The sequence below is a fragment of the Cyprinus carpio genome, unplaced genomic scaffold, assembly GCF_018340385.1.
Source record: "Cyprinus carpio isolate SPL01 unplaced genomic scaffold, ASM1834038v1 S000006643, whole genome shotgun sequence".
NCBI lineage: Eukaryota > Metazoa > Chordata > Actinopteri > Cypriniformes > Cyprinidae > Cyprinus > Cyprinus carpio.
The window spans coordinates 1118440-1172801 of NW_024879270.1; the positions used below are offsets into that span (position 1 = coordinate 1118440).

Sequence of the window (54362 nt, forward strand, 5' to 3'; positions counted from 1 at the left end):
CCTCTGACACATATAGGGATAAATTATGATTTAAATAAAAAGATCAATGGCAAATAATTATCATCAGAGTAGGATTATAACTAATTTATCTGAGAATTTGCTCTACAGGATAAATTAGTTGACTGGTAGCAATGTAATAGCAGTTGTGACCTAATGCTTAGAAAGTCCTACTTGTAACCTGAAGGTTCATTGGAGATTAAATATAGAATAAATTAAGAGGACACAGCATAATTTGTTCAAAATGTGTGCCGAATAAGAAAATGTCATCACATATACTGGTCACATGATTGGGGATAAAGCATTTTTTGTAACATAGTTTACGGAAGTAACAGGGTATGGAATATTTTTTACAAAGAGAGAAGGATACAGTACAAAGGCAAAATACCAGGGGAAAAGTGCAGAAATGCAAAATCTTGATGGTAATAACATGACAGAAGCAAAGTTCAAGTCTTTGTTATGCTCTTCTGATATTAGCTTTGCCTGTTTGCCACAGTATGTTTATGTATACTTTTTTTCTCAAGTATTCGAAAAAATAGAATGTACATTCTGTTGAAGATGGTGGTTCCTGATTTCCATAACCTTCTCTGTCATATCCTTTTATTTATAATAATAATAATAAATCAACATTTATTATTCAGTATTCATCCTAGTGAGTGACTTCAAAATAAGAATAAAGCTATAAATGACACACTTCCTGCTGCCAGTTAGTGATGCTTTAACTTTGACTCCCAATAGCCATTCTATGTGATTGGCCTCATACAACGAACAATCTGCTAAAGTTTATTCAAAATCAGTCAATGTGTGCTGAAGTTAAAACACACTTCCTATTTCCTTTTTTCCCCATAAATTTGTAGTATGTTTATTCAGAGCTGGTGTCATCTGAAGTCCTCTCAAGGGTTGGCGTCATCTCTTCACAGGTGCTGGGTCATCTGAAGTCTTTTAAATTTAGCTATAGATTACTTAAAATTAGCACTTTTTCGCAAAGAACATTGAAAGGCTTGCAAAATCCAGTGAACTGATACTCATTGTGAGTGTGATGTCTCATTACAGGGAGTCTTCAGGTGGTTCTTGTTCTGAAAGCAAGATAGAGTAAGAGAAAAGCACAGGAGAAATGGTAATGTGATGATCCATATCATACTATATCAGTCCTGTGGCATCACTGCTCCTCCGCCACACAGTGCTTCTACAGTAGCTGAGAAGTTTAAGTATAAAATACAGTAGGCTTAATAAAGTACAGGTTTACTGTAATTACTTCTAAAGTAGTTGTATATAATACATTTTTGGTAATTTAGCCTAGTATGATTCTGAAATGAACACTGCTCACCTATTTTAAACTTTTTCATTCTCACTTAGGTCCTTAAGCATCCTTTGCAATAAATCTAATTCTAATATTTAACTCCCCACCAACAAAAATCACATTTTAAAGTCTTAATTACACAATGATCAATGCAACTAGAGAATGAGTAATTCCCTAAATCTACAAATTTAGTGAGGAATAATCTAATAATAATCTATTTTAATCCACAAGGTAATTTGATTAGCTCTGCTGATAATATACAGTTTTATTCTATAAATGTCTTGCCATTTAAAAGTTCATCACACTGGTCTCTTCTGCTGCATCTCTATGCCGCTTCCCGGAACTATCGAGAGGCTCCGCAATTCACCATTGCTGTATAAAACTGGTCCATTGGAGTGAATGGAGTTGACGCAACTCTGTCTCTCAACAGCTGTGACTAGAGTAACAGCTGGACTAGAAACACAATTATTTGTTATATTTGACCAATAATCTACTACTCTTCACACACAACAAGCAAACCATGAGGGTCTATAGACCCCTCCCCCAAACCCCCAACCCCCAATGTGGCACCAGTCCAATGGTTACCATAGCAGTAAGAACAATAAACAAGAAAAGATGGCTTTTACAACCCAAATGAATTTAGTGAAAGTTTTACTCTCACTTAATTCACTTTGAAACAGACACATAAGTCCCATAGAAAAGGACTTATTTCAATTAATTTCTAGAAAAACCTTCCTATGAATAAACATGCATATCCCCAAGACATTGTATGTATTATTGCTGTTTTTTTACATTGTCTTTGTCCTTTTGTGTATTGTATACTGTTTTATATTTACATTACAATTACATTTAATCATTTAGCAGACGCTTTTATCCAAAGCGACTTACAAATTATGACAATAGAAGCAATCAAACCAACAAAAGAGCAACAAAATGTAAGACCTGTGACAAGTCGCAGTTAGTCTAACATAGTACATGTTTTATAATAAATAAAAAGTAAATAGAAATAGAGAATAGAGAGTGCTAATGTTAGAGGGTCAAGTTTTTATAGTAAATAAAAATAAAAAAGTAGATATAATAGAAATAGAATAGAGAGTGCTACTGTTAGATCGTCAAGTTTTTCAATAAATAAAAAGAAAAAAGTAGATGCTTGTTTTAGATGGTCAAGTGTAGATGGAAGAGATGTGTCGTTTCTTGAAGATGAATAAAGTCTCAGCTGCTCGGATTGAATTTTATGCATGCTTTATGATCAACTCATTAGCTCAACCTTATTGGTGTCGAGATTCATACTGAAATGATCGTATCTTCATTTCTTTAATTATGGTCACACACATCTTTATAACGTCACTCTAGATACAGTAATCAGAGAATAAAGGGACACAAAACTGCCAGCCTACTCTGATCATGTAAATGAGTCAGCTTCCAAAGAAACTTCTTCCCTCCAAAAATTACAACTTTTTTCAACCTTTTTCATTGGTCAAGCGAAACATTGAGGTGTAACATCTACATATGTTAAAAGATTTGACATCAGTGACCCTATGTCTCTTGCACCTCTTGGGCTGTTCTTCCGGTTGGTGTTCACATTACAACTTCAACGCCATCGAACCATCATTACTTTCATCCAAGACTGCATCAAGACACTCATTCAATGGCCAAGACAATGCAAGTATCATGTATTTAACCAAACTAAACAGAGGTTCAGTGTAAGCTGTCACAAAGACGCTGATGGTTTATGCTCAAGTGGTTAACTGACTCTTTTTCCATATCTTCGTTTCTGTAACATTTCAATTAATTCACCTTTACTTTCCCTTTTACCAATGAATGCTTGAATGTGTTTAGACTGGTTATGTGTTAGTGTTTAAGGTAATAAAACTTTTGTCCACAATTTCATGAGCTGGTTTCTGTGGTCACTGCTTGTAAACAAAACCCCTTAACGAGCCGATCTTGTTACATGCTCTAATGCATTTGAACATATAGAAAGCCATTAACTGTGGCTACAAAATAACATTTATTAGAACTGATATAAAAATTCATTTAATGTTTACTGGACAAACAGATTAGTAGATTGTAATAGTGGGACAGGGGGCATGTCAAAATTAAGAAAAAAAAACTTGAGAGAAAAAACTACTTTACAGCTGTATTATTAACTTCAACGAGTAAAAAAAAGCATAATAAAATTGCATAATTGGATATGGGTTTTTTTAATTAGCAATGTGTCCAAAAGTGGACAAGGACAAGAGAAGAAAAATGTCTGGCAAAAAAAAAAAAAATGTATGAAGCCAATTTCTTTTGAAGAAACTTTTCTTGGAGGTGTGCTGAACTTGGATCTGGATCTGTGGCTTTCGCACTCAAAAGATAACATTAATGAAGCAAGTATTTTCATTATTAATATTTATTTAAATGGTTTCTTTCAAAATAGTTATATGTAGTTTTGTGGTTATCTTAAGCGGCCCACTGCCTCTACTGGACCAGCACAAAGGGCTTTGGAATAACTTGCTGCTGCTGGACCAGCACAGAAGACCATGGAGTAGCCCCAGCCCCTGTGGCATCAAGAATTACACCACATAACTATTTTAAAAAGGAATTAAATTTTTTTTTAAAATATGGATGTATAAATTCAATTTCAATATAAGTAAGTACAGAAGTAAGAACATGAAAAAGGGAAAGACCTGCCAATTGTTATACCTTTTGTAGAGTGGGGCGAGCTGTAGTCTGCTGATCAGCCGTTTTGAATATCTTGTGATGTGGTTTTAGTCACATGGTCAAGGATAAAAGAAGAATGTGTTCCTGTCTTCATATCTTGGCTCTGCTCTTGGATTGTCTTCTTCCTCTCTAACTGAGCTCTGCCTTCCTGGGTTGAAGGCCATATTAATCTCTGTATCTCATGTAACACATTCCACATACACACAAGCTACAGTTAATTTTATATATATATATTTAATTATTCCATCATGCAAATACTTTTCACAATACAAATGCTGACTAATGCTAAATGTAATTTTAGCATTCGCCTTAAAGATTGTTATTCACATCGGCACTAATGATGTTCAACTTTGCCAGTCGGACATCACAAAAATAACATTAAATAGGTGTGTGAATTTGCAAGTACAATGTCAGACACTGTAATATGCTCTGGTCCCCTCCCTGCAACTACTGTACATACATCTAGTAAGTGATTGTAATAGTGACTGTCGTCACTCAATGGCTGGATGTCTAAGTGGTGCCTGCAGAATAACATTGGTTTCATAGACAATTGGATAAGTTTTTGGGGCAGACCTGACCTGTTGAAAAGAGATGGTCTCCAGGGGTGGTGTCGCTCTTCTCTATAGACATATGGCACATAGTCTTAGAGTTGGTACTTAACTAACTGGGGTCCAGGCAGAGGCGTAGCAATAGGGCAGGCAAGGCAGGTAATTGCCTGGGGTCCCACATTTTGAGGGGGCCCCCTACAGCTGACTATCTGAACAATCGGAAATGTCATTATTAATATAACATGGAGCAATATATCTGAATCCCCCCGAGGGGGCCCCCTCTCGCGTTAAGCTGGATGTGCATGCTTTTTGCTCGTGATGCGTCAGCCGCCGTTTTCAAACTGGCACAGCGCTTAATCGTGCATTTGCTAATTTAAACATGAAGAGGGCTTATTCTTCTGTCAGCCAGAAGCGGAAAAAAGCAAGAACAGGAAAAGAGCGATACATGCCAGCGGTAAATGATGGCGATAATTATTAAAACAAATGTCACATTACCGCTAAAATATCTCAAGTCTGACGGACATGATGACTGTTTACAATCATTGGACAGACCGTTACTGCATCATCAGAGAGAATCAGGGTAAGAAAGCAGAATAACGTAACTGTTACAGAACTACCTAATATTCTCAATAATAATAATAATAATAATAATATAGGTTGAGCTACAGCTGATCAGCCTTATAGCTAGTTTAAAATGTTTTCGTTTTTGTTTTACTTGCCCGACCGGACAAATAGATTGATAAAAACATGTGATCAAAAAAAAAATACAAATAAATAAATAATAACAGGCGAAGCATTGAAACAAGAGAATGATTCTTCTAATTTTATAAGCTTACATTCAGTGTAAATGGCGATTGATAATGGTTAGTGTAGGCCTATTTCTGGTATCGCGCTGTTGAGGCTCACTGTTTGTCTCTTTGTGAGAGACATAAAAACAAATGAGCGTAACACACATAAAGAAACTCAGAAGAAACACACTGAGATAAAAAATTCAAAATGTTTCGTTTATTCCTAATATGACATAAAGTAACATACCTCGACAAGTGAGCTATTTTGCTGAATATTCTGACGACGCAAAAAAAACAAAAAACAAAAAAACATTCAGAACACCTACAGAGTGCACGCATTACGAAGTCTAGTGCGCGTGCCCATTTACAGTGCGTTCTTTCACTGCATGATTCAGTCTACTAAAATACATTCAGAATTATCACAAATTCAAAACATGGGGGCAGAAAATTTATATATTTATACCACTTCATATAATCAATCAATTTCACATGAGTCTGTTTTTTTTCTCTCCAAAAATGACCATGATTACAAAGGTTTTTTTTTTTTTTTTTTTTTTTTTTCTCGACAACATAAATAATTCCAAACAAAGCCACAGCCACTGATAGTAGCGATAACTGCCACAGGGCTATTTTGCGTCTCTGAGCAACATGACAGTGTTTCAAACATTTAAATGATTCGGTTCAATCGCAATGACTCACTAATTAACAGTGACTTGCTGCCGCCTGCTGGAGGTTTTAACTTCACATTTAAATGATCTTTTTATTATTTAAATAATTTCAAATATTAGTATTCAACGTTTTATGTTTAATATATCAAAACATTATTTATGCATTTGTAAAAATAGGCCTTTCTAAAGGTAAATAAAAATATGCAGATTTGAGTATGTAAAAGCTGATAGAACACTGATGAAAATATTGCTTCAGAATAAATTGTTACTGTAAATATATCAGTGTATATATATATATATATATATATATATATATATATATATATATATATATATATATATATATATATATATATAACAAAATTAAAATAATCTTTTAATTTTGCCTGGGGCCCCAACTTCATCTTAGTTTGCCTCTGGGTCTGGCTAAACCGACCTTCCGCTAGCATCCTCATGTCACAGAAAACAGTTAATTCTCAGCACATAGAGGCTCCTTCACCATCACCATGACCACCATCTTGTCTGTTCCCAAAACTAGCAAAAAAAAAAAAAAAAAAAAAAAAAAAAACGTCAAAACCAATACCAATCTAATTGATGTTCAACAAATAAAAAGCAGATATAATACAGATTATCAAATGATAACGCTTGGCTTAATGAATATCAGACCCCTTTCTACGAAAGTGCTTTGTGTAAATGATATGATCACAGATCAAAACCTAGATGTGCTCTGTTTGACAGAAACCTAGATAAAACCAGATTGCATTACTTGTAAATGAGTCTACCCCCCAATATTACTGTAATGAGCATGAGCTGCATCCAAAATGTAAAGGGGGAGGTGTTATTACAATTTATATTAATATTTTCAGGATTTTTAGAAATCTGATTTCAAGTATGATTCATTTGAAGTAATGGTGCTTTATTTAGCATTATCTAGTGTCATAAGTGTTACTGTAGTGTACTGCTACTGTATACAGGACACCAGGGCACCATACAGCCTTTTATCAAATAATTGGCAGATTTTCTATCTGAGTTATTGCTGGCTGCAGATAAAGTCTTAATTGTTAGTGATTTTATTATCCATTTTGATAACGAAAAAGATGCACTGGGATCAGTATTTATAGACATTCTGAACTCTATTGGGGTTAGACAACACGTGACAGGATCTACTCATTGTCGTAATCATACTTATTTATGATTTACAGTTTTTTAAAAATGCTTACACAGTTCTTGAAACTATGGTGCCGCTATTCTCTCAAGAAACTGGGCACATAGCGGTGACTAACTGGGGCCCAGGACAGGAAGCTGACAGACTGGCTAACCTGACCATCTGCTAGCAACCTCACATCACAAAAATCTCAGCACATAGAGACTCCTTCACCTAGATATCATACATATGTTAGAAACATCTTTCATGTGAGCAAGCTTTAGTCTTAACATTGCATAAACCAAATTTATCTTGTATATGAACAATGCAGTGCTAATTGACATAGCATGTAAGTACAGAAACTATTCTGCCTTATTATGTGATAAAAAAGTGTTTGTAGTATACAAACAAATCCTTATTATGTGTTATTGTCCAGCAGTTATAGATTTCTAAGCCAATTAAAAGAAAAATTAGAGAAAAATTAAAGTTGCCTATAATATCCACTCCCAGTCAAAAGTTTTTGAACAGTAAGCTTGTTAATGTTTTTTAAAGAAGTATCTTCTGTTTACCAAGCCTGCATTTATTTGATCAAAAGTACAGCAAAACAGTACAATTTTGAAATATTTTTACTAGCCTATTTAAAATAACTGTTTTCTATTTGAACATTTCAAAATGTAATTTATTGAGATTTCAAAGCTGAATTTTTAGCATCATTACTCCAGTCACACGATCCTTCAGAAATAATTCTGATATTCTGATTTGCTGCTCAAAAAAACATTATGATAATGTTGAAAACAGCGGAGTAAAATTTTTTCAGGTTTCTTTGATAAATAGAAAGTTCAGAAGAACAGCATTTATCTGAAATAGAAATCTTTTGTAAAATGATGAATTTTTCATCACTTTTGATCAATTTAAAGAATCCTTGCCAAATAAAAGTATTCATTTCTATAATTTATTTTCCAAAAAATAAAAATTATACTGACTAAGCTTTTGAATGATATAGTGTATAATGTTGCAAAAGCTTTTTATTTCACATAAATGCTGATCTTTGGATCCTTCTATTCATCAAAGAATACTGAAAAAAATGTTCTCATCTGTTTTAAATATTGATAATCAGCAAATCAGTATATTTGAATGATTTCTGAAGGATGTGTCACTGAAGACTGAAGTAATGATGCTGAAAATTCACCTTTGTTCACAGGAATAAATTACATTTTAAAATATATTCAAATGGAAAACAGTTATTTTAAATAGTAAAAATATTTCACAGTTTTACTGTTTTGCTGTACTTTGGATCAAATAAATGCAGGCTTGGTAGAGACTTCTTTAAAAAGACTCTTCTTTAGAGACTTCTTTAAAAACATTAAAAATCTTACTGTTCAAAAACTGTTGACTGGTAGGCTATATAGATTACAGAAATGTTATATTGTAATGTTTTATTTCTGTGTTTGTGTGTGTGAAATATGTGTAATTTCTGTCCCCCTCACTTCTGAAAAGATGGCTACGCCCCTGGCATTGCATATAACATTTAATTTCATGCATCTTTCATGTGGGTCAGCTTTAGTCTTAACATTACATAAACCAACTCTCTCTTAAAGAGAAAGAAGGTTTTAAGCATATGAGGGCTTGCATTCTCTTCATTTGTTTAGTTGCACTAACATAGTGTTACTGTTCACAGAAATACTAAACTAGGCTTCTTGTGCTTAGAGGCTCTAACCTTATTTCATGAGATTATAACTCCTAACACATTAAAATCAGTCTTTCTGCATTGCAAATAACATTTCCTTTAATTTGTTAGAAACATCTTTCATGTGGACAAGCTTTAGTCTTAACATTGCATGAACCAACTATCTCTTACAGAGAATGAAGGTTTTCAGCATATGAGGACTTTCATTCTCTTCATTTGGTTAGTTGCACTAACATAATGTTAGTGTTCTCTGAATCACTAAACTAGGCTTCTTGTACTTAGAAGCTCTAACAAAACTTCTTGATATTAAAACTCCTTACATATTAAAATATGTCTTTCTACATTGCAAATAACATTTCCTTACATTTGTTCATAAAAATCTTTCATGTGGGCATGCTTTAGTCTTAACATTGCACAAAACAAGTTTCTCTTGCAGAGAAAGAATGTTTTCAGCATAATGTGGGCTTGCATTCTCTTCATTTGGTTAGTTGCTGTAATATAATGTTACTGTTCTCTGAATCACTAAACTAAGCTTCTTGTGCTTAGTGTTTAGAGGCTCTAACAACTTCATGAGTATAAATATCCTAACACATTAAAATCACTAATCTGAATCACTAAACTAAGATTCTTGTGCTTAGAAGCTCTAACATAACATTATTAGCATACAACTCCTAACACATTAAATTCATTAGTTCTGCATTGCAAATAACATTTCCTTTCACTTGTTAGAAACATCCTTCATGTGGGCAAGCTTTAGTCTTAACACTGCATGAACCAACATTCACTTACAAGAGAAAGGTTTTCAGCATAATGAGGGCTTGCAATCTTGTCATTTGTTTAGTTGCACTAAAACAGTGGTACTGATCAGAGAATCACTTGTCTAAGCTTAATGTACATAAAACATGTCACTTGCATAAAGCACTCTAAACTTGCAGCCTTCTCTGTGCTCAGAGGCTCTATCCTAACTTCATGATTATAAAACGCCTAACACATTAAAAACTGTCTTTCTGCATGGCAAATAACATTTCCTATCATTTTTAAGACAAGCGTTCATCTAGACAAGCTTTAGTCTTAACATTGCATGAACCAACTTTCTCTCACAGAGAAAGAAGGTTTTCAGCAAATAAGAGCTTGCATTCTCTTCATTTGTTTAGTTGCTATAACACAATGTTACTGTTCTCAGAAGCACTTATCTAACCTTCTTGTGCGTAGAAGCTTTAACATAAGATTATGAGCATAAAACTCCAAACACATTAAAATCAGTCTTTTTGCATTGCAAATATCATACATTTACATTTGTTAGAAACATTTTTCACGTGAACACGCTTTAGTCTTAAAATTGCATGAACCAGCTTTCTCTTACAGAGAAAGAAGGTTTTCAGCATATGAGGGCTTACATACTCTTCATTTGGTAAGTTGCACTAACATTATGTTAGTGTTCTCTGAATCACTAAACTAAGATTCTTGCACTCAGAAGCTCAAAACAACTTCATGAGTATAAAGCTCCTAACACATTAAAATATGTCTTCCTGCATTGCAAATAACATTTCCTTTCACTTGTTAGAAACATCCTTCATGTGGGCAAGCTTTAGTCTTAACACTGCATGAACCAACATTCATTCACTTACAAGAGAAAGGATTTCAGCATAATGAGGGCTTGCAATCTTGTCATTTGTTTAGTTGCACTAAAACAGTGGTACTGTTCAAAGAATCACTTATCTAAGCTTAATGTTCATAAAACATGTTAAAATATGTCTTTCTGCATTGAAAATAACATTTCCTTTCACTTGTTAGAAACCACATTCAAGTGGGCAAGCTTCAGTCTTAACATTGCATAAACCAACTTTCTCTTACAGAGAATGAAGGTTTTCAGCATATGAGGACTTGAATATTGTTCAGTTGTTTAGTTGCACTAACACAATGTTACTGTTCTCAGAAGCACTTATCTATCCTTCTCTGTGCTCAGAGGCTCTTTCTTAACTTCATGAATATAAATCGCCTAACACATTATAAACTGTTTTTCTGCATGGCAAAAAACATTTCCTATCATTTTTAAGACAAGCTTTCATCTGGCAAGCTTTAGTCTTAACATTGCATGAACCAACTTTCTCTCACAGAGAAAGAAGGTTTTCAGCAAATAAGAGCTTGCATTCTCTTCATTTAATTAGTTGCTATAAAACAATGTTACTGTTCTCATAAGCACTTATCTAACCTTCTTTGTGCTCAGAGGCTCTTTCTTAACTTCATAAATATAAAACTACTAACACAATAAAATCTGTCTTTCTGCATTCCAAATAGCAATTACACTCATATGTTAGAAGCAGCTTTCTTTTGGGCATGCTTTAGTCTAGCATTGCACAAACCAGTTTTCACTTACGCAGAACTAATGTTTTCAGCATACGTGGACTTGCATTCTCTTCATTTGATTACTTGCTCTAACATAACGTTACTGTTCCCTGAATCACTAAACAAAGATTCTAAGACTCTCTTACATAACATTATGAGCATAAAACTCCTAACACATTAAAATCAGTCTTTCTGCATTGCAAATATCATATATTTAAATTTTTAGAAATATCTTTCAAGTGGGCAAGCTTCAGTCTTAACATTGCTTAAACCAACTGTCTCTTACAGAGAAAGAAGGTTTTCAGCATATGAGGAATTGCATTCTTTTTATTTCTTAAGGTTGCACTAACTCAATTTTACTGTTCTCAGAAGCACTAATTCTATCCTTCTCTGTGCTCAGAGGCTCTATCATATCTTCATAAATATAAATCGCCTAACACATTAAAAACTGTTTTTCCTGCAAGGCAAATAACATTTCCTATCATTTTTAAGACAAGCTTTCATCTGGACAAGCTTTAGTCTTAACATTGCATGAACCAACATTCACTTACAAGAGAAAGGATTTCAGCATAATGAGGGCTTGCAATCTTGTCATTTGTTTAGTTGCACTAAAACAGTGGTACTGTTCACAGAATCACTTATCTAAGCTTAATGTGCATAAAACATGTTAAAATATGTCTTTCTGCATTGCAAATAACATTTAATTTCACTTGTTAGAAACCTCATTCAAGTGGGCAAGCTTCAGTCTTAACATTGCATACACCAACTTTCTCTTACAGAGAATGAAGGTTTTTAGCATATGAGGACTTGCATTTTATTCAGTTGTTTAGTTGCACTAACACAATGTTACTGTTCTCAGAAGCACTTATCTATCCTTCTCTGTGCTCAGAGGCTCTATCATATCTTCATGAATATAAATCGCCTAACACATTATAAACTGTTTTTCTGCATGGCAAAAAACATTTCCTTTCATTTTTAAGACAAGCTTTCATCTGGACAAGCTTTAGCCTTAACATTGCATGAACCAACTTTCTCTCACAGGGAAAGAAGGTTTTCAGCAAATAAGAGCTTGCATTCTCTACATTTGTTTAGTTGCTATAACACAATGATACTGTTCTCATAAGCACTTATCTATCCTTCTTTGTGCTCAGAGGCTCTTTCTTAAGTTCATAAATATAAAACTACTAACACAATAAAATCTGTCTTTCTGCATTCCAAATAGCAATTACACTCATATGTTAGAAGCAGCTTTCTTTTGTGCATGCTTTAGTCTAGCATTGCACAAACCAGTTTTCACTTACGCAGAACTAATGTTTTCAGCATACGTGGACTTGCATTCTCTTCATTTGATTACTTGCTCTAACATAATGTTACTGTTCCCTGAATCACTAAACAAAGATTCTAAGACGCTCTTACATATCATTATGAGCATAAAACTCCTAACACATTAAAATCAGTCTTTCTGCATTGCAAATATCATATATTTAAATTTTTAGAAATATCTTTCAAGTGGGCAAGCTTCAGTCTTAACATTGCAAAAACCAACTGTCTCTTACAGAGAAAGAAGGTTTTCAGCATATGAGGAATTGCATTCTTTTTTATTTCTTAAGGTTGCACTAACTCAATTTTACTGTTCTCAGAAGCACTAATTCTATCCTTCTCTGTGCTCAGAGGCTCTATCATATCTTCATAAATATAAATCGCCTAACACATTAAAAACTGTTTTTCTGCAAGGCAAATAACATTTCCTATCATTTTTAAGACAAGCTTTCATCTGGACAAGCTTTAGCCTTAACATTGCATGAACCAACTTTCTCTCACAGAGAATGAAGGTTTTCAGCATATGAGGACTTGCATTCTCTTCAGGTGATCAGTTGCACTAACACAATGTTACTGTTCTCAGAAGCACTTATCAAACCTTCTTGTGCTCAGAGGCTCTAACCTAACTTCATGAATAAAAAACTACTAACACATTAAAATCTGTCTTTCTGCATTCCAAAGAGCAATTACCGTCATGTGTTAGAAGCATATTTCTTGTGGGCATGCTTTAGTCTAAGCATTGCATAAACCAACTTTCTCTTACTGAAAAAGAATGTTGTCAGCATATGAGGTCTTACATTCTCTTCATTTTGTTTAGTTCACTAAGTCAGTGTTACTGTTCTCAGAAGTGATCTAAGCTTTTTGTGCTCAGAGGCTCTATCCTAACTTCATGAATATAAATCGCCTAACACATTATAAACTGTTTTTCTGCATGGCAAATAACATTTCCTATCATTTTTAAGACAAGCGTTAATCTAGACAAGCTTTAGTCTTAACATTGCATGAACCAACTTTCTCTCACAGAGAAAGAAGGTTTTCAGCAAATAAGAGCTTGCATTCTCTTCATTTGTTTAGTTGCTATAACACAATGTTACTGTTCTCAGAAGCACTTATCTAACCTTCTTGTGCGTAGAAGCTTTAACATAAGATTATGAGCATAAAAACTCCAAACACATTAAAATCAGTCTTTTTGCATTGCAAATATCATACATTTACATTTGTTAGAAACATCTTTCACGTGAACACGCTTTAGTCTTAAAATTGCATGAACCAGCTTTCTCTTACAGAGAAAGAAGGTTTTCAGCATATGAGGGCTTACATACTCTTCATTTGGTAAGTTGCACTAACATTATGTTAGTGTTCTCTGAATCACTAAACTAAGATTCTTGTACTCAGAAGCTCAAAACAACTTCATGAGTATAAAGCTCCTAACACATTAAAATATGTCTTCCTGCATTGCAAATAACATTTCCTTTCACTTGTTAGAAACATCCTTCATGTGGGCAAGCTTTAGTGTCAACACTTCAAGAACCAACATTCACTTACAAGAGAAAGAGTTTCAGCATAATGAGGGCTTGCAATCTTGTCATTTGTTTAGTTGCACTAAAACAGTGGTACTGTTCAAAGAATCACTTATCTAAGCTTAATGTTCATAAAACATGTTAAAATATGTCTTTCTGCATTGAAAATAACATTTCCTTTCAACTTGTTAGAAACCACATTCAAGTGGGCAAGCTTCAGTCTTAACATTGCATACACCAACTTTCTCTTACAGAGAATGAAGGTTTTCAGCATATGAGGACTAGCATTTTTTTCAGTTGTTTAGTTGTACTAACACAATATTACTGTCTCAGAAGCACTTATCTATCCTTCTCTGTGCTCAGAGGCTCTTTCTTAACTTCATGAACATAAATCGCCTAACACATTATAAACTGTTTTTCTGCATGGCAAAAAACATTTCCTTTCATTTTTAAGACAAGCTTTCATCTGGACAAGCTTTAGCCTTAACATTGCATGAACCAACTTTCTCTCACAGAGAAAGAAGGTTTTCAGCAAATAAGAGCTTGCATTCTCTACATTTGTTTAGTTGCTATAAAACAATGTTACTGTTCTCATAAGCACTTATCGATCCTTCATTGTGCTCAGAGGCTCTTTCTTAACTTCATAAATATAAAACTACTAACACAATAAAATCTGTCTTTCTGCATTCCAAATAGCAATTACACTCATATGTTAGAAGCAGCTTTCTTTTGTGCATGCTTTAGTCTAGCATTGCACAAACCAGTTTTCACTTACGCAGAACTAATGTTTTCAGCATACGTGGACTTGCATTCTCTTCATTTGATTACTTGCTCTAACATAATGTTACTGTTCCCTGAATCACTAAACAAAGATTCTAAGACGCTCTTACATATCATTATGATTATAAAACTCCTAACACATTAAAATCAGTATTTCTGCATTGCAAATATCATATATTTAAATTTTTAGAAGCATCTTTCAAGTGAACAAGCTTTAGTCTTAACATTGCATAAACCAACTGTCTCTTACAGAGAAAGAAGGTTTTCAGCATATGAGGAATTGCATTCTTTTTATTTCTTAAGGTTGCACTAACTCAATTTTACTGTTCTCAGAAGCACTAATTCTATCCTTCTCTGTGCTCAGAGGCTCTATCATATCTTCATGAATATAAATGCCTAACACATTAAAAAACTGTTTTTCTGCATTGCAAATAACATTTCCTTTCATTTTTAAGACAAGCTTTCATCTGGACAAGCTTTAGTCTTAACATTGCATGAACCAACATTCACTTACAAGAGAAAGGATTTCAGCATAATGAGGGCTTGCAATAAGCACTTATCGATCCTTCATTGTGCTCAGAGGCTCTTTCTTAAAAGCAATCACTTAGGCTCTAAGCTTCAATGAATTAAAATTCTAACACATTAAAAATGTCTTTCTGCATTGCAAATAACATTTCCTTTCATGAGTCAGAAACATGTTTCATGTGGGCCAGCTTTAGTCTTAACATTGCATAAACCAACTTTCTCTTACAGAGAATGAAGGTTTTCAGCATATGAGGACTTGAATATTTTTCCAATAGTCTATATCCACTAACACAATGTTACTGTTCTCAGAAGCACTTATCTATCCTTCTCTGTGCTCAGAGGCTCTATCCTAACTTCATGAATATAAAACGCCTAACACATTAAAAACTGTTTTTTCTGCATGGCAAAAAACATTTCCTTTCATTTTTTAGACACAGCTTTCATCTGGACAAGCTTTAGTCTTAACATTGCATGAACCAACTTTCTCTCACAGAGAAAGAAGGTTTTCAGCAAATAAGGAGCTTGCATTCTCTTAATTTGTTTAGTTGCTATAAAACAATGTTACTGTTCTCATAAGCACTTATCTAACCTTCTTTGTGCTCAGAGGCTCTTTCTTAACTTCATAAATATAAAACTACTAACACATTAACATCTGTCTTTCTGCATTCCAAATAGCAATTACACTCATATGTTAGAAGCAGCTTTCTTTTGGGCATGCTTTAGTCTAGCATTGCACAAACCAGTTTTCACTTACGCAGAACTAATGTTTTCAGCATACGTGGACTTGCATTCTCTTCATTTGATTACTTGCTCTAACATAATGTTACTGTTCCCTGAATCACTAAACTAAGATTCTAAGAAGCTCTAATATAACATTATGATTATAAACACTCCTAACACATTAAAATCAGTATTTCTGCATTGCAAATATAAGATATATTCAAAACAACTCATTATAACACAAAAAGAAAATCTACAGCCTTAACATTCCATTAACCAACATGTCTCTTACAGAGAAAGAAGGTTTTGAGCATATGAGGGATTGCATTCTTTTTATTTGTTTAGTTGCACTAACTCAATTTACTGTTCTCAGAAGCACTAATTCTATCCTTCTCTGTGCTCAGAGGCTCTATCCTAACTTCATGAATATAAAACGCCTAACACATTAAAAACTGTCTTTCTGCATAGCAGATAACATTTCCTATCATTTTTAAGACAAGCTTTCATCTGGACAAGCTTTAGTCTTAACATTGCATGAACCAACTTTCTCTCACAGAGAAAGAAGGTTTTCAGCATATAAGGACTTGCATTCTCTTCAGGTGATCAGTTAGTTGCACTAACACAATGTTACTGTTCTCAGAAGCACTTATCAAACCTTCTTGTGCTCAGAGGCTCTAACCTAACTTCATGAATAAAAAACTACTAACACATTAAAACCTGTCTTTCTGCATTGCAAATAACATTTCCGTCATGTGTTAGAAGCATATTTGATGTGGGCAAGCTTTAGTCTTAACATTGCATAAACCATCTTTCTCTTACAGAGAAAGAAGATTTTCAGCATATGTGGTCTTGCATTCTCTTCATTTTGTTTAGTTGCACTAACACATGTTTACTGTTCTCAGAAGTGATCTAAGCTTTTTGTGCTCAGAGGCTCTAACCTATCTTCATGAATATAAAACGCCTAACACATTAAAAACTGTCTTTCTGCATGGCAAATAACATTTCCTATCATTTTTAAGACAAGCTTTCATCTGGACAAGCTTTAGTCTTAACATTGCATGAACCAACATTCTCTCACAGAGAGAAAAGATAAGGTTTTCAGCATATGTGGGCTTGAATTTTCTTCATTTGCTTAGTTGCACTAACATAATGTTAACATTCTAAGACGCACTAAGCTAAGCTTCTTGTGCTTAGAAGCTCTAACATAACATCATGAGCAGAAAGCTCCTAACACATAGAAACATCTTTCATGCATTCAAAAAATAATCCGATTTAATATGGTAGATACATCTTTCAAGTGGGCAAGCTATAGTCTTAACATTGCATTAAACCTACTTTGTGTAACAGACAAAGAAGGTTTTCAGCTTGTGTGGGCTTGCATTCTCTTCATTTGTTTAGTTGCATAAACATAGTGTTACTGTTCACAGAACAACTCAACTAATCTTCATGTGCTCAGAGGCTCTAAACTAACTTCATGAGTATAAAAAACGCCTAACACATTAAAAACTGTCTTTCTGCATTGCAAATAACATTTCCTTTCATGTTAGAACATCCTTCATGTGGGCAAGCTTTAGTCTTAACATTGCATGAACCAACTTTCTCTTACAGAGAAAGGAAAGTTTCAGCATATGAGGGCTTGCATTCTTCTCATTTGTTTAGTTGCACTAACACAATGTTACTGTTCTCAGAAGCAACTAACACTAAAATCTTCTTGTGCTCAGAGGCTCTATCAAACTTCATGAATACAAAACTTGTTAAACACATTAAAATGGGCAAGCTTTTCTGCATTGCAAAATAACATTTCCTTTCATTTGTTAGAAACATGTTTCAGTGGGCAAGCTTCAGTCTTAACACTGCATGAACCAACTTTCTCTTACAGAGAATGAAGGTTTTCAGCATTTGAGGACTTGCATTCTCTTCAGTTGTTTAGTTGCATTAACACAATGTCACTGTTCCCAGAAGCACTTATCTGAGCTTCTCTGTGCTAAAGAGGCTCTTTCTTAACTTCATGAAATAAAATCGCCTAACACATTATAAACTGTTTTTTCTTCATTTGCAAAAACATTTCATTTCTTTCACTGTTTTAAGAAGCTTTCATCTGGACAAGCTTAGTGCCTTAACATTGCATTCCAACTTTCTCTTACAGAGAAAAAGGTTTTCAGAAAATAAGAGCTTGCATTCTCTTCATTTGTTTAGTTGCTATAACACAATGTTACTGTTCTCACCTCATTGTGCTGTTATAACTTCATAAATATAAAACTACTAACACAATAAAATCTTTCTGCATGTGGGCATAGCTTTACACTCATAGTCTTTCATTGGGCATGCTTTAGTCAAACCATTGCACAAACACTTTTGTACGCAGAAATAATGTTTTCAGCATACGTGGACTTGCATTCTCTTCATTGGATTACTTGCTCTAACATAATGTTACTGTTCCCTGAATCATTAAACTAAGATTCTAAGAAGCTCTAAAATAACATTATGAGCATAAAGCTCCTAACACATTAAAATATGTCTTCCTGCATTGCAAATAACATTTCCTTTCACTTGTTAGAAATATCCTTCATGTGGGCAAGCGTTAGTCTTAACACTGCATGAACTAACATTCACTTACAAGAGAAAGAGGTTTTCAGCATAATGATGGCTTGCAATCTTGTCATTTCTTTAGTTGCACTAAAACAGTATTACTGTTCACAAACTATCACTTATCTAAGCTTAATGTCCATTAAACATTTTAAAATATGTCTTTCTGCATTGCAAATAACATTTCCTTTCACTTGTTAGAAACCTCATTCAAGTGGGCAAGCTTCAGTCTTAAGATTGCATAAACCAACATTTCTCTCACAGAGAAAGAAGGTTTTCAGCATATAAGGGCTTGCATTCTCTTCATTTGTTTACTTGCAATAACACAATGTTACTGTTCTCAGAAGCACTTATCTAACCTTCTTGTGCTTAGAAGCTTTAACATAAGATTATGAGCATAAAACTCCAAACACATTTAAAATCAGTCTTTTTGCATTGCAAATATCATACATTTACATTTGTTAGAAACATCTTTCACGTGAACACGGTTTAGTCTTAACATTGCATAAACCATCTTTCTCTTACAGAAGCTCAAACCAACTTCATGAGTATAAAGCTCCTAACACATTAAAATATGTCTTCCTGCATGGCAAATAACATTTCCTATCATTTTTAAGACAAGCTTTCATCTGGACAAGCTTTAGTCTTAACATTGCATGAACCAACATTCTCTCACAGAGAGAAAAGATTTTCAACATATGTGGACTTTCATTCTCTTCATTTGATTAGATGCACTAACATAATGTTACAGCTCTCTAATTCAATAAACTAAGATTCCTGTGTTTAGAAGCTCTAACATAACATCAACAGTATAAAACTCCTAATGGTACAAGTTTTAGTCTTAACATTTCATTAAACCAACTTCATTTAACGGTAGATACATATTTAATATGGGAAAGCTTTAGTCTTAACATTGCATAAACCAACTCTCTCTAACAGAGAAAGAAGGTTTTCAGCATATGAGTGATTGCATTCTTTTTATTTGTTTAATTGCACTAACACAGTGTTGCTGTTCAAATAAGCACTAAACTAGGCTTCTTGTGCTTAGAGGCTCTAACCTAACTTCATGAGATTATAACTCCTAACACATTAAAATCAATCTTTCTGTATTGCAAATATAATTACTTTTCATTGGTTAGAAGCATGTTTCATGTGGACACGCTTTAGTCTTAATACTGCATGAACCAACATTCTCTTACAAGAGAAAGGTTTTCAGCATATGATGGCTTGAATTCTTCTCATTTCTTTAGTTGCACTAACTTAATTTTACTGTTCTCAGAAGCACTTATCTATCCTTCTTGTGCTCAGAGGCTCTATCCTAACTTCATGAATACAAAACTACTAACACATTAAAACCTGTCTTTAAGCATTGCAAATAACATTTAATTTCATGTTAGAAACATGTTTCATGTGGGCCAGCTTTAGTGTTAGCATTGCATACACCAACTTCCTCTTACAGAGAATGAAGGTTTCAGCATATGAGGACTTGCATTCTCTTCAGTTGTTTAGTTGCACTAACACAATGTTACTGTTCTCAGAAGCAACACTCCTAACACAATAAAATCTTTCTGCATGGCAAATATCATATATTTACATTTCAACTTTAGTCTACAAAATGCATAAAATCTTACCGAGAACAGAAAACAGTTTACTGCATGGCAAATCTAAGCTATCATATATTTTAATTTTTTAGAAATAACATTTTTTCAAGTGGGCAAGCTTTAGTCTCTTAACATTGCATAAACCAACTTTCTCTTACAGAGAAAGAAGGTTTTAAGCATATAAGAGCTTGCATTCTCTTCATTTGTTTAGTTGCACTAACACAATGTTACTGTTTTCAGAAGCACTTATCTATCCTTCTTTGTGCTCAGAGGCTCTTTCTTAACTTCATGAATATAAAACTACTAACACATTAAAAAATCTGTCTTTCTGCATTCCAAATAGCAATTTCCTCATATGTTAGAAGCAGCTTTCTTGTGGGCATGCTTTAGTCTAGCATTGCACAAACCAGATTTCACTTACGCAGAAATAATGTTTTCAGCATACGTGGACTTGCATTCTCTTCATTGGATTACTTGCTCTAACATAATGTTACTGTTCCCTGAATCATTAAACTAAGATTCTAAGAAGCTCTAACATAACATTATGAGCATAAAACTCCTAACACATTAAAATGTGTCTACCTGCATTGCAAATAACATTTCTTTTCACTTGTTAGAAACATCCTTCATGTGGGCAAGCTTTAGTCTTAACACTGCATGAACTAACATTCACTTACAAGAGAAAGGTTTTCAGCATAATGATGGCTTGCAATCTTGTCATTTCTTTAGTTGCACTAAAACAGTATTACTGTTCACAAAATCACTTATCTAAGCTTAATGTCCATTAAACATTTTAAAATACGTCTTTCTGCATTGCAAATAACATTTCCTTTCACTTGTTAGAAACCTCATTCAAGTGGGCAAGCTTCAGTCTTAACATTGCATAAACCAACTTTCTCTCACAGAGAAAGAAGGTTTTCAGCATATAAGGGCTTGCATTCTATTCATTTGTTTACTTGCAATAACACAATGTTACTGTTCTCAGAAGCACTTATCTAACCTTCTTGTGCTTAGAAGCTTTAACATAAGATTATGAGCATAAAACTCCAAACACATTAAAATCAGTCTTTTTGCATTGCAAATATCATACATTTACATTTGTTAGAAACATCTTTCACGTGAACACGGTTTAGTCTTAACATTGCATAAACCATCTTTCTCTTACAGAAGCTCAAACAACTTCATGAGTATAAAGCTCCTAACACATTAAAATATGTCTTCCTGCATTGCAAATAACATTTCCTATCATTTTTAAGACGAGCTTTCATCTGGACAAGCTTTAGTCTTAACATTGCATGAACCAACTTTCTCTCACAGAGAGAAAAGATTTTCAACATATGTGGACTTTCATTCTCTTCATTTGATTAGTTGCACTAACATAATGTTACAGATCTCTAATTCAATAAACTAAGATCCCTGTGTTTAGAAGCTATAACATAACATCAACAGTATAAAACTCCTAACACATTAAAATCTATCTTTCTGCATTGCAAGTAACATTTCATTTCATGTTAGATACATATTTAATGTGGGAAAGCTTTAGTCTTAACATTGCATAAACCAACTCTCTCTAAAAGAGAAAGAAGGTTTTCAGCATATGAGTGATTGCATTCTTTTTATTTGTTTAATTGCACTAACACAGTGTTGCTGTTCAAATAAGCACTAAACGAGGCTTCTTGTGCTTAGAGGCTCTAACCTAACTTCATGAGATTATAACTCCTAACACATTAAAATCAATCTTTCTGTATTGCAAATATAATTACTTTTCATTGGTTAGAAGCATGTTTCATGTGGACACGCTTTAGTCTTAATACTGCATGAACCAACATTCTCTTACAAGAGAAAGGTTTTACAGCATATGATGGCTTGAATTCTTCTCATTTCTTTAGTTGCACTAACTTAATTTTACTGTTCTCAGAAGCACTTATCTATCCTTCTTGTGCTCAGAGGCTCTATCCTAACTTCATGAATACAAAACTACTAACACATTAAAACCTGTCTTTAAGCATTGCAAATAACATTTCATTTCATGTTAGAAACATGTTTCATGTGGGCCAGCTTTAGTGTTAACATTGCATAAACCAACTTTCTCTTACAGAGAATGAAAGTTTCAGCATATGAGGACTTGCATTCTCTTCAGTTGTTTAGTTGCACTAACACAATGTTACTGTTCTCAGAAGCAACACTCCTAACAAAAAAAAATCTCTGCATTTCAAAAATCAAAAAATCACATATTTAAAAAACATATAAACATATTTCAAGTGGGCAAGCTTTAGTCTTAAAATTGCATAAACCAACTTTCTCTTACAGAGAAAGAAGGTTTTGAGCATATGAGGGATTGCATTCTTTGTTATACATCTTTAATGTGGGCAAGCTTTAGTCTTAACATTGCACAAACCAGATTTCACTTACGCAGAAATAATGTTGTCAGCATACGTGGACTTGCATTCTCTTCATTTGTTTACTTACTCTGACATAATGTTACTGTTCCCTGAATCATTAAACTAAGATTCTAAGAAGCTCTAACATAACATTATGAGCATAAAACTCCTAACACATTAAAATGTGTCTACCTGCATTGCAAATAACATTTCTTTTCACTTGTTAGAAAAAATCCTTCATGTGGGCAAGCTTTAGTCTTAACACTGCATTAACTAACATTCACTTACAACGAGAAAATGTTTTTCAGCATAATGATGGCTTGCAATCTTTGTCATTTCTTTAGTTGCACTAAAACAGTATTACTGTTCACAAAATCACTTATCTAAGCTTAATGTCCATTAAACATTTTAAAATATGTCTTTCTGCATTGCAAATAACATTTCCTTTCACTTGTTAGAAACCTCATTCAAGTGGGCAAGCTTCAGTCTTAACATTGCATAAACCAACTTTCTCTCACAGAGAAAGAAGGTTTTCAGCATATAAGGGCTTGCATTCTCTTCATTTGTTTACTTGCAATAACACAATGTTACTGTTCTCAGAAGCACTTATCTAACCTTCTTGTGCTTAGAAGCTTTAACATAAGATTATGAGCATAAAACTCCAAACACATTAAAATCAGTCTTTTTGCATTGCAAATATCATACATTTACATTTGTTAGAAACATCTTTCACGTGAACACGGTTTAGTCTTAACATTGCATAAACCATCTTTCTCGGTACAGAAGCTCAAACAACTTCATGAGTATAAAGCTCCTAACACATTAAAATATGTCTTCCTGCATTGCAAATAACATTTCCTTTCACTTGTTAGAAATATCCTTCATGTGGGCAAGCGTTAGTCTTAACACTGCATTAACTAACATTCACTTACAACGAGAAAGGTTTTCATCATAATGAGGGCTTGCAAGCTTGTCATTTGTTTAGTTGCACTAAAACAGTGGTACTGTTCACAGAATCACTTATCTAAGCTCAAAGTGCATAAAACATGTTAAAATATGTCTTTCTGCATTCCAAATAACATTTCCTTTCACTTGTTAGAAACCTCATTCAAGTGGGCAAGCTTCAGTCTTAACATTGCAAAAACCAACTTTCTCTTACAGAGAATGAAGGTTTCAGCGTATGAGGACTTGCATTTTAGTTGCACTAACACAATGTTACTGTTCTCAGAAGCACTTATCAAACCTTCTTTGTGCTCAGAGGCTCTAACCTTTCATGAATATAAAACTATTAACACATTAAAATCTGTCTTTCTGCATTCCAAATAGCAATTACCTTCATATGTTAGAAGCATCTTTCTTGTGGGCATGCTTTAGTCTAAGCATTGTACAAACCAGTTTTCACTTATACAGATATAATGTTTTCAACATACGTGGACTTGCATTCTCTTCATTTCATTACTTGCTCTAACATAATGTTACTGTTCCCTGAATCAATAAACTAAGATTCTTGTTCTAAGAAGCTCTAACATAACATTATGAGCATAAAACCCCTTTCTGCATTGCAATGATAGGTTTTCAGCATATGAGGGCTTGCGTTCTCTTCATTTTGTTTAGTAGCACTAACATTATGTCACTTTTCTCTGAATCACTAAACTAAGATTCTTGTGCGCAGATGCTCTAACAACTTCATGAGCATAAATCTCTTACCACATTAGAATATGTCTTCCTGCATTGCAAATAACATTTCCTTTCATTTGTTAGGAACATCTTTCATGTGGGCAAGCTTTAGTCTCAACACTGCATGAACCAACATTCTCTTACAGAGAAAGGTTTTCAGCATATGAAGGGCTTGCATTCTTGTCATTTGTTTAGTTGCATTAACACAATGTCACTGTTCCCAGAAGCACTTATCTGAGCTTCTTGTGTTAGAAGCTCTAACAACTTCATGAGCATAAAACATGTTAAAATATGTCTTTCTGCATTATTCAGGACGGTGGCAGTTTCCACAGGGTGAAAAAGGGCATACTACTGGATGATGGGGGTACTGACATTAACCTGCTGTATCCACTGTATCACACATTTTTGTCAGTTTTCATTTCAAGTACAGGTGGTTTTGATTTTGTCTGGATTGCATGCTGTTCTAACACTAACTAGTCAGAGCTCAGGTACCACCTAAAAATGCTGCCATAACCAAACAGAAAAAGAGAAATATATAAAGTCAAGTTATCATTACGTACTCAAAATTGACAGCGTACTTACACAGAGGAGAATTGGAACAGATTATTGGAATTGGCACAAACAAAATTGGTGTCCTCTAAACACAGACAAATTCAATTCAATATCTTCCATAGAACATATTTTACGCCATATAGGTTAAGTAAATTAGGAAATGACATATCTGATCAATGTCAAAGATTCACCATCTCTGTCGGAACTCTTGTGCACATGCTATGGAGTTGTACTTGTTTGAATCCATACTGGACTCATATCATCGCAGTAACCTCTTGGGTTTGTGGACAGGTTCTGGACGCCGACCCTAGGATTTGGTTACTGGGGGATGTAACCTTACTGAAGGTGAACTCAAATATGAATCATTTTGTGTTATTAGCAGCACCGGCTGACAAAAATTGTATCCTGAAAGATTGGAAGAATGTCACCCCCCCAGCCAAAAACATTGGGCTAATGAACTCCTGTCGTACTGCACACCAGAAAAAAATTCTACATTCTATTCGAGGAAAACTAAATGACTTTGAACTGATTTGGGCTCCTTTTCTGAACATTCTGACCCAACTTGACATGACCAGATGTAAAACTAAAATCAATACTTATTACCTTTAACCTTAAGATTAATTAATATTTAATATTTTGCTTTGTGGAGAGAGGTATTTTTTATTTTTATTTTTTCTGTTTTTGTGTTTTGTAAAAAAATAAAATAAAAATAAAAATTAAACTGTAAATAAACGTGTAAAAAAAAAATTCCTAATTTTTGACAAATATAGGGATAAATAATAAAAAAAAAATGGTTAGAAAAAATTGTATATACTGTATGTATATAGATGCTTATACATGTATACTGTTTATGCCTAATTTCTGATGGGTAGATTTTGGTTTTGTTTTGTAAATAGGGTAGGCGAAACAAGTCTTGGCTTCAGCCTACACCTTTTCGGTTACCTCCTTTGTTTGTATTGAATTGGTTGTATATATAATTTGTCTTATGTTTTATGTTTTGTAACAGAATAAACCTTTATTTAATAAAAAAAATAAAATTATAAAAAAAGAATTGACAGTGATGATTGATCATGAAACTAATAATTGCAGTGGCTTAAAAAAATTATCAATCATTGCTGTCAAGTCTGAGTTCTCTAGTGCTTGTGTACATCCCTATAAACACATATACACGGTATTGAGGTATGATGTATACTGCATTGATGTATACTGTAAATGCAATAAACATCATACATCTTGTCACGTCTTGTAACTTTTGGATTTTCTTTCTTTTTTTATTACTTTATGAACAATCCTATTGAAGAAAATTTATAGTATGATAAATGTAAGGATATTAATCTGGAAGAAATGGGGCCATAAAGAACCTATTCATCAGTGGTTCTTTGAAGTACTAGAATAGGTGTTTTATGGCACCAAGAAAAACACCGGTTCTTTAAAGAACCTTTCACAAAATAGTTATTCAGGGAACCAAAAGTGGTTCCTCTATGGCATCACCACGAAACCCCCTTTTTGGGTTTTCATGGCGCCTTTTTTTTTTTTTAAGAGTGTATGTGGGCTTGTATTCTCTTCATTTGGTTAGTTGCTCTAACATAATGTTACTGTTCTCTGAATCACTAAACTAAGATTATTCTGTCTAGAAGCTCTAACATAACTTCATGAGTATAAAACACCTAACACATCAAAATCACTTTCTTTATTGCAAATAACATTTATTTTAATTAGTTAGAATCTTCTTTCATATGCACTCTTTATTGCCCCATTTCTTCCAGATCAATATCCTTACATTAATCATACTATAAATTTTCTTTAATAGGTTTGTTCATAAAAAAAAAAAAAAAAAAAATCCAGAAGTAACATAACTTGACAAGATGTATGATTAAAATGTTTATTGAATTTATACATCAATGCAGTATATACATCATACCTCAATACTCTGTATATGTGTTAAATAGGGATGTGCACAAGTACTAGAGTACTCAGACTTGACAGCAATAATTCATCATTTTTTAAAGTCACTGCAATCATCGGTTTCATGATCAATCATCACTGTCAAGTCTGAGTCGATGATAACCTGACTATATATATTTCTCTTTTTCTGACTTGTAATGGCAGCATTTTGGGTGGTACCTGAGCTCTGACTAGTTAGTGTTAGGACAGCATGCCATCCAGTACTTGAAATGAAAAACTGACAAAAATGTGTAATACAGTAAATACAGCAGGTTAATGTCAGTACCCCCATCATCCACTAATATGCCCTTTTTCATCCTGTGGAAACTGCCACTGGTTGTTCAAAGAATTCCCGCTTTCACAGTCCTTTTGATGAATGGTTGAGGCTGGATACATAGGATCCTGTAACAAAAAAAAAAACAAAAAAAGTCACTTTCATTGAAAGATTCATTGATGAATAGAAAGATAGAAAGAAACAATGAACAGCATTTATTAAATTTATTAAACAATTTAGTAAACAGAAATCTTTTCCAACATTATAAATGGCTTCACTGTTACTTCTAATAAATGTAATGAAGTATTAATTTCTCTCTTCTTTTTTTTTTTACCACAAATGTATCAATTTCTCTCTTTTCTTACCAAAATGTTTGAATGGTATTGTTTCCATAAAAATGTTAAGCAGCAAAAACTGTTTTCAACATTGGTAATAATCAGAAATGTTCCTTGAGCTGCAAATCAGCATATTACAATGATTTCTGAAGGACTGTGACACTTATTTCTGAGGTATTTTAAATTGTATCATTTTAATATGCTGATTTTTTTTTTTAAATAATTTTACATTTCTTTTTCTTAAAACAGCTGAAAACAGTTTTTGCTTTTTAAATTTTCTTGTGGAAATGGTGATACCTTTTTCCAGGATTCATTAATGAATAGAAAGAACAATGAACAGCATTTATTACATTTATTAAACAATTTAGTAAATAGAAATCTTTTCCAACATCATAAATGTCTTCACTGTTACTTCTAATAAATGTAATGTACCCTTGATTAATAAAAGTATTAATTTTTCTCTTTTTTTAACACAAATGTATTAATTTCTCTCAGCAAAAACTGTTTTCAACATGGGTAATAATCAGAAATGTCTCTTGAGCTGCAAATCAGCATATTTGAATGATTTCTGAAGGATCACGTGACAATGATTTCTTATGTATTTTAAACTGTAATATTTTACAATATTTCTGTTTTTACTGTATTTTTAATCAAATAAATGAAGTGAGCAGGAGACTTACATAGAAAAAATAACATGCCATTTATCACAGAGCCAACAGTAATAAGTATATAGGCATGTGTATTTTAAAGGAAGCAAGCTACAGCAGAAGTGAAATGCAGAAAATAAAATTATATATATATAACTTAAAAACACACACAAACCAGTTTCTTAAAATAACAGAAGTAACTAATGTTTTTAGGTTGGTGTCACTCAGGTTTGGATGTCAAAACCTTCCTAAATAACTGTAATGTAACAGATGCATGGTGATATAAGAAAATATGTTGTGGAAAAAAAGCATATTCACGTATTTAAAGGGCTTTCTTAGCTCACCTGTGTTTCCTACATTTCTGTCAGCAGCTCCCTTCAGATACTTTGACATTTTGGAGCTTCTCTTCTGTTGTAGAGAGATTATATTCTCATTCCTGAAACCACAGAAGAAATTTGATCAATATTTGTTTACCATGAAAGATAAAAATACGTTTGAACTAACGTTAGATTCAGTTAATTTGCGCTCCTTGTAAGTGACGTCACCGATTAACAGTACAGCGCATATTTAATAAGCTAGACAACTTTCAATATACCGTGGACAAACTGACAGCAAACCCTTTACAAAGCTATCAAAACTTCTCATCTATACATAAAGATGTGATTAAAAGCCCAAACTCTCATTAAAAAGAGCTCAAGCTATAGAGTTAGCTTACCTCACCTAAAAAAAAAAAAACACTTGCGATGATAACGGACTCTTTCGAAGTTTTCTAAGTAAATATTCAACAGAAATGTGTCAGTTACATGTAAGAAACATGGAAGAGTTGCATGTGATATACATATATGTGATTATTTGTGTGATTTTAGGTATTAAACTTACCTGAAAGCAGTGAAAACAGCAGCGAGAAATGGAGATTTACGGTTTGCAGTTGGTGTTGTTGCCCCGTTTCCATGGCAACTCCCTCCGCTCCAGCGTTTGAATGAGAGTCCAGTATTCAGCGGTTGGCTTGCATTCTCTACATTTGGTAAGTTGCACTAACATGTTGTAACTGTTCAAAGAATCATTAAAAGCAAGCCTCTTGTGCTTAGTGTTTATTAATCAAAAAAACTCCAGTAGATCCTTTTAAATTTATTATCTATTTTAATGCTGTTTTGTATGACTCAAAAAATAATTAGGATTGTTATTTAAGTTTAGTCTAAAAAAAATACTGCAATCATGGTTTAAAATTAAATAAAAAGGCAGAGTGGTACAAAATATTAAAATATTAAAAATGCCATTTTGTCCCACTATCCATTTTGCACCTATGCATTTGTCGTAGAACTACAAAATAAGATTCAAATTCGTGATTTAATAAAGATTTAATGTGATTTTAAGTTGTTTATGTAGTGTTCTAATTCTAGAGGTTTATTTATGCAAATGCTGCGTGACTTTGACATGTTTTAATGGGCGTGAGCGCTGAATACTGGAGTCTCATTCAAACGCTGGAGCGGAGGGAGTTGCCATGGAAACGGGGCGACAACACCAACTGACGAACTTCTCTCTCGCAGCTGTTTTCACTTCTTTCAGGTGAGTTTAATACCTAAAACTACACAAATATCACATTCAACTGTTCCAGACACTTTCTTACATGTAACGGTCACGTTTCTGTTGAATATTTACTTAACAGAAAACTGTGAAAGAGTCCGTTAGCATCTCAACTGTTTTCAGACAAGGTAAGCAGTTTACTCTTTAGCTTGAGCTCTTTTTAATGAGAGTTTGGGATTTTAATCACATCTTTATGTGTAGATAAGATGTTTTGATAGCTTTGTAAAGGGTTTGCTGTCAGTTTGTCAGTGGTTTATTGAAAGTTGTCTAACTTATTTAGCCTAAAATATGCGCTGTACTGTTAATCGGTGATGTCACTTACAAGGAGCGCGAATTAACTGAATCTAACTGTTCAAACGTGTTTTTATCTTTCATGGTAAACAAATATTGATAAAAAAAATGTTCTGTGGTTTCAGGAGTGATAATATAATCTCTCTACAACAGAAGAGAAGCTTCAAAATGTAAATGTTTCTGAATATAAAACCTTAAATAAAAGTATAAAAAAAAAATTACCAAATAAAGCTCATTCATATGCATTTTCTCACAACATATGTTCTTATATCTATTACAGTTATTTTAGGAACGTTTTGACATCAAAACCTGAGTGACACAAACCTAAAACATTAATGTTAATACTGTTATTTTAAGAAACTGGTTTGTGTGTGTGTGTTTTTTATATATATATATATATATATATATATATATATATATATATATATATATATATATATAATATTTTATTTTCTGCATTTCACTTCTGCCCTAGTTTGCTTCCTTTAAAATAAACCTACCTGTATACTAAATATTGTTGGCTCTGTGATAAATGGCATATTATGTTTCTAGATTCTTCTATAATGATGGCCGTTCAGCAGAGTTGGAGCAGACCTCCTGTCGGACAACATCTCTTAGACACTATGAACCATGTTACTAGTAAGTAAATCCTCAAATATTCTGTCCAAACGTTAGTGATTTTTTTAAATGTATTTTTTGAACGTTTTTTTTTTTTTTTTTATGTAAGGCTTCTGCTCACTGCATTTATTTGATTAAAAATACAGTAAAAACAGAAATATTGTAAAATATTATAAACATTTAAAACACCTCAGAAATCAGTGCACATGATCCTTCAGAAATCATTCTAATATGCTGATTTCCAGCTCAAGAGACATTTCTGATTATTACCAATGTTGAAAACAGTTTTTGCTGCTTAACATTTTTATGGAAACAATACCATTCAAACATTTGTGGTAAGAAAAGAGAGAAATTTATACACTTGTGGTAAAAAAGAGAGAAATTAATACTTTTATCAATCAAGCGTGCATTACATTTATTAGAAGTAACAGTGAAGACATTTATAATGTTGGAAAAGATTTATATTTACTAAATTGTTTAATAAATGTAATTAATGCTGTTCATTGTTCTTTTTATTCATCAATGAATCCTGAAAAAGGTATCACCATTTCCACAAAAATGTTAAAAAGCAAAAACTGTTTTCAACTGTTTTTAAAAAAAAAAGAAATTTAAAATTATTTTAAAATAAAAATAAAAAAATCATCAAATCTGCATTATTTTTTGTTACAGGATCCTATGTACCCACCCTCAACCATTCATCAAAAGGACTGTAAAGGTGGGAATTCTCTGAACAACCAGGGGCAGTTTCCACGGGATGAAAAAGGGCATACTAGTGGATGATGGGAGTATTGACATTAACCTGTTGTATTCACTGTATTACACATTTTTGTCAGTTTTCCATTTCAAGTACTGGTGGTTTTGATTTTGTCTGGATGGCATGCTTTCCTAACACTAATGGGTACGACTTGGTTGGGCACGGCTCAGTACGGTACGGCTCGGATCCACAATAGACAACAAAACTTTTTGATTGTTAAAAAAGGTGCTCGTTCAAAACAGTTGCGTTCGATCCTTTGCTGCTGTGGTGATTTAAATCTAGCGGTTCTTTTGTGTTTGTGTCACAAGTTCAGTGACGCAGGAAGTGACAATTCTCTCTGGCCAATCCGTGATCAGCAGAGTTTACACATCACATTTTGGTATAACGGTACGGTTCACTTGGAACCTCAACCGAGGTGGTACTAAAAAAAGTACCAGGTACCAGGTACCCAGTGGAAAACCCCCCAAAAGTGAACCGTACTGAGCCGTTCTGTGCCGTACCAGGCAGTGGAAAAGCGCCATAATAAGTCAAAGCTCAGGTACCACATAAAATGCGGCCATGAGCAAACAGAAAAAGAGAAATATATAAAGTGAGGTTATCATCAAGTACTCAGACTTAACAGCGATGATTGATCATGAAACTAATGATTACAGTGACTTTAAATTTTTTTTTAATTATTGCTGTCATGTCTGAGTACTTCCAGTACTTGTGCACATCCCTATTAAACACATATACACGGTATTGAGGTATGATGTAATACTGCATTGATGTATACTGTAAATGCAATAAACATTTTAATCATACATATTGTCACGTCTTGTTACTTCTGGATTTTATTTCTTTTATTTTTTTTATTACTTTATGAACAATCCTATTAAAGAAAATGTATAGTATGATAGATGTAAGGATATTGCTTTATGGCACCAAGAAAAACACTGGTTCTTTAAAGAACCTTTTTACAAAATGGTTCTTCAAGGAATCAAAAATGATTCCTCTGTGGCATTGCTGCAAAACCCCTTTTTTGGTTCTTCCTGGTGCCTTTTTTTTAAAGAGTGTATGTGGGCTTGCATTCTTTTCATTTGGTTAGCTGCTCTAACATAATGTTACTGTTCTCTGAATCACTAAACTAAGATTCTTGTGCATAGAAGCAATAACATAACTTAGTATAAATCACCTAACACATCATAATCACTCTTTCTGCATTGCAAATAACATTTTCTTTCGTTTATTAGAAACATCTATCATGTGGGCAAGCTTTAGTCTTAACATTGCATGAACTAACTTTCTCTTACAGAGAATGAAGGTTTTCAGCATATGAGAGCTTGCATTCTTGTCATTTGTTTAGTTTCACTAACACAGTGTTACTGTTCTCTGAATCACTAAACTAGTATTCTTGTGCTTAGAAGCTCTAAAATGACTTCATAAGCTTAAAAGAGGTTAAAGTGCATGTTATTGCATTGCAAATAACATTTCCCTCAATTTGTTATAAAAATCTTTCATGTGGGCGAGGTTAGTCGTAACATTGCACAAAACAAATTTCACTTACAAGAGAAAAGGTTTTCAGCATGTGAGGGCTTGCATTCTCTTCATTTGTTTAGTTGCAATAACACAATGTTACTGTTCTCAGAAGCACTTATCTATCCTTCATTGTGCTCAGTGGCTCTATCCTAACTTCATGAATATAAAATTTCTATCACATTAAAATCAGTCTTTCTTCATTGCAAATATCATATATTTACATTTGTTAGAAACATCTTTCATGTGTGTAAGCTTTATTCTTAACACTGCATGAACCAACATTCTCTTACAAGAGAAAGGTTTTCAGCATTTGAGGGCTTGCATTCTCTTCATTTGGTTACTTGCACTAACATAATGTTAATGTTGTCTGAATCACTAAACTAAGATTCTTGTGCTTAGAAGCTCTAACATAACTTCATAAGTATAAAACGCCTAACACATTAAAATCTGTCTTTCTGCATTGCTATTATAATTTAAATTCAAGATAGAAACATCTTTCATGTGGGCAAGCTTTAATCTTAACATTGCATAAACCAACTGTCTCTTACAGAGAACAAAGTTTTTCAGCATATGAGGGGTTGCATTCTCTTCATTTGTTTAGTTGCAATAACACAACGTAACTGTTCTCAGCAGCACTTATCTAACCTTCTTGTGCTTAGAAGTTTAACATAACATTATGAGCATAAAACTCCTAACACATTAAAATCAGTCTTCCTGCATATCATCATATATTTACATTTGTTAGAAACATCTTTCACGTGAACAAGCTGTAGTCTTAACATTGCATGAAACAACTTTCTCTTACAGAGAAAGAATGTTTTCAGCATAGGAGTGCTTGCATTCTTGTCATCTTGCCATTTAGTTATAGTTTCTTGTCACTTGGTTAGTTTCTTGTCATTCTTGTCATTTGGTTAGAAGGTTTTCAGCATGTGAGGGCTTGCAATCTATTCATCTGTTTAGTTGCAATAACACAAAGTTACTGTTCTCAGAAGCACTTCTCTATCATTCTATGTGCTCAGAGGCTCTAACCTAACTTCATTAATCTAAAACTCCTAACACAATAAAATCTTTCTGCATGGCAAATATCATATATTTACATTTGTTAGAAACATATTTCAAGTGGGCAAGCTTTAGTCTTAAAATTGCATAAACCAACTTTCTCTTACAGAGAAAGAAGGTTTTCAGCATATGAGGGATTGCATTTTTATTTGTTTAGTTGCACTAACACAGTGTTACTGTTCAAAGAAGCACTAAACTAGGCGTCTTGTGCTAAGAGGCTCTAACCTAACTTCATGAGTTTATAGCTCCTAACACATTAAAAATCAATCTTTCTGCATTGCAAATATCATTTCTTTTCATTTGTTAGAAACATCTTTCATGTGGACAAGCTTTAGTCTTAATATTGCAGAATGCAACTTTCTCTTACAGAGAAAAAAGGTTTTCAGCATATATGAACCTTCATTCTCTTCATTTGATTAGTTTCAGTAACATGATGTTACAGTTTTCTAAATCAGTAAACTAAGATTTCTGTGCTTAGAAGCTCTAACATAACATCAACAGTATAAAACTCCTAACACATCTGTCTTACTGCATTGCAAGTAACATTTCATGTCATGTTAGATACATCTTTAATGTGGGCAAGCATTAGTCTTAACATTGCATAAACCAACTGTCTCTTACAGAGAAAGAAGGTTTTCAGCATATGAGGAATTGCATTCTTTTTATTTCTTAAGGTTGCACTAACTCAATTTTACTGTTCTCAGAAGCACTAATTCTATCCTTCTCTGTGCTCAGAGGCTCTATCCTAACTTCATGAATATAAAACGCCTAACACATTAAAAACTGTCTTTCTGCAAAAAAAATAACAATCACTATCAATACAAAGACAAGCTTTCATCTGGACAAGCTTTAGTCTTAACATTGCATGAACCAACTTTCTCTCACAGAGAAAGAAGGTTTTCAGCATATAAGAGCTTCATTCTCTTCATTTGTTTAGTTGCTATATCACAATGTTACTGTTTTCAGAAGCACTTATCTATCCTTCTTTGTGCTCAGAGGCTCTTTCTTAACTTCATGAATATAAAACTACTAACACATTAAAATCTGTCTTTCTGCATTTCCAAATAGCAATTACCCTCATATGTTAGAAGCAGCTTTCTTGTGGGCATGCTTTAGTCTAGCATTGCACAAACCAGATTTCACTTACGCAGAAATAATGTTGTCAGCATACGTGGACTTGCATTCTCTTCATTTGTTTACTTACTCTGACATAATGTTACTGTTCCCTGAATCATTAAAACTAAGATTCTAAGAAGCTCTAACATAACATTATGAGCATAAAACTCCTAACACATTAAAATGTGTCTACCTGCATTGCAAATAACATTTCTTTTCACTTGTTAGAAACATCCTTCATGTGGGCAAGCTTTAGTCTTAACACCTGCATGAACTAACATTCACTTACAAGAGAAACATTATCACCATAAACAAAATCACCAATCAAATAATAATAACCACCAAAAAAAACAGTATTACTGTTCACAAAATCACTTATCTAAGCTTAATGTCCATTAAACATTTTAAAATATGTCTTTCTGCATTGCAAATAACATTTCCTTTCACTTGTTAGAGACCTCATTCAAGTGGGCAAGCTTCAGTCTTAACATTGCATAAACCAACTTTCTCTCACAGAGAAAGAAGGTTTTCAGCATATAAGAGCTTCATTCTCTTCATTTGTTTACTTGCAATAACACAATGTTACTGTTCTCAGAAGCACTTATCTAACCTTCTTGTGCTTAGAAGCTTTAACCTAAGATCATGAGCATAAAACTCCTAAACACATTAAAATCAATCTTTTTGCATTGCAAATATCATTACATTTCATTTGTTAGAAACATCTTTCATGTGGACACGCTTTAGTCTTAACATTGCATAAACCAACTTTCTCTTACAGAGCTCAAACAACTTCATGAGTATAAAGCTCTTTCATTCTTTCATTTGTTTTCCTGCATTGCAAATAACATAATTCCTATCATTTCTCAAGACGAGCTTTCATCTACAAGCTTTAGTCTTAGACATTGCATGAACCAACTAACTCTCACAGATAGAAAAGATTTAACATATTAAAACTGTCTTCTCTTCATTGCAAACTAACAATAACACAATTTTACTGTTAGAAGCACTTATCTAACCTTCTTGTGCTTAGCTTTAGTCTTAACATAAGCATATGAAACATTAAAACTCTCTAACAGAGAAAAATCAGTCTTTTTGCATATGCAAATTGCATTCATTTCATTTGTTTAGTTGCACATCTTTCACAGTGAACACTGTTTAAATAAACATTGCATAAACCATCTTTGTGCTTACAGAAGCTCAACCTAACTTCATGAGATATAAAACTCCTAACACATTAAAATATGTTTTCTGCATTGCAAATAACATTTCCTATCATTTTTTAGAAGCAGCTTTCATGTGGACAAGCTTTAGTCTTAACATTGCATGAACCAACTTTCTCTCACAGAGAGAAAAGATTTTCAACATATGTGGACTTTCATTCTCTTCAATTGATTAGATCTGCACTAACATAATGTTACAGCTCTCTAATTCAATAAACTAAGATTCCTGTGTTTAGAAGCTCTAACATAACATCAACAGTATAAAACTCCTAACACATTAAAATCTATCTTTCTGCATTGCAAGTAACATTTCATTTCATGTTAGTTACTTATTTAATGTGGGAAAGCTTTAGTCTTAACATTGCATAAACCAACTGTCTCTAACAGAGAAAGAAGGTTTTCAGCATATGAGTGATTGCATTCTTTTTATTTGTTTAATTTGCACTAACACAGTGTTTACTGTTCAAATAAGCACTAAACTAGGCTTCTTGTGCTTAGAGGCTCTAACCTAACTTCATGAGATTAAAACTCCTAACACATTAAAATCAATCTTTCTGTATGGCAAATATAATTACTTTTCATTGGTTAGAAGCATGTTTCATGTGGGCACGCTTTAGTCTTAATACTGCATAAAACCAACATTTCTCTTACAAGAGAAAGGTTTTTCAGCATATGATGGGGATTGCATTCTTCTCATTTCTTTAGTTGCACTAACTTAATTTTACTGTTCTCAGAAGCACTTATCTATCCTTCTTGTGCTCAGAGGCTCTATCCTAACTTCATGAATACAAAACTACTAACACATTAAAACCTGTCTTTAAGCATTGCAAATAACATTTCATTTCATGTTCGAAACATTTTTCATGTGGGCCAGCTTTAGTGTTAACACTGCATAAACCAACTTTCTCTTACAGAGAATGAAGGTTTTCAGCATTTGAGGACTTGCATTCTCTTCAGTTGTTTAGTTGCATTAACACAATGTCACTGTTCCCAGAAGTCACTCCTAACACTAAAATTCTTTCTGCTTGGCAAATATCATATATTTACATTTGTTAGAAACATATTTCAAATCTCCTTAAGTCTTAAAATTGCATAAACCAACTTTCTCTTACATTGAAAGAAGGTAAGCATTTGAGGGATCATTCTTTGTTAGAAACATGTTTCAATGTGGGCAAGCTTTAGTCTTAACATTGCACAAACCAACTTTCTCTTACAGAGAATGAAGGTTTCAGCATATGAGGACTTGCATTCTCTTCATTTGTTTACTTGCTCTAACACAATGTTACTGTTCTCAGAATCACTTATCAAACTTATTGTTCTCAGAAGCTCTAACATAACATTATGAGCATAAAACTACTAACACATTAACATATATCTTTCTGCATTCAAATAACATTACTTTCGTATGTTAGAAACATCTTTCATGTGGGCAAGCTTTAGTCTTAAGCTTTGCACGAACCAACATTTCACTTACAAGAAAAATGTTTTCAGCATAATGATGACTTGCATTCTCTTCATTTGAGTACTTGCACTAACAACAGTTTACTGTTCACAAAAATCGCTCTATCTAACATAACTTAATGCATCCAAACTCCTAAACATTAAAAAATCAGTCTTTCTGCATTGCAAATAACATTTCCTTTCACTTGTTAGAAACCTCTTTCAAGTGGAACAAGCTTTAGTCTTTACATTGCATAAACCAACTTTCTCTTGCAGAGAATGAAGGTTTTCAGCATATGAGGACTTGCATTTTCTTCAGTTGTTTAGTTGCACTAACACAATGTTTACTGTTCTCAGAAGCAATTATCCAAGCTTATTGTGCTTAGAAGCTCTAACATAACATTTTGAGCATAAAACACAAAAAAATAAAAATAAAAAATATCTGCACTTCAAATAACTTAAAAAACCATCTGAAACAAACAAATAACATTAAAAAAAACTTTAGCCAGCATTCTGCAAAAACCAACTTTCTCTTTCAGAGAAAGAAGATTTTCCGCATATGACGGCTTGCATTCTCTTCATTTCTTTAGTTGCACTAACATAATGTTACTGTTCTCAGAAGCAATTATCCAAGCTTATTGTGCTTAGAGGCTCTAACCTAACTTCATGAATATAAAACTCCTAACACATGAAAATTTGTCTTTCTGCATTGCAAGTAACATTTCATTTCATGTTAGACACATCTTTAATGTGGGCAAGCTTTAGTTTTAACATCGCTGGAACCAACTTTCTCTTACAGAGCAAGAAGTTTTTCAGCATATGAGGGATTGCATTCTTTTTATTTCTTTAGTTGCACTAACTCAATTTTACTGTTCTCAGAAGCACTTATCTATCCTTCTTGTGTTTAGAGGCTCTATCCTAACTTCATGAATATAAAACTAGTAACGCATTAGAATCTGTCTTTAAGTATTGCAAATAACATCTCATTTCATGTTAGAAACATGTTTCATGTGGGCCAGCTTTAGTCTTATTGCATAAACCAACTTTCTCTTACAGAGAATGAAGGTTTCAGCATATGAGGATTTGCATTCTCTTCAGTTGTTTAGTTGCAGTAACACAGTTACTGTTCCCTGAATCGCTCTAACATAACATTATGAGCATAAAACTCCTAACACATTAAAATCAGTCTTTCTGCATTGGAAATATCATATATTTACATTTGTTAGAAATTTCTTTCATGTGAACAACCTTTAGTCTTTACATTGCATAAACCAACTTTCTCTTACAGAGAATGAAGGTTTTCAGCATATGTGGTCTTTTATTCTCTTCATTTGATTAGTTGCAGTAACATAATGTTACTGTTCTCAGAAGCAATTATCCAAGCTTATTGTGCTTAGAGGCTCTAACCTAACTTCATGAATATAAAACTCCTAACACATTAAAATCTGTCTTTCTTCATTGCAAATAACATTTCCTATCATTTTTAAGACAAGCTATCATGTGGACAAGCTTTAGTCTTAATATTGCATAATGCAACTTTCTCTTACAGAGAAAAAAGGTTTTCAGCATATGTGGACTTTCATTCTCTTCATTTGATTAGTTGCAGTAAACATAATGTTACAGTTTTTTAAATAAATAAACTATGATTCCTGTGCTTAGACGCTCTAACATAACATCAACAGTATAAAACTCCTAACACATTAAAATCTATCTTTATGCATTGCAAGTAACATTTCATTTCATGTTAGAAACATGTTTCATGTGGGCCAGCTTTAGTCTTAACATTGCATGAACCAACCTTCTCTTACAGAGAATGAAGGTTTCAGCATATGAGGACTTGCATGCTCTTCAGTTGTTTAGTTGCACTAACACAATGTTACTGTTCTCAGAAGCACTTATCAAACCTTATTGTGCTCAGAGGCTCTAACCTAACGTCATGAATATAAAACTACTAACACATAAAAATCTGTCTTTATGCATTCCAAATAGCAATTGCCTTCATATGTTAGAAGCATCTTTCTTGTAGGCATGCTTTAGTCTAAGCATTGCACAAACCAGTTTTCACTTACGCAGAAATAATGTTTTCAGCATACCTGGACTTGAATTCTCTTCATTTGAGTACTTGCTCTAACATAAAGTTACTGTTCCCTGAATCGCTCTAACATAACATAATTAGCATAAAACTCCTAACACATTAAAATCAGTCTTTCTGCATTGCAAATATCATATATTTACATTTGTTAGAAATTTCTTTCATGTGAACAACTTTTAGTCTTTACATTGCATAAACCAACTTTCTCTTACAGAGATTGAAGGTTTTCAGCATATTTGGACTTTTATTCTCTTCATTTGATTAGTTGCAGTAACATAATGTTACTGTTCTCAGAAGCAATTATCCAAGCTTATTGTGCTTAGAGGCTCTAACCTAACTTCATGAATATAAAACTCCTAACACATTAAAATCTGTCTTTCTTTATTGCAAATAACATTTCCTATAATTTTTAAGACAAGCTATCATGTGGACAAGCTTTAGTCTTAATAATGCATAAACCAACTTTCTCTTACAGAGAATGAAGGTTTTCAGCATATGAAGACTTGCATTTTCTTCATTTGATTAGTTGCACTAACATAATGTTACTGTTCTCAGAAGCAATTATCCAAGCTTATTGTGCTTAGAGGCTCTAACCTAACTTCATGAATATAAAACTCCTAACACATGAAAATCTGTCTTTCTTCATTGCAAATTACTTTTCCTATAATTTTTAAGACAAGCTATCATGTGGACAAGCTTTAGTCTTAATATTGCATAATGCAACTTTCTCTTACAGAGAAAAAAGGTTTTCAGCATATGTGAACCTTTATTCTCTTCATTTGATTAGTTGCAGTAACATAATGTTACAGTTTTCTAAATCAATAAACTAAGATTCCTGTGCTTAGAAGCTCTAACATAACATCAACAGTATAAAACTCCTAACACATTAAAATCTGTCTTTCTGCATTGCAATTAACATTTAATTTCATGTTAGATACATCTTTAATGAGGGCAAGCGTTAGTCTTAACATTGCATAAACCAACTTTCTCTTACAGAGAATGAAGGTTTCAGCATATGAGGACTTGCATTCTCTTCAGTTGTTTAGTTGCACTAACACAATGTCACTGTTCTCAGAAGCACTTATCAAACCTTATTGTGCTCAGAGGCTCTAAACTAACTTCATGAATATAAAACTACTAACACATTAAAATCTGTCTTTCTGCATTCCAAATAGCAATTACCTTCATATGTTAGAAGCATTTTTCTTGTGGGCATGCTTTAGTCTAAGCATTACACAAACCAGTTTTCACTTATGCAGATATAATGTTTTCAGGATACGTGGAATTGCATTCTCTTCATTTGATTACTTGCTCTAACATAATGTTACTGTTCCCTGAATCGCTCTAACGTAACATTATGAGCATAAAACTCCTAACACATTAAAATCAGTCTTTCTGCATTGCAAGTAACATTTCATTTCATGTTAGAAACATGTTTCATGTGGGCCAACTTTAGTCTTAACATTGCATAAACCAACTTTCTCTTTCAGAGAAAGAAGGTTTTCAGCATATTACGGCTTGCATTCTCTTCATTTCTTTAGTTGCAGTAACATAATGTTACTGTTCTCAGAAGCAATTATCCAAGCTTATTGTGCTTAGAGGCTCTAACCTAACTTCATGAATATAAAACTCCTAGCACATTAAAATCTGTCTTTCTGCATTGCAAGTAACATTTCATTTCATGTTAGACACATCTTTAATGTGGGCAAGCTTTAGTTTTAACATCGCTGGAACCAACTTTCTCTTAAAAAAAAATAATCATCACATCATATAATGCATTCCATTTAATTTCGCATTTAGTTGCACTAACTCAATTTTACTGTTCTCAGAAGCACTTATCTATCCTTCTTGTGTTTAGAGGCTCTATCCTAACTTCATGAATATAAAACTACTAACACATTAAAATCTGTCTTTAAGCATTGCAAATAACATTTCATTTCATGTAAAAAACATTCATCATGTCCACCATCATTATTAACAACACATAAAAAAACAACCTCCTACAAAAAATAAAGAATTCATCATAATATTATTATCACCACCCTCATCAGTTTATTTGCAGTAACACAGTAACTTCACTGCCCTCAGAAGCACTTATCAAACCTTATTGTGCTCAGAGGCTCTAAACTAACTTCATGAATATAAAACTACTAACACATTAAAATGTGTCTTTCTGCATTCAAAATAGCAATTACCTTCATATGTTAGAAGCATCTTTCTTGTGGGCATGCTTTAGTCTAAGCATTGCACAAACCAGTTTTCAATTACGCAGAAATAATGTTTTCAGCATATGTGGACTTGCATTCTCTTCATTTGATTACTTGCTCTAACATAATGTTACTGTTCCCTGAATCGCTCTATCATAACATTATGAGCATAAAACTCCTAACACATTAAAATCAGTCTTTCTGCATTGCAAATATCATATATTTACATTTGTTAGAAATATCTTTCACGTGAACAACCTTTAGTCTTTACATTGCATAAACCAACTTTCATTTACAGAGAATGAAGGTTTTCAGCATATGAGGACTTGCATTCTCTTCATTTGTTTACTTGCAATAACACAATGTTACTGTTCTCAGAAGCACTTATCTAACCTTCTTGTGCTTAGAAGCTTTAACCCTTATGTGTTGTTGGGGACGTTTTCATCCACTAGGGGGTAAAGTTGAGTCTTATTTTGGCCACAACTTTCTCTGTGTTTCAGCTAATGGAATGATTTTTGGTGACAAATCTTATTTTGACACATATTTAAACACTTGCATGCCATCCTGCTGGTCATTTGATGGTGAGAAGAGCAGCAAGCAACACGAGAAAGGGCTTGACTTGTACCAAAGTTTTAGAAATTATTATGCAGCTTGACCCCTCCAGCGAGCTGCAGGTTATTTGAAGCTGGTATTGCATTTTGGTTCATAATACATTATGTTCATAAATCTGATGCAAAGTAGATTTTTTTTACAGGATTTTAAGGTTTTAAACTGGCTTTACCATTAAGAAAAGACAAGCATTTCACACATAGGCCATCCGTACTTCTCACCATCAAAAGGCAGCAGGTGCATAAACACACTTCTTTTTTTTATTGTTTACATCATATTTTTTCAGATACATCAAGGTAAGTGCACAAAGGTCTCTCTCGCACTCTCTCTTTCTCTCTCTCTCTCTCTCACACACACACACACACACTATAATTTGTTGTTATACTCCATATAACTCCATATACAAGCCAGAAACTAAGCCTTTTTTTGCACAGGCCTATCTAAAGGGTTAAAGGTCCCACCTAGTGATCAACTGTAAAAAATAACAAATGTTACCTCTTCCCAACAGGGAAAACCACCAACAATCAAGAATCTCACACACACACAAACACTATAATATGCTGTTATACTCCATATAGCTTCATTTACAAGTCAGAAACTAAGCTTTTTTTGCACAGGCCTATCTAAAGGGTTAATGGTCCCACCTAGTGATCAACTGTAAAAAAAAACAAAGTTTACCTCTTACCAAAAGGGAAAACCACCAACAATCAAGAATCTCACACACACACAAACACTATAATATGCTGTTATACTCCATATAGCTTCATATACAAGTCAGAAACTAAGCTTTTTTTGCACAGGCCTATCTAAAGGGTTAATGGTCCCACCTAGTGATCAACTATAAAAAATAACAAATTTTACCTCTTACCAAAAGGAAAAAACAACAAACAAGAATCAAACACACACACACAAACAAACACTATAATTTGCTGTTATACTCCATATAACTCCATATACAAGCCAGAAACTAACCCTTTTTTTGCACAGGCCTATCTAAAGGGTTAATGGTCCCACCAAGTGATCAACTGTAAAAATAACAAATTTTACCTCTTACCAAAAGGGAAAACCACAAACAATCAAGAATGCATGATTATATGGTGTCATGGCTTTGCAATCAAAAAATGTCGTTATAATGGAAGTCAGTGGGGCAAAAACAGCCACGAACAACAAATGAGGGAAAAATGAGGGAGAAAAAAATATATTTACTTCTGAGAACAGTAACATTTTGTTAGTGCAACTAAACAAATGAAGAGAATGCAAGCCCTCATATGCAAAAAACCTTCTTTCTCTTTAAGAGAAAGATGGTTTATGCTATGTTAAAGACTTAAGCTGGCCCACATGAAAGATGTTTATCATCAAATGAAAGGAAATGTTATTTGCAATGCAGAAAAACATATGAGCATAAAACTCTCTTCAGTTGTTTAGTTGCACTAACACAATGTTACTGTTCTCAGAAGCACTTATCAAACCTTATTGTGCTCAGAGGCTCTAACCTAACTTCATGAATATAAAACTACTAACACATTAAAATCTGTCTTTCTGCATTCCAAATAGCAATTACCTTCATATGTTAGAAGCATGTTTCTTGTGGGCATGCTTTAGTCTAAGCATTGCACAAACCAGTTTTCACTTACGCAGGAATAATGTTTTCAGCATACGTGGACTTACATTCTTTTTGGGTTATTTTACAATCAAAAACAAATGTATTAATAATTCTTTCTCATTATTACAAAAAGAGCATAAATCATCAATATCAGAGTATCTTGAAATTATTGATTAGTTTTGTTATTGATACAATATTTAAAGGGGATTAACCAAGCAGTCTTCTAATTAATATTATCAATAATAGAGTTCCGAAAGAATTTTCCTCTAGGTGTTATTTTCTTTTCTTTTTGAAAAACAGTACAAATATGTTTGTTATTGTATTTTTTTTACCAATCAGTTCAAGACCGTTTTAAAATGAATTTTGGTTTGTCATTATTGTCCGTGTACTTTTACGTTTATTGATTATTCTATTCCGGAATGAAAGATGAAATTTAAAAAAGGGTGCAGCTTGGTTTTTTGTTTAAAAGAAAAAAAAGCAGAAATGGCTGTATTTTGTTTTCCAAAATGTATTGTTGTCATCAAATAATAGTTAGAAAAAGTCCAATTAGAAAATTGGACGAAAAAACTAAAAAAATGTCAGTGTATGGGGTCCGGTCCCCTCGTATAATTAGTTTTTTTGATTTAATATTGAAATATGAAAAATTTAAAATCTGCACATTTTTCGTTTTTCATTTGTCCAAACAAAACGAAAAATGAAGAATTCGGCTTCACATTTAAATAAAAAAAATAAACAACATAAAAATAAGAAAACAACTTTGAATATCCAACCCCACATGTGGGCGGGAATGAAACGCCCCTCTCCGCTGACTGGTCAAACATTACAACATAATAAGAGTCCTAAATCATAATAAGAGTCATACGCTTCTATGGATTATTGTGTTTATTTCTACTACATTTTATCTATTTCTCTTCATCAAACAGCCAGATTAAAGAATAGCTGTTTTATAATACCTGTTTTATTATAGTATCCACCTATCAAAATCTGTCTGGCAAAGCTGCGTGACGCACTGCAGCGCGGGGAGAATGTAGCCTATTGTAGCGAAGCGCAGACCACTATCAATTTATGTGAACATGTAGTCATAGCTTTTGTTTTAAACAATATGCTGCATTTTGGACTATGGAGGAACTTAAATAAAATGACAGATATGAAAAGAAATAAGCACATCTATTATTTTTTCTATTTTGAGTTTTATTCATACACCACTTTATACAAATTTAGGAAATCATACGTTGTTATCCCACTGGCATGGGACTATTGGTTCGTCAGAGCGCTTGTTTCAGTGATGGAATTTAGTGAAATGTGAATTCAACGTCATGAATTGAAGGTAAACTCATTTGAATTATAAGAGCATATCCAAAACCTGAAATAACACTTCAAACAATAAACCAGAGATCAGTGTCAGAAATTAACTTTCCCACAAGAGGCACCTGATTTTCAGTTATTGTTTTGTTTTTTACAGTTTTTTTTTACCTTTTACCTTTTGTATGTCATCTTTAATGTTAAATTCTTACTTCAAAAAAATAGAATAATATGACAATATGCTGTTACCAATTAAATCAGTATTCAGAGATATAGAACCTGCGTCTGAAGATGCTTTTAGATGTATTTACAGTTTAATGCTGATCAGACGTGCATTTACATAGCAATTACAAATGTATAAGGAAATAAGATTAATGTTTTATGCAACATTTTTAATACAGAAATGAACAAAATGAAATTATATGAAATTAAATGAAAATGAAACTTGAATTATGAAAGCAATATCACCACTAGGTGGCGGTATTTCATTGTGTTAATAAAGAAGCCTTTTATTCAATCTATTCGTTCAAAATGCTTCATTCATTAATTCAGAAATAAAATCAAGTGGCTGTCTATAATAATTTGTAAGTGAATTGTTGTCTATAATAATGGGTCTTTCAAAGACTGATTCAAGGAACGATACACCACTCTATGCACCTACAGAGAGTCAGTCACACAACAGTTCTGTGATGTGGGTTTAGTTGTCAGAGAAAAGAACAATTTTCTATGCTATCATTTAGCTGGCCAATACCCAATATTAATTAAATAAACTCAGCTTATTGTCTAAAACTACCTATGTTCACATAAATTAATAGTGGTCTGCGCTTGTCTAACATTCTCCCCGCGCTGCAGTGCAAAAAGGTGTGCCAAAGATGTATAGGCTAGAGTAAGTTGTGAGTGCAGGTGCGAAGTAAATTAATATTTATGAGATAAACTAAATGTTTCACTGGTAGGTTGCAGAATTTATGCCTACACAAAAGAAAGCTCTGTTTAGGCTCTGCATCGGTACGGTTTGTGTCAAGCCATTCGTTAATCTGGGCTGCGTTTCTCGATAACGATTGATCTAAGACCTTAAGAGTGTTTTCTACGAGTCCTTTTACCATCGTTCGCTATTGTTTCACGTGCGTTTCCCAAAAATGCACTTAACGCAATAGCACATAGCCGTGCCTTAAGTGCTACTAAGGAGTCGCTATCCGTTTGTCAAGTGCTAAAATGTCACCTTATAGAATGGCTCGTAATCGTAGTACATGCTCGTTTATTTAAATGTTAACCTTATGCTGCGTTCCAGACAACTCGGATATAATAACAATTATATTATATTATTATGGTATAGTGTATAATATTATACTTTACATAATAATATATACACACACACACACACACACACACACACACACACACACACACATATATATATATATAGAGAGAGAGAAGACGTTATTTCCAGGGCCGGGTTTCCCGATAATGATTGATCTAAGGGCTTAAGAGCGTTTTCAACGAGTCATTTTGCGATCGTTCGTTATTGTTTCAGGTGCGTTTCCCAAAAATGCACTTAACACAGTTGCAAGTAGCCGTGTCTTAAGTGCTACTTAGGAGTCGCTATCCGTTTTTCCAGTGCTGAAATGTCACCTTAGAATGGTTCGTAACTGTACTACACGCTCGGTTATTAAAATCTTAACCTAATGCTGTGTTCTAGAAAACTCGGATATAATATAATACAATATAAAAGTAGAGCCGTTTAGTCCATGTCATTTCTTTTATTCGGCAACACTTAAGCCATTTTGACATTTTGCCTGACGTGCTATATTAAAAAAATCGCCTCCTAAGACAACTCATTATGGAGCTGCTGGACCTTCTCAGACCTGCGCTTGCCAGGCTAACACGGCAGAATTTTGCTTTAAGCCCTGAAGTCCAGCTACTTGCAGCGCTAAGGTTTTTTTGCTACAGGGAGCTTCATCGAGGTCGTGGGAGAGGGCTACGGGTTTAAAGACACTAGGTATGTGTGCGTGACATTAATAAATAATTGTGAAAATGAATAGAGATAAATTTATGAAAAAAATAGTAATATTAGTTTTATTACATACTAAATTGGATGATGTTTCTCTTCTTAGTCTTCTTTGTTTGGCTTGAGAAAGCCAACATATATTTGAACATTATTATTATTTATTATGAGAGTAATTGACACCGACTAGAACTTTAATGTTTCACCAAATTCAGCTCAGACCTTAAAACTCGTCTGACTCGTTGCTGTATAACTGGTCAGACTTATCTTCTCAAAAAATCCTAGTGACTTTTGTTATCTGAGCAATGAAGGCCTTGACTCTTAATGTCCACTAGAGGGGGCGACAGGATTTCTGTTTACATCAGTTTAAATGACAAATAAATACAGGAATTTCATGTGTACTGCCATGAATATGCTATATCTCTGTACAAGAATAAACTTCACACTTCAAGCTGTACAACTACTTAAAACTTCCCATTCCCATCCAAATTTATTTGAAGATATTGTTTATTCACACTGGTTTATGCATTTAATGTTTGCCCATCTGGAACTTTTATTTTTCATGAGCTGTATATTTTAAGATGTACTACACACACATAAATCACATGCAAATGAATGTAAGGAGGGTCAGTGTCCTGCAAAGTTTAGCTACCCCGAATAAACACACCTAAACTAAGCAAGGTCTTCAGGATCAGTAGCAATGTAAAACAAAGGAGCTCATTGTGGACTTCAGGAAGAAGAAAGGAAGCACGCATGATGCGTTCAGGAAGAAGCAAGGAAGCACGTTGCATGAGCCCCATCCACATTAAGGGCTGGTTGGTTTTTGAACGTGTCCTCCAGCTTCAAGTTCCTGGGAACCACCATCTCGGAGGACCTGTCCCTGGACCACAAACACCTCCAGCCTGGTCAAGAATGCTGCTCTAGAAAAACGCCTCTTCTTATATACAATAACCTAAGAAGAACCAGCTGTCTTCAGCCATAGTGGTGAACTTTTACCGGTGTGCGCAACACTTAAGCCAGCATCCTGACCAGACGCTATATTAAAAAACTGGTATGGAAAGACAACTCATTATGGCTGACCGCAAAGACACTGCAGAGGGTGCGTGAAAACTGCCCAACGCAATCACAGGGACACCACTTTTGCTATTAGAGGAGTCCAGACTTGAAACGCGCTAAGGTTTTTTTCGACTAGCTCGGCTTCATTCTCGAGGTCGTGGGAGAGGGCTCACCCTGACCATGGTATGTGTTAACCTCCTGCCCTCCGGAGGCGAAAATTCAGGAGATAAATTTATGTAAAAAAGCAGATCCAGGTTTATACAGCTACTAAATTGGATGACTGTCTTCTGTTTCTCTTGCTCTGCCCCTGTGACACCCCACACCAGAAAGCCAACAGACTCCTCCCCCACTTCATCACTATGAAGACTAATTTATTTATTTTATTTATTTACAACAAAAACAGCTCAAACCTGCTAAAACTGTCTGACTCATCCAGGAACACTGAATAACTGGTCAGCATCACTCAAATAATTTCTATGACTTTACTTATCCATTGCAATAGTGCCTTGACTATTAATGTTCATAGAGGTCATAGTTCTGTTTACATAGTGTTTAAATGACAAATTCACATTTTCATCTGTACTGCCAGGATATGTACACCTATGTACAAGAATAAACTTCACACTTTTGTACAACTGTAAATTTTGTCCCATAATACTTATCTGTAAATTTATTTGTAGATATTGTTTAGACACTGGTGTATATTCTTTAATGTTTGCCCATCTGGAACTTTATTTTTCATGAGCTGTATATTTCTGTACTAGATGCTAACTGCATTTCGTTGTAAAGAGCTAATGTTACATGTGCAGTGACTGCTAAAGGAGTAATGTCCTAATCAAAGTAGCAATGTCCTAATAATAAGTTCTCCCGCAAGCAAGTGTGTCCGATCCAGCACAACATTCTCCCCCCTCAGGACGACTGCACAACTTTTAAATCTATAAATGAAGTAGGGGTGGATAAATGAATTTATTCAGTTGGGTGTTTGCATGCAGGGGTGGACGTCAGTAAGTACAATGGAAAATGTAATCTGTACAAATTTTATTTCTGAAGTTCTAAAATCTTACAATATTTAGTAGTCGCTTATCAGTGATGACTGTCAGTTTATGTGCATACGGCAGAAATGTTCAGAAAAATCAATAAAAGACGTAAACAAACAGACGATTAACACTATTAACAGCAATTATGCAATCAAACTTATAGAAAATTATTGTAGTTCTGTATGTTGTCTCTTGGTTAGCATCATCTGAGGTCCTCCGAGGGGTTGGCATCATCTCTTCTCAGGTGTTCTGGATCCAGACTGGAGCTTGTGTGATGTAAATCCCGTGGCAAAACAAAGAAACAAATAGGGACATAATTACCGTAGCTGCTGTTACAGCCAAGTAAAATTAATTAGTTCAACCCAAGCTAAAGAATAATAATGCGCATTTGATCAGATATAACTGCAGTCCAAAATTGTGAGATGCATTATTTGAATGCTTGGCCAAAGAGGTGTGTTTTTAATCTAGATTTAAACAGAGGAAGTGTGTCTGAACCCCGAACATTATCAGGAAGGCTATTCCAGAGTTTGGGAGCCAAATGCGAAAAAGCTCTACCTCCTGATCTAATTGTTTTCACAAGTTTACGGAGTTTTGTGTGTGTGTGTGTGTGTGTGTGTTATACATAAATGTATCTCACTCCAGCCAGGCAACCAATGTTGGCAACCCTGATTTATTATAACATTTTACTTAGCTAATTTTAGATAAATTTTCTGTGTAAAAACAACTTTCCTGGGTAGCAAAATCAAGATGATGCTCTCTAAGAAAGATCTTGAAACCGTCATTCATGCTTTTAATTACCTCAAAGTTGGATTATTGCAACTCTTTATACCTGGGTTTGCCTAATTCAACTGTAAATCGTCTGCAGATGGTTCAAAACACAGCAGGCAGGCTTTTGACTGGCACTAAAAAGTGTCAGCACATTACCCTTGTGCTTGCCTCTCTCCACTGGTTACGGGTTAGGTCCCAGATTGATTTTAAAACTTTGCTTTTTGTTTATAAATCTTTACATGGTCTTGCCTCTCAGCCCATACAATGCTTCAAGATCCTTACGTTCTTCCAATCAACTACTTCTCTCTGTTCCTCGCTCACATTACAAAACTAAAGGTGACCGGGCCTTCTCAGTGGCTGCTCCAAGACTCTGGAAAAGTCTCCTTCTCTCTTCCCTTTCTGTTTTTACTTTTAAATCTTCATTAAAATACGTATCTTTATTCTTTATGTTTTGAATGATGGTGTTTATATTTTTACGTTTTCAAAGTTTTGATCCAGTGTTAATTCAGTTTTAATATTTTTTAATTTTTGTTTTAATACCTCTGTACAGAACTTTGGTCGCAACTTCTGTTGTTTTGAAATGTGCTTTATAAATTAACAATCTAAACTAAGCCTTACATATTTTTTTGTAACAAAACAATTCTGTTTCATAAACTTGGTACTGTAAGGATCCACCCGCCAGCCCAAAAAGCAGAATCCAGCAGCCTGGTCAAAGGTTTAATGCGTATTCTGTCTTTTATTTGTGCTTCTGAATTTATCAGGATTTAGTTTGAATTTTAGTCTAGCCCCGTGTTTAATCTGACTCCAATTTCACGTGATCATTAAAATTAAGGCAATATTTCTATCAAAAGCTGATCACAGATATCGATTGTTTATTAATTTAGATATTTGAGTATTCTGAAAATCCCATACTTTCAATTATTCGTTCACTGCAGACCCGGTATTGCTTTAGAAGTAACATTTCGGCCGATTGAATGCCCTTCCCGGACACAAACTCGTCAGTCTGATCTTAAACATTGGATGCAGGGTAACTATCTACCTTTAAGTCGGTCGCGCCCTGCTTACTCGTACAAAAAGCATAGTTTTTATATATTTTACGAAAACTGCAACTTATTTAAGACAGTGATAGTCAGAAATCGAAATGGGACTCAATTGATGTGCCCCATGCTCCATCTATTAAACCTTTCGTATGAACAATCCTGAACACAGATTTGAGGTAATACCTTCGCTTTAATCTACTAGTAATAATGAATTAAGAATAATGCAGAATAAATCAAATATAACGATTTATTATCAGTCAGGTAAAATTGTATCATGCCAATTACATAATGAAAATAATTAGAAGCCAATTTAGAAAGGATAGTGTAATTGTAAATCACATTGTATCTGTGTTGCAACTTTGCTCCTGCACAAAGTCACTGTAGCCATATTGGGAATGGCCAAGTGATCCATGCAGGAGGCACGCAAATTTAACACATCAGGGTCACACCTGGCTGGAGATAAACATTCTCAAAGACCCCTAAAGGTTGACACACCACCTTCTCAGCAGATCACAATTCTACAAAAGTTTTCAATCTTTCTTATAATACAAGTGACTACTGTGAAATTGAGACCATTTTACCAATCGCACAAAGACCTTTAAAATGATACCAAACATGAAAAGTTTACAATCATGAATCCTGAAGATATAGTAAATGTTTTATGTGAGCGTAACAACTTTTAGTTGCCTGGACCATGTGCCCTGGGGGGAAGGATGGGTGAAGGTACCAAAGAGCAAATGGTCTTTCTTCCAGATCTTCCTATCTGTTTGTTTGGCTCCACGAGGAGATCAAAGCGCATTGTCTTGTTGCATTTGCATTTGCATTGCGAGAGTTCCTGAAAGTCTGGCTTAACAAAGAATTCATTTCATAAGGAAATAATTTCACTCCTTACAGTCCTCCCCTGGTCCCTTGGAGCAAACTCTGAGCGGTCTACAAGGGGACATAATTAAATGATTTCCTTGTGATATTCATTACTGCCAAAGTTTTTGCAGAGCAGGCAACACTAGTTGATGAGTAGAGTTGAGTAGAGTGGTCACCTGAAAGAACAACATAAAGACAGGTTGAGAAAAGCACTGCAGAAATCACATCAGTGACAAGCTCAGTCCCCTGTACTGGCTGTGGTGATACTCAGTCTGTAGGATTACTTGATGTATCAGGTCCGTTGAGTTGATCAAGCATGAGTTGAAAGTGTCCTTCTACTTTAGGGAAACATCTGTGTCCAGTGCTGTCTTCCCCAGGATGTTTATCTGACCTGCTGAGAAGCCTTCTGTCACCTTCAGGCAGAAGGTGGAATTGCAGGGTTTGTCAGATCTCCATAGGTGAAGAAATAATTTCACTGATGATGCTCCAATGTATGCAAGACATCTAAACAACTTCTGAATGACCATGCAATAACTGTACACTGATGACTTTGGTGATGTTGTGGGATGAGAAAAGAGGTTATAAAATAAACAAAAATACACAAAGGAACGATCATGTCAAAAGTGTGATAGTGGTAAATAAGGTCTCAATTTTTCAGAGTCAAATATTCAGTAAATAGGTATAATTTGATAGCCAAATTGTTTACTACCACTAGGTATTTGGTCTGAATGAATAAAAGGGAAGTAGCAAAATCGATATAACCGGTATATTTACCAGTGGTATGCATAATTAAAATATATCACATAATTAAACAGAAAAATATACAGTTTCATCATTACCATCATAAAATTGCCTATATTGATTGTTTTAATAGCAAAGCATTAATTCAGACCTAAAGTTCCATCTAGGTCAATCAGAGAATGAAATGACCAGAAAAAGAGATTTAAACCCTGTAGTTAAACTATTTTCAATCATTCTCTGTGCATTTGATGTGCAGGCCGGTCACACTTGATAATGCAGGTCTGATTAGAAATTATCAGATCTTATTTATTTAGGTAAATTTGTGCGGTCATTAGACATATGTTGTAAACTAGTGGGCCCCCTAGTTTGCAACAATGCTAATGATTGGAAATATTCTGTCCTAAGAGAGCAATTGCGTTACTGAACAGGTCTCATTTTAGAATTGGTAAATAGAATTTGAATCAGTTGATGCCATTCAAGTCCTATGCACATTGCAATGTTTACATACAGTAAGTTCATAAGACCATAAAAATTGCACAAAATTTTAAAATTGCAAAAATGTTTGCCATAATTGAAATTAAAAAATAATTTCTTTTGACCTATACTGTATGTATGAGGTGAAAAATGTGTGATAAATTTGAATGATGTGAGTAATTTAGACCTGGATGTCCGTATGCTCAATACCAGGTAAGTGTATTGTGTAGTTGCAATAATGAAAGTGTGTTCTGTATGTTTGTGTGTATGTATGTGTATAGGAGATGGGTGATGTCTAGTCTACCATAATTTGTGTTGCATAATTTAGTTCCAGTGCTACACTGGGAGGTCATGTAATTACTTGTATAGTGCTGAGGTGTGAATGACCACTTGTAGTATCTCCACACCCATCTCCTTGTTGTGTGTGCAAGTTGGTGTAGGGGGGACCAGATGTCCTTGTGGAATTTGTCCCTCAGAGATGGCAGCAGTAAACCTGACAGGAAAACAGCTTAGTCTTGAGCCTTTTCACAAGTTGCTTGAAGACTGGTGGATCTTAATTTTCCTGTAATGGCCACAGCCAAACAGTTGTTTCAGATGGTTGCAATCCAAGATTGCATACCATCAGGACCAAATTTGTTTTAGTTTACCAAGACATATATTGTTGTCATGATCATGTTTTGTAAACAAAACGGCAAAACAAACTGAGTGTAAATGGTCAGATCTAGAAGCTAGTGTTTTAGCACAGTCTAAGCATGTTGCACCTTAAGCTGCTATTACAGCATAATTTACACAGTCTGCTGTGTTGCAGGCATTATGACACCCAGATCTGCTGGGAAATGTAACTTTTAAATGATACCCTTTACACTACTCAGATCTGTGCTTAGAGCATTAGCTGCCATATTTGGTGCTGCATTGTTAGCTTAGCAA

At 33.9% G+C, this 54362-nt stretch overlaps 2 long non-coding RNA genes across 2 annotated transcripts; one reads left to right on the plus strand and one right to left on the minus strand.

Moving 5' to 3' along the window:
- Positions 1 to 26627: 26627 nt before the first annotated feature.
- On the minus strand, positions 26628 to 29101 carry LOC122144323. Its single transcript, XR_006159655.1, has 4 exons — positions 28923 to 29101; positions 28759 to 28812; positions 28388 to 28479; positions 26628 to 27189 (listed from the first exon to the last, which is right to left on the minus strand). It is a non-coding gene; the product is annotated as an uncharacterized LOC122144323 (long non-coding RNA).
- An 83-nt stretch (positions 29102 to 29184) lies between these two features.
- LOC109093142 lies at positions 29185 to 30104 on the plus strand. The gene is made up of 3 exons (XR_006159656.1): positions 29185 to 29609; positions 29710 to 29755; positions 30044 to 30104. It is a non-coding gene; the product is annotated as an uncharacterized LOC109093142 (long non-coding RNA).
- The last annotated feature ends 24258 nt before the right edge of the window (positions 30105 to 54362 follow it).